The sequence below is a fragment of the Lycium ferocissimum genome, chromosome 1 (genome assembly GCF_029784015.1).
Source record: "Lycium ferocissimum isolate CSIRO_LF1 chromosome 1, AGI_CSIRO_Lferr_CH_V1, whole genome shotgun sequence".
In the NCBI taxonomy this organism is placed as follows: domain Eukaryota; kingdom Viridiplantae; phylum Streptophyta; class Magnoliopsida; order Solanales; family Solanaceae; genus Lycium; species Lycium ferocissimum.
The window spans coordinates 45,858,820-45,927,315 of record NC_081342.1 but is presented as its reverse complement, the minus strand read 5'-3'; the positions used below and the strand labels follow the sequence as shown (position 1 = coordinate 45,927,315).

The 68,496-nt window shown below is 40.6% G+C and overlaps 3 protein-coding genes across 3 annotated transcripts; all 3 read left to right on the top strand.

Moving 5' to 3' along the window:
- The first annotated feature begins 25,505 nt into the window (after window positions 1-25,505).
- LOC132064646 (uncharacterized) lies at window positions 25,506-29,254 on the top strand. The gene is made up of 2 exons (XM_059457710.1): window positions 25,506-25,558; window positions 28,294-29,254. The coding sequence occupies exons 1-2, from the start codon at window positions 25,506-25,508 to the stop codon at window positions 29,252-29,254; spliced, it is 1,014 nt and encodes a 337-aa protein (XP_059313693.1).
- A 1,103-nt stretch (window positions 29,255-30,357) lies between these two features.
- On the top strand, window positions 30,358-30,699 carry LOC132064641 (uncharacterized). The gene has a single exon (XM_059457698.1). It carries the CDS (start codon window positions 30,358-30,360, stop codon window positions 30,697-30,699), a length of 342 nt encoding a protein of 113 aa, XP_059313681.1.
- A 33-nt stretch (window positions 30,700-30,732) lies between these two features.
- On the top strand, window positions 30,733-31,176 carry LOC132064632 (uncharacterized). The gene has a single exon (XM_059457686.1). It carries the CDS (start codon window positions 30,733-30,735, stop codon window positions 31,174-31,176), a length of 444 nt encoding a protein of 147 aa, XP_059313669.1.
- The last annotated feature ends 37,320 nt before the right edge of the window (window positions 31,177-68,496 follow it).

The following is a 68,496-nucleotide window of genomic DNA, read 5'->3' as shown; positions in this document are numbered from 1 at the left end:
TTTTTATTTTTGGGGGAAAGATGGTTTGATTACTCCATGGGTCGGGGTTCTCGACCTTACGTCACCCCTATGGTTATGATTTCTTTGGATTCTAATGCCTTTACGATAAGTTTATGAAGTTATGATAATACGACCCCCCGTCCTAGATGGCCAGAACCCCGACGGGGGCCCGAGTTTACCCGCCCCTACGGGGTGGGCCCCCGAAAAGGCGGGCTGCATTTTATTACACCGTGCCTAGAAGGCCGGACATCACACCACTAGTGGGCGGCGTGAGATATTTACCCGGATGCGGGTTAACGATAATGGTATATATATGATATGCATACATGTGTTTTCCTTTAAAGGCCGAGCGGTTATATCTTCACTCATGTTCCATTGTTTCTTTATTATGCTATTATTATTCATGCCTTACATACTCGGACAATGTTCGTACCGACGTCCTTTCTTTTTTCGACGCTCGTGTTCATGCCCGCAGATTGCGGAGACAGACGGCGGCGCATCCGTAGTGAGCATATCGGCGGACTTACGGAGCACTCCATTATTCTGGAGGTGCTACTTATAATCATGTTCTTTTGTATATACATATTTTTTTTTGGGCATGACGGGATCCTGTCCCGTCCTTATGTCTAGTACTAGCAGAGGCTCGTAGATACGTACGTGTGGGTTGTTGGTGTCACGATGATCACATTGTACTTTTGTATATCATTTTTGTAGCTATAAGGGCTTATGTATATAAATACGGGTTACTTGGAGATTATATAAGTTCAAGTTGAGTATGATGATTAGCTTAATGAGAGGTGCTCGTGCTTGACTCGGGTACCGTCATGGCCCCTAGTCGAATGGGTCGTGACAAAAGTGGTATCGAAGCGATTCCGTCCTAGGGCGTGTGTACGAGCCGTGTCCGGCGGAGTCTCGTTTATGGGTGAAGCGACGCCACATTTATAAACGAGAGGTTGTGGGCATTTACGAAAAATGATCATGCTTCTTCTTATGAGAACGTGCGATAGAGCTATGTTATAGGATTTTCTCCTCCCTAATTGTGCGTTATGATTTTAGTGATGCCGCCAAAGAGAAAAGCTACAGCCGCCGAGAGGGGCAAGGCTACGACAGAAAGATGGATAGAAAGCTAGCTGCCAACGAATATAGAAGAAGGTGAATCTCAAAATGAGGCTCCATCAAATACCTCTCACACTCCGCCTATTCTAGAAGAACGAAGGGCTTTGGCTCCGCCTCCATGCCTCCGGTTCCTCCGTGCCCGAACGCCGGTCAATAAATCACCGAAGCTATTCAGCTATTGACACAGTTAGTTGCCGCTCAGGCACAGCGGCAGAGCACGGATTTAAGTGACAGGGCAACTAGTACTCGAGCCATGGATTTTATGAGTTTAAACCCTCCAAAATTTTTCGGGTCAAAACCGGATGAAGACCCGCAAGGTTTTATTGGTGAGACGTTGAGAACATTGAAAATTATCCATGCCTCCGAAGCTGAATCGGTGGAGTTGGCATCTTATAGACTCCGGGGTGTGGCGATTCTTTGGTACAATAATTAGATATCTTCAAGGAAGGAAAATGTCACACCGCAATCCTGATAGGTTATGATGGGCACCCGACCCTTACTTAGAGTCGAGCAAACCCGCTGGTTCTCGTTATACTCATAATCTCACTGGACTCCTAAATCATGAAATGAAATGCATAATGAAAGCTTTTCAAAAACATTCTTTTCGTCTTTCTCAAATCAAGTAAAATCTGTAATCATATGAAGTATGTACAGTAATGCATAATGATACATCGACTTATATAGCCGCTTACAAGACTGACATACTGCATACATGACTCTGTCTGCAAAAGTCTCTAACGTAAGATACGATATCAAAACCTAAGTTGGGACAAGGCCCCAACATACCCATAATGCATATGACTCAACTCATAAGGAGATACTCTGACGCGACATCACTCCAAACAGAATGGAGTTTACCAATCCAGCTGATAGTTTGGGACATCCTACAGTCAAACTCCTATATAACTTTCTTGCAAAGTAATATGAGGTTGTGTGGCATGAAACACAGCGCCCCCAGGCAAAGGGACGTTAGTACGAATAATGTACCGAGTATGTAAGGCAGCAGTAATCATAAAGAGTGAGATATAAGTCATAATAAAAGTACGAGAAACACCTGTAATATGGATAGCCCCGAAGGCAGAGAATAACAATGTAAGTAGCATCAAAGGCAATGACTAGAAATGTAAATATATACCATACCCGACCCTTTAGTAAGGGACTCAGTGAAATGTAATTATATATCGTACCCGGCCCTTTAGTAAGGGACTCGGTGAAATGTAAATATATACCGTACCCGGCCTTTAGTAAGGGACTCAGTGAAATGTAAATATATACCTTACCTGGCCCTTTAGTAAGGGACTCGGTGAAATGTAAATATATACCTTACCCGGCCCTTTAGTAAGGGACTCGGTGAAATGTAAATATATACCGTACCCGGCCCTTTATTACGGGACTCGGTGTGAATAGCCAACTGATCAGTAGCTGCATATCCACGTGCCGTACCCGGCCAACTATAGCGTGGCTCGGTGAAGTAAAATAGTGTATACATATATATAGAAGCAAATGAATGCAAGTGAGACTCATAAGATTATTTTTGAAACTCTTTGAATAACCTGGAAGCACCCTCGAATGTCACTATGGATTATATCAAAATAGGACTTCAGGAATCATAGACACGTATCAGGACATAATGATATAGCTTCTGGAAATCAAGAACATTAGCCATTCTAGTATTTCTAAGAATAGGAGCTTCTTTGGAGTTTATACATTCGTCGTCCGTTTGTTTCATATAGACCATGCCAAAAGAAGAAAAGGGAATATCCTTAACATACCTGGTCTTAGCTCAACGGCCCAAGAACTCAACTCGTATCTGCTCCACGATCTATATCTAACAACAATGATACTATCGTTAATTATGCAAACGATTCTCTTAATCGTATAACGAAAATTTAACTTATCCTAAAACAAAATGGGCAGCACCTCCCCCGTTCTTCTCATTTTCCCAAACTCCATATATCAACAACAACAACCAGAACAATCCAGCAAGTATATACATCAATAACAAGATACCATGTAGCAACAACCAGTCACAAACATTTCACGACGAGCGACAAGCCCGGATACTATTAACGAACACACTTCTCCAATTTTTCTTTCCTTCAAAATACATATCAATGACAACAACAACAATATACTTAAGTTACTCTAGCAATTTCCAGCCACAACACAACCAAAAAAATATACCTCAAATCAGCCCACACAACAACAACAATAACTTATCCGATTTCCCGCAATTAATTTCATAGTTCCCATCTCACAATTTAGCTATGACCGGGATGAATTTAAATATACCTAGGAGAGGAGGATTCTTACCTTATATGCCAAGAACTACTCTTCTTCCACCTTACTTCACTTCGAAGAAATTTCTGATTTAATATCACCCGGGGAAAACTGACGTAGGTGTAACCTTTATGTCGTTCTTCGCACTTTTGCTTCAGCGTAAGAGATTTTTGTTTTTCTTCCTCAAACTTTACTGCTAATTTCCTTGTACGGAATTTCTCCAATTAATATGATTACAAATACATGTATGGCCTTCCCACAATTAAAAGGTTGATGTAAAGTCTTCATCTATATATATGCCTTAGAAAGAATATATATGTATAGCCTCCATAAAAGGCTGCTATATAGGTTGTGGTATACTAAAATTATAGGGGATATATATATATATATATATATATATATATATATATATATATATATATATATATATATATATATATATATATATATATATATATTGCAAAACGTGAGTTGCTGCTCATGTTTCACTAATTGGATTCTCAAAGAAGTGACCAACAACTATATATTTGTACCTTGCCATTTTACACGTGGCATTCATTTGGCCCACCTCCTTTTGATACTTATCACATTAGCCACCACATCATTTATGTGTAATATATATAAATGGCTTGCTTCCAAGTGTCCATGACATGTGTCCACGTAACATTTATCCAACAAATCTTAATTTCTTATCTTTTCCTACAATTCCCAATTTAACCAATTAAACACAGAATTAATTTCTTGATCTCAATTCACTTAAACAGTGATCACTTTTAACACACTTTATATACTCATTGTCATGTTCATGTGACATAGCACTAGTCCATACCCCTTTTGGTACACACAAAATATCATTTCCAATCACTGTCATTCCACTTTCGAGTCTTAAATAATTTCGGGACTTCGTCCTTTGTACACCGAGCTCTTGATTTGCATGTTGAATATGACCAAATCCTCCTGCTCGAGTAAATTTTCTCATGTTGGACGTTTCAATTTCCTAGTCCAAAAATACGGGATATTATAGCTTGGACCGTATTTCATTCAAATAAATTTTAAACCTTGACGAAACTTATTTTCTTCGATTTGTTTAATTTCTAATCCTTATGATACCTCTGTACCATCACTCTAACCATCTATAATCTTGGGGGATAACCTCATTTTCCGTTACTAACATCATTTAACTTGCATGCTTTCCAACACATGAAAACACGAGATGTAACATCCTTCCCCCCTTTAGAACATTCGTCCTCGAATGTTTAGCCTATAGAGTCTTATAAAAATTTCGGCAGAGTCTCGTCTATAACTGTACTAATACCAACCTATTATACAGCAACCCAACAATACAAAGCTTCACAAGCTACACGAAACAATAATAACTATGGCCTCATACGACCAAATAGAATAACTATAAGTATATCACCTACCTGAAGTCTGAACTACCTCGGAAGATGAGAATAGGTGTGGATATCTGGATTTCATGTCATTTTCAACTTCCCAAGTCATTTCCTCAATGTTATTATTCCTCCAAAGCACTTTAACAGAAGCTACATCCTTAGTTCGCAACCGGCGGACTTGTCTATCTAATATAGCCATTGGGGTTTCCTCATATGATAATTTCTCAATCACCTGAACATCATTTACTGATACAACTCTCGAGGGATCTCCTTTACATTTACAAAGCATGGACACATGAGATACTCAGCATTAGAATTTCATATCTTAATGCTTCTTGTTTTGGAGTCATCTTTCCAGTAATCTTTGTAGAATAGGAGTTGTCTTTCCCTTGGATAGGTTTACCATCGCATATTGGTTCCTCCTGTTCTCTCGTCTAATTCTTATAGGTCTACTTCCACTCTTTATTTAGGTCACATAGTCCGCAACGTACCTCTTTCTTGGAGTCATCATTTTAATCCTCTAACATGCACTATCTATAATATTCCCTTTGAATAGTTGAAAACGAGTTTACTTCTTAGTAACGACTCTCGGTTGCAATACTCCCTTGATTCCTCAGGAATATCCTTTCAAGAGATATAAGTGAGTCACCTTCCTGATATGAACCTCCTTGATACTCGGACTCGTCGATCCTTTTTCTTGCTCAATAATGGTATTAAGTCTCACATGGTTTGCAAATCTCTCCCATTTCCTTTCTTCCATATGACCATGATAATGGTATTGATTCACATCTATAAAGTCTAGGTAAAATCAATCCGAGATATCCTGTCGTAGGTGTCCCTCGTCGACTCATTAAAGGCTTCATAATTTTTAGAATTTCATAATCCTCTGGTAAACTGTTGAAAATTCACTATAACCACAATGATACAAAAATGAAAGTTCCAAGGCGTAATATTCTTCTGGTAAAACCCCCTTTATTTGATGATCCTATCGAATTCGTATGTAATCTAACACACCCCAAGGCTATCGTAGGAAACATATAACATATACTTATATCATATTTCAGTATAACATCACCATCCTTTACAATATTCCTTGAGTTATTTTCTCTCAATGTCATGTTGTTCAAGGTCTTCACGAATGATTTTCAGTACAGTCTTAGATACCCGCTCGGTTCTTGTTCATTTATTTACTAGCTATTAGATTTATTTCTGCATAGCTCTCACTTTTGTTTTAGAGTCTATATCTGTCACATCTTAGGATTCATCGTTTCAATCTCTACACTTGTATTTTCCTTACTCACTTCGCCCCTTTAAGGGTCTTACTTATACCATTCTAAAATCCGTTTGCTCACTTCCAATCTTGAATTCATGTATCCCTTTCCTCAATTCCTTTTTTTTTTTACTGCATCATATTCATGCCATTTCCTATAATTTATAGCTACAGTAATTCATGTGTGAAGTCTTAACATACTCATCTTGTAGTTTTGTGATCAAATAATACAACCAACATAACAATCCAAACAAGGATGTCTTTTACTTAGCTCAACTATTAGTTATGAGTCAATTGTCTACATCTTCTCGAATTAATAATGTTATATCCCGCATTTTATGCAATTGGATAATTCAAGACAATCGCGGGAGGACAATAAGCAAGGCGTTATTTTGTTTTGCTTGGCATATGAGTTGCTTATGAAGAATTTAGAAGCGGAATTATTAAGAGAGTCCAAGGGTAAAATGGTAATTTTACAAGTGTTCAAGGAAAAAAAATTCTCGGAAAGTTCCAAGTTGGCCGTGTGGCATGTGTAGCATATGTCCACATTTCTATTAATTAGTGGGGGCTAATTACAAGTTATGGGGACATGTGGACTAAATCTTACAAAGGAAGACATTAGGTCTTCTTTATTTATTTTAAGAAAATCCAAGAAAATGGATGAATTTTCTAGAGAGGGAAGAAAGGAGGCATGTGACTAAAGTTGAGGGACCATTTATAAATATGAAAAATTGGTGGAAGACTTATATATTTATACATAGGAAGTCATCTTTATTATTAAAAAGTCTCTAGAAATTTCAAGAGGGAAGAGAACAAGAAAAAGAAGGGAAAAAGAAAAATGGCCATTCGGCCTTGAGGAAGAGAAAGAAACCGAAGGAGAAAAAAAAAAGAAAAAAAAGGAGAGAGTTCCCAACTTGTTCTTCATAGCCAAACAATTCTTTGAAGGGTGATTAGCAAGGTGAAGTGGTTTTGGAGCAAGAAAAACTCATATTCTTGCAAGCTACAAAAATATAGCTAAGTGAAGAGTTGAAGCAAGAAGGTAAGAATTCATCTTTTCTTATATGTTATGGATGTTGTGCATGATGTAGTGTGTAAAATGAGTAAAATTTATGGAGAACAAGAGTATAAGGGAGAGGCCGTGCATATGTGTATGTGTGTGTGTAGAAATTATGTACTAATTATTTCATTTAATGTTTGGTTGTTGTTGTAAATGTTATGTTAGTAATGGAAGTTGAATGATTTTGGAGAAGTTGTAGTTGTGTATGTATGATGTTGGCCGTGTAGTTGTGGTATGGAATAAAGGAAAATGAGTCAAGTTTATTTGAAAGAATGGATTGTTGATGTGTGGATTCTATATTGCGAATGAAAAGCTTAATGATCTTAGAGAAATTATAGTAGTTGGAGGCTTGTGGTTGAAGTTTATGTAAAATGAATGTTATGTTCTTACATGTATGGAAGACAATGATATTGGCATGGTGTTGTTGGTATATGAATTATAATGTTGTTAATGTTATTATTGAAGTTGGAAGGTTTTGAAGAAAGTAGCATATTGATTGAGTTGTGGTAATGTAACTTGGATTGAATATGGAGATTGTTAGTATGGTTGTTGTTATTGTGTTGTTAGTTTGGCCGGGTTGAATTCCCGAATTGTTGTTGGTTGGAATTGGCCAAGTCGGACTTGGTGGGATGGAGTATTTACGGGGAAGTGCTTGTCGAAATTTCGGTAGCCAAGTGTCATTTTAAGATTTCAATTCTAAAGGCACTAATCATATTTGGTAAACATGACCAATTTGTAGATTTTGGCGGATTTGCAGCTTGAAGTTGGAATAGCAAAAGGAGCGGAAAGAGGTATGTAAGGTTTCCCCTTCCTTTCTTGGCATGTCTTAGATGTAGTAGGCTGGAATACGTACCTCGGGGACAATCCCTTTCCTAGAAATCCGAGATTGAAAATAGTTACTATTCATTCAGTAAGATTGAATCAAAAGTGCATGAATTGTGAAAGAAATGTCTAAATATCCTAGAACTTGCAAGGATAAGACCCGATTACCCTAAGACCTTCATAAGTAACGTCATGACACGTATTATATGTAAGTTGTGTACGCCACCTCATTTGACTCGAGGTGGGCCCACCGTGCTCGGATTTTCTTTAGTACTTTTTGTTTATTAAACGATAAGTGTTGTAACTACTTTAATGAGAATACTTCTATGACGATAATGATAACGACGATGTAAAGGAAAGAACATGGCTATGGTAAGTATGACAAGAAAGATTCCATGATTAAGAGCTTTAAGTCAAGAGTCTAACGAGTGCATGAAAATGTTAAACTAGTTCTTGATCTTTAATTCTATTCCTTAGTTATGAAACTATATTCTAAAGATTTCAAAGCACAAACTAACACATATATGAAGTCCATGATTTCACCGTTTTCTTTTAATGTTATATTCCGCGGATAGTCTCGCCTTATAAATGTTCCTTTAAAGTGAGGCACGTAGAGTCGATGGTGGGGCAAACCCAATGGTGGGGCAAACCCAATGGCGGGGCAAACCTCGGCAAGAACGGCGAGTCCCAAAGTGGGAGATAAGCGTAAGGCTTGTCTTAGGCTAATCCCGCATTGGTCTAGGCTAATCCGCATTGGTTCGAGGGCTAATCCCGCATCGGCTAAAGTTACCCGGACTCGGGAGGCCGGACGCGGGCTAATGCGTCGTTATGTGCTTCGGATGATTATGTACGTATATGAAAGGAAAAGATAAGCATGCGTGGTATCCGGCCAAGGGGCCCTTACATGTACAGGTTACTCTCTTATCTCTTTATATGATCTATGACCTCATAGTGTTGCATTTCTTACTTTACGTTCTTGATGATATTTTCATGCCTTACATACTCGGTACACTATTTGTACTGACGCCCCTTCTTGTGGGCGGCCGCGTTCATCGCGCGGGTCGTGACAGGCGGATTTGATCCTTAGGAGCTCTACCAGCCGCACTTGACAGCGCTCCAGTTGTTCCGGAGCCTCACTTCCGTGGTACTCTTTGGTGTGTATATTTTCGGGCACGACAGTACTCGGCCCTTCCTATGTATGAGCGTACTATGTCTAGAGGCTCGTAGACAGATTTGTATAGTCAGTTATGTACAGTTAAACATGTGGTATTTTGGCATTTTAATGCCGTTGTATGGATCGGTAGTGAAGCTAATTAGTCCATGTTCATAATGACGCTGCTAATGTTAATGTTCAGTTCAAAAAATAATACGGCACTGTTCATATGGCTTGCTAAGAGGTACAGGTAAAATGTTTGGTAAGGGGTGCTCGGTACAAGTATCGGGTACTCGTCACGGCCCCTAGACGGGTCGTGACAAATAACTTCTGTCCCATAGGGATACTCAAAATAGTAGTATTTCTAGCTATCCGTAGCATCCATGTAATGTCACTTATCCCATTCTTCGATACTCAGAGTTCACTTAGAGCACCATCTTTCCCTTTTCTTCCTATCTCAAGTTATTCCTCTCTTTCCCATAATTCACTTATAGTAACCGTAAACGCATTTTCCCTTAAATCCACCATCTTTGTTTTCAAGGATCTAAGTCTCATGCGCAACTAAGGAAGTCATTCCAAAAAGGTTTGGGTACTCAGGTAAGGCTTAGCATAGCGTTTCATCCACAAACTGACGGGCAAGCCGAACGCACTATTCAGACTTTGGAAGATATCTTACGGGCATGTGTGCTAGATTTCGGAGGTAGTCGCGATGACCACTTATAGAAGTGAGTTCGCATACAACAGCAGCTATCATTCCAGTATTCATATGGCCTCGTAAGAAGCTTTGCATGGAAGAAAGTGTAGATCCCCAATTGGGTGGTTCAAAGTAGGAGAGGTACAGCTCATAGGCCCTGAGTTGATTCAAAAAGCAGTGGAAAAGGTCAAGGTTATCCGAAATCGATTAGTGACATCCCAAAGTTGCCAGAAATCTTATGCGGACAACCGTCGGCGAGACTTATAATTTCAAGTTGATGATTGGGTATTCTTAAGGGTTTCACCGATGAAAGGTGTGATGAGATTTGGCAAGAAGGGAAAATTGAGTCCTCGATACATTGGACCTTATAAGATTGTCCGCAGGATAGGCCAAGTAGCATATGAATTGGACTTACCCTCAAAACTTGAGTCAGTCCATCCCGTCTTTCATATGCTCCGCATATGTGTTGGATATCCTACTAGAATTATGCCGGTAGTGGATGTTCAGGTCACAGAAAAGTAGGCTTATGAAGAGGTACCCATTGCCATATTAGATAGGCAAGTACGGAGACTTAGAAATAAAGAAGTAGCTTCAGTCAAAGTCTTGTAGTGAAATAATAACCGAGAAGAAATGACTTGGGAAATGGAAGAAAACATGAAGTCCAAATACCCACACTTGTTTCCACACCCGGAAGAGATTCAAGATGAGACATCAACATTATGAGGTATGTACGCTTTCTTTTCGTGCTTTTGGTCGTGTGTGGCCATAAATTTTTGCTATTGAGTTGTAGCCCTGTGAGGCAATGTTATTATGGGTTGTTGTGACAAGATGGTAGTGCTATATTACTGGGGAAACTCTGGCAAAATTTTCGTAGAATTTCCGGGAACTCAACATTGGAGGAAGAATGTTTTTAAAGGGGGGAAGGATGCTACACATCAGAAAAACTTCATGTCGTTGCACAGTGAATAGACTAAAGCGGGGAAACAAGTATAGGATGTTTCTATAAGTAAGAAGTAGTACTTAACGGTTCCCATTAAGATTCCAAAGACGTTTGAGGCAAGGGAAAAAAGTTGGTTGAGAAAGGTGAAGCATACGTTATGTTTCGGAAGAGTTTTATAACGTTCCGAGCTAAGGTTGATCTAATAATGTCTTGAGAAAAAGCTATGATACTCTTTGAGTTGTTAATGAAGTTTTAAACAAGTGTTAAGGAGGTACCATAAGGATTAGAGATCAAACGAGTCGACGAGGACAAGCTTCGGAAAACTGTGGATTGTACGGTTCACTATACGGACCGTATAAAAGATACCCCCCGTATATATGACCGTATAACCTGCTCAGAATTGGGGTCTCCACTGGAACCAATGTACGGTCACACATACGGCCCATATAAATTATACGGACCGTATGTGTGTCCGTATAACTTGATCGGGACAGATTTTTAAGTTGATATAAGGGACCCCAAGTTCATTTATTTCATTTTATTTTTTCTCTCCACACCTCAAGAAACCTCTAGAACTCTCTCCACACTCCATCTACAAGAATCCAAGAGAAATTAAGGATCAACATCATCAAACCAAGGAAATCAAGTGCAAGAAGCTCACTAGGGTTCATACAAGTCAAGAAATCTTCGTGGATTGAAGCTAGGGTTTTTCTCAAGTGAAGTATTTTCATCCAAAGGTCATTCTCATACTATCAAAGGTAATTTTTATGGTCAATTCACGTTATTTAGAGTATTGAGAGGTTGAAAGACTTAGATTATGGAAGAAAATAGAAGATGGGTTACAAAAATGAGAATAGTGATATTTTGAGTAGTAGCTTCATATGAATCATGATTCTTGATATGTTGTGATTATAATTAGGTTATAAATGATATTAAGAACATGGGAGAAACATTATATGAGGATGAATGTAATGTTGTATTATGACCATGGTTATGGATGATTTGAAATGGAATTGGGAGATTTGAATAATGTGAGGTGAATGCAGATTGTTGTTTATGATATGAAGAATGTTATTATTGACGTTTGGGTGTTGATATGTCATATGGAGAAATTTTTATAAACAAAGGAGATGCTGCCCAATTTTCTCTAGCTTTAGTTTAAGCATGCTCATGTTATCGATTATCTAATATTAGTACGAACTCTCTTGAAGGTAGAGACGTGAATATTGGAGGGGAACATTCAAGTGATAAAGTAGCTACATGAAAAGGTATGTAAGGCTAGTCCCTTCATTCCTAAGGCATGATTCGTATGATATCATTTTCCTTATTCTCCATGACCTTCTTACGTTCCGGAAAAATATGAGTCAATGTTTGTGAAGAGCTTTTTAAGAAATAGAGTTTATATTATGTTATGAATCCAATAATGGTGCGATAGTCTGAGCCCAAAGATCCTAAACCTTACGATATGATATCTTGACGAGGCTAATGACCCTTATATGATTCTTTAATGTTATTCATCGTTGCTAGACCCGCCTTATAATGTTAGTTCCTTCAAGGTGAGGTATGATGGTTATGATTACTCTATAATGGAATCGGGGGTTCTTGACCTTACATCACCCTGATATGGTTATAGATTATCTTTGGATTCTAATGTCTGCTTTATGATAAGTTTATGATGAGTATATGATAACACGATCCCACCGTACCTAGATGGCCGGGTATGACATCGTAACGGCGGGCGGCTTGAGATTACACCGCGCCTAGATGGCCGGACATTACATCGCGAAGGCGGGCTGCGTATTATTACACCGTGCCTAAAGGGCCGCACATCACACCACTAGTGGGCAGCATGAGATAGTTACCCAGACGCAGGTTAGCGATGATGGTATATATATGATATGCATACATGTGTTTTCCTTTAAAGGTAAAGCAGGTTATATCTTCAGCTCATGTTCCATTCTTTCTTTATTGTGCTATTATTCATGCCTTACATACTCAGTACAATTTTCGTGCGCGTCCTTCTTTCTTTTTGGATCTTTGTGTTCATGCCGGGTAGAACGGGGAGACGGCGCGGTCGTGCGGAGCTTATCAGAGGACTTACAGGAGCACTCCATTATTTTGGAGGTGCTACTTATGATCATTTTCTTTTGTGTATATATATATATATTGGTCACGATGGGGTCCTGTCTCGTCCTTATGTCTAGTACTCTAATAGAGGCTCGTAGACACGTACGTGTGGGTTGTTGGTGTCCCACAATGATCACATTGTACTTTTGTATATCATTTTTGTAGCTGTGAGGGCTTATGTATATAGATATGGGTTACTTGGAGATTATATAAGTTCAAGTTGAGTATGATGATTAGCTTAATGAGAGGTGCTCGGTAGCCAGCTCTGGGTACCCGTCATGGCCCCTAGTCGGGTCATGACAGGATTCTTGCATGGTGCCCTTGTTTTTTTGCCAATTGGAGGAAGAAGTTCCTCTTTCTTTGTTATTGTTCCATAAGCTCACATAGCCCCTTAACTTATTGATATTGTCTTCCCAGGAGACCATACATCTCGATAGCCCGAGGGTTTCTTGATGCTCCCATAGTTGTGGATTCTCATTTGGGAGCCAATGTCACCATTTAGCCGGGATCGAAACCTAGTCATAGTATTCAACTCATTCTCTTCAAAGTCAATTCTCATCTTTATAAATCGGAACTCATCATAGTATTCTTCCACACTCTTTTTGTTTTGCTTCAAGGTATACACCTTTCTAAGTTGTTCTTGCTTGTAGCGTTCGATGACATACTTACGTCGCATGGCGTAATTCATCCCAAGTAGGTGTGGGAGGAAGCCGAACAATTCTCCTTCCTTTCACTTGAGTTTCCCACCATGTGGAGGCGTACCCTTTGAATTGACCAATGGCGTAAGCCGTCTTTTTTCACCTCGGACATGTCATTCGTCAAGAAGATTCTATCATAATGCATCATCCAATCAAGAAACGTATCGAGGTCACTTCCCTTTTTGAAAATTGATAGAGTAATCTTGATGGAATTGAGACTAGTGTCTCGCCCTCCTCCATAATCATGGTTCCCATTAAATTCTCCATCATAATCATAACCATGATGGTCACGACCTTGGTACCCTTCACGAGCTTGTTACCCTCCTTGCCTACCCATGTAAGGTTTAGGACTATGCCTTCCACCTCTACCTCGATAACCACCTTGTGTTTGCCCTCGTTGCCCCCAACCTTGGTCACTATAATGTTCGTGCTCAAGCATAGCTTCTTCTATCTCATCCTTATTTGGTTGTTAGATGTTTGGACAGTTTTGGGGTGGCATTGGTGCATTTGGGTGTGGATCATTTGGAGGTGGGTCGTTTAGATGTGGGTCATTTGGAGTTTGATCTTGTGGAGGTAGGTTGTTTCGTTAGCCTATGGGAATGTTGTTTGGTGGGGTAAGGACGGTATTTCGAGGAGTTGTGTTTTGAGGAGTGTTTTGGGGAGTGGGGTTATATAATTGATGAAAGGTGCAAGGTGACAATGTAAGTAAAGTGCTTCGAGTAGCCCCACTTGTATCTCCTTGGTATTGCACTCGGGGCGAATAGGATACCTCCCTACTACCTCCTTCAATCACTTCCACCCTACTTCCCAAGTTTTTCATTCGACCATCCATACTCCGTACCTTGTCCTTCAAGGCTTGGAACGCTCTCATCACATCAACGAGTGTGAGTTCCTCAGTGGGAACTTGTGTTCCATCCTCCATAGCAATGGTACCTATTCAAGACACTCAACAAAATGAGCAAACACGTTAGGTTAGTAAAATCAACTCACAATCGCTTAAGTATGCCTACCTTGAATTGCCTTACAAATTGCTTCGACTAAAGATTGTGTTCTTGTAATGTCGATTAGTCACAAGGGTTCAAATGCTACTCTTACTGAAAAGACGGATGACTCAATTCAATCTAAAGGACTTGAACCAAGATGTATCAACAAGATTAAAATGAGAAAAGAACGAAAAGAATTAGTACAAAAAGAAGTGCAACTCAAGAACTAGTTATCAACAAGCAAGGAAGATTACTTGATGCTATCTAGTTTAGAGACTTAAAGCTAAGAGAAAACGGGAAGAGAGAGAGAGATTCGGCACAAACCTCAACATATGTGGCTTGGTAGTAGTACGTAGGTGGCGTGGAAGGTGGTGCGTGGGTGGCAGGTTTGTACGTGGCTGGATTAAATCATGAGTAACCAATTTCAGTTTAAAACATGTTCAAAGACTCAGTAGGTTAATCAAAACGAACTATCATTTATAAGTCAAAACAGTAGTCAAATCAGATTTTCTTAGAACGTCACAAGGAACATATCAAACCGAACTTCGAAACCATAGTTATGTATCAAAATCATATGCGTGAGATCATTATCATAGACTAAAAAGGTAAATAAGGCTGATCGTACTTGAAATCGGGATCATACTCATATCATATTCTTTCAAAGTCGTCGAAAGTACATAAGGAAAGTCGCGGGACCCACGAACGGGTGTCGACCGAGCCGAGCCCGCCTATGGAAAACATAATCGTTATACATCATGGAATCATTTTTGAGCATATCGAGGCGATCCGGTTCTGTCTGTGAAGGTTACGGACTTTCGTAGTTTTCGGAATCATTTAGGAACGAAACTCTTTTAAAAACCAAACTTTTATGCAACTTTTGAAACTTATTCATACAAAAGACATAGGGGCCAATATTTCATCATATCATGCATACGAAGACCAAGAAACAAATAATAATCACAGACATGGTCGGATCGCGAGAGTAGAATTTCCTCGAGGCTCGTATCATTGCCTATTTACGACTAAGGCATGCCAAATGAAGGAAGGGTTGCGCTTTACATACCTTGATCGCTCTCAACGCTAATCCAAACTCAAGCTAATTCCACCCTACGTCTCGGGCTGCCCAAGGTCTACAAATAAATCATTATATGCCAAACATTAGCTATAGACATTTGGGCATTTTAATTCCAAATTAGCCCTTAATTCTACAGAAATTTGGGCAGCATTTCCCTGTAAATAGGCCAACCCCGAGAATTTAACTCGGCCAAATCAACAACAACAACAACAACAACCAACCTAGCAACATCAATAAGCAATCCGAAAGGCAATATAATATTAGTAACTCTCTTTTACATCATTCCACAACTTTTCAATATATTCAATTCAACGGCTTACATTCAAGCCAACATCAACGCTCATACATTCCAATACTAACCCGAACCCATACCAACAACATTCAAGAACATCTTAAACAATTCATACAATATTTCCAGCAATCCAACAATTGCTCCAAATTACCCGAAAACAGTCCCCAAACCCGAGAACAATATCCATAACACATTTTTAACTTCCGAATCATGATTTGCACCAACAATTCACACTCTAACAATGTCATTCCCATAAATACACAAATTACATCAAAAGCACAATAGTCTCCAATTCAGCCCACAACACTTACGATATCAATTTGAGTCATTAAACTCTTATCGCCAACATAGAATTCATAACGACGATAACTAAAACATTAGGTAGAATTAATCCATTCATTGCCATATAATATGACCCATTTTTCGGCCAACACTACATATATACATATTGATGATTCTCATCCATTTCTTCACTCTACAACATTCAAAACATGCTAAATAAACTTCAATTCATTACTTCGACACAACACAACACACACACACACCTACACGGCTATACACTACACACACAACCTCAACTCCAACATGCCATATTTCATGAATTTCCTCCATTTTAACGTACTAAAACATACATACACCCTTCATAACACATAAAACATGATTAAATCTTACCTTTCTTCTTCAACTTCACAAATAGGCTAGGGTTTGCGATCTACAAAACGGATGGTTTGATGATCCAAACAACACTTCCACGCTACTTAGGGACCTCCAATTAGTGGATTTGCACCAAGAAAATATTTTTGGGATGGCTAATTTTTGACTTGGTTTTTCTCCTTCTTGGCCGAGAGCCTCTTAATGGTGTTCTTCAACTTCCTTTTTTTTTTTTTTTGCTAAGTGTAGAATGAGTGTAGATGACTTAGAAGTCATCTTTTAAGCTTCCACTTAAATTGCACAAGTGTCCGTGACCCACACACATGTGTTGGACCAATTAAAATTGTCCACAAAGTGTGTGGGACCAATTCAAGCCACATGGCCAACATGGCCAATTTTCATGAATTTCAAACTTCCAAATATTCCACTTTTGGTTCCAAATTTTCCTAAACATTCCATGCCAACAAATTCATGAACAACTCGTGTCTCAAAACGAAATTGAAGGTCAAAAGTCTCGACATTGTATCCCAGAATGGTTTTGTCTCTGACCTATCATAGTTAAACCGGATTGTCCCAATGAACAAAATACAGGATATAACATCCTTCCCCCCTTTAGAACATTCGTCCTCGAATGTTCAACTAGTCTTATAAAGCCGTATAAGGATCTCGGGGGAAGTTCCTTTTATTACCATAGCATGCAGCCGTATCTACCAGTCATATTCCTTCTTTCCTTCTTTATTTCGTTGTCAGTTTCTCAAATCATCTCTTTATCTTTAACTCGAACTCTTTTATTGTTCCTTTGCTTAGATCTCGTCTTTCAACTTTTCGGTCACACATTATGTTGCAATCCTTACATCTTGCACTTGCATTTCTCGCACCCGCTTCCCCCCTTTAGGGTTGTGCTTATATCATTACCCGATTATATTTGCCTTATGTCCGCATTTTCCCATTCTAAGTAGGCGGTACTTTGATCCCGACGTTCTGACTCCCTGACCTTCCATCTACTCATTTTCTTCCCTTTTCCCACATGTCATTGCATTCGAACTGTCCAAACTTGACTTGTAATAACCACAACATCAGCTTGCCTTATAATATTTGTGCCATCTATACACCTTTGCTCACTTGAGCTTCGTTACTCTGTCCAATTAATTCCTTCCCTATACCGCCACGTTAGTTGCCGGAATACACATATCTGCTAATAAAACCAGGTATGAGACATTACACACCTACGCAGACACGTAGTCGCTATCGTCTCAATTACAAAATATTTCCAACACTGTTCGAACTCACCCCAATTCCAAAATCGTGATACATCTTCTTTCTCTTTACCGATCTAATCTGCCTCGTTCTACGTGACCACTTAAGGTTCCGACCCACTCCGCACACTCTAACTTCCTTTGGATTATTCTAGCTTCTCATTTGCCTCTTTCGTCTGAATTTGTGAGATTTTCAGAAAACTTCCCAGGGGGGTCACCCATCCCAATATTTCTCTCACTCCAGCACGCTTAACCTCAGAATTCTGATGAAATACGGTGCTTTAATATTAGTCTGATAGCGTTCACGTCACCCATGACTTTCAAGACACAACCCGGAGTAAATTGAAGTCTTAACGGCCTTTCAAAACGTTCTCACGACACAATTACCGTTTTACCCTTCTCGATCCCCCGCGTTCACCTTTCGCTTACGAATACGATTACCTTCTCGTCCCCGACTTCCGTATTCACTATAATGGTAAACATACCTTAATCTCCTTAATTTATGAATACCGATTATCGGTCCTTAAATTTCTCGCTAACGACTATTAAATATCAACCATACAACAATATACATACATAACAAAAGACACATCTCGCAAGGATTCATATACCGTAGCCGCGTCGGTGACGCTCCTTGCTCTCCGTCTATTGGCCATCGCATATGCGGTTCGAAGGACCGCTAAACCGGGAGGCTCCGCCACCGCCCTACCACGGACTGCGGTGCCGGGCATACCCTCGGCTCCGAGGGCGCATAGTCGCAAAAGGACGAACCGAACCAACCCGAGAGGGCCGAGCCGCACCACCCTGGTTACCCAAAATCGACACTCCCTCATGATATGGCCTGACTCGCCGCAAGCAAAACAAGCACCCGTAGCTGTAACGGCACCCCCGGCGGGCTCCGCCGCACTGAGGACACTGAGGCATAGATAGCCTCGCCTGGCTTAAACCTATGCTCGACTGCGAACCCGAAGCCCGGAGCCTGGACCGCTTCCCGAATACCCAAAGACTCTCCGCCCCGCCCGACAACCGCGCGGGGGCGTGCTGTCTGCACGGGCTGGGAGGATATCCGCTATATCGTCGCCGAGGCCGTCGCTTCGAAACTCCGTATCACCTACCGTATCTAGCCCCTTGGTCGGCCCCCATCATAATCTCTATCGGCCGACGCCCCGTGCCGCTCCTCCATACCCCGGGTACGCACCGAATCCGTGCAACGTTCATCCCCGATCGGGCCGCCATCACCGTACAATCGTCAACCAAGTAGTCATCCAAACCAAAGACATACCTGGCAGCATCCGTCATTCATATCGCGCACATAAGCGGGCGCATATCCGGCCGAATCAAACCCGCACTATACCCCGGCGCTCTCCGCCCTCCCCCGCTCTCGTCGCCAGAACGGCCTACCCCCGCCCGCCTCACCTCCAGAGGTAGAAAGTGGGCCAGAAGGCTCTTCGTAAACTCGCCCATACCGCCGGAGGGCACCCTCACCTTCGGACAACATCCAGACTCATACCGCTAGCCGCTATATCATGCAACCGATAGATGCCATCTCCACCGACTCGTCTCGGAAGCACTAATCAATCGCAGTTGTACGCCGTATCCGTCGATGAACCCCCGAGGGTCCTCTCGCGGGCTTTTGACCCGAAAAACTCGCGGGCCGCTGTGCGTAAAATCACGGCCCTCTCGACCGTCATATCTATCCGCACGATCACCCCCCGAACCGTGCCCTCGCGAACCCTGGCCGCCATCAATTCGGTCAATAACCGACCGCATCTCGCATCGCCCGATCCTCTCGCCCCGGGCCGAGGAGCCGAGGCTCGGTGCTCGAACCCTCGGGAGTCAAGGCGGGAGCCGCCTAACCCCGGCAACCGCCGTCGCTCCAAGCCTCGCCATCGGCAGTAGCCGAACCGGGCCGTTCTGGGGCACGATCTCGTGTGTGCTCAAAGACGGCCCCGGTAACTCTCCGGCCGGGCCGGTCTCCCCCACTACCGTAGACTTGCCCTTCGGCGCCCGTGGCCTTCCTGAGGCATCGCCGAAATCATTACAATCCGTTGGGAGGGGTCATCCCGATAGTACGCCTCTATCGCACGATCTAAGATCGATGGAAAGATAACATCCTAAACGCCCCGTAGCCTCCTCGTTTATAGATGTGGTGCACAACACACCAATAAACAAGACTCTACGAGACACGGTCTGTAGACATTCCGAGGACGAACTGCTCTGATACCACTTCTGTCACGACCCAACCCCGTAGGCCGTGACTAGTGCCCGAGCTGGGCACCCAAACACATTCATTGATCCGATTCACAAACAGATAGCTTACGCGTATACAAATATCATATGCTGTCTCAGATTATCTCAAGCTATCTCAAACACATCTCAAACACAAACATATATATCAGAAGCCGGCAAGGCTATCAAATGGCGTGTCGGCCCTAAAACATATACAAATGCAAGCCGACAAGGCTGCCACGGCGAATAGGATCGCCCAGAACATATAACATACAAACACACTTGTACAGGATAGGCCTAACCCACATATACGTCTACGACCTCTGACAGCACCAACGAGAATCATATGACGGACGGTGGCCCCGCCGTCCCCCCGAACAAACTCGTACATATACAACGGACAAGTATATACCAAAATGTGGGCTCCGAATAAAGGGAGCACTCCAACCGGCAGAATGGGTGTCCTAGGATCGGCGGATCACCGAACCGTACGTCCGTACCGCGGCATGAAACGTGCCCCCGAAAGAGTGGGTCGGACGGAATATGTCCGAGCATGTAAAGCATGAAATACGAGTGAGTCGTACTTTAAATAAGGAGTAGGAGACATGAATACAAGAACCGTAAACCACAAAACTTACCTTCAAAACATAATTCGTACATGTTCATATCATATCCCAATCGTACAATCATTGCGCATACGCGCATACATATAGCGTGTCTCTCTAGCGAGAGACTCGGTAAGTAAGATCATATCATCATCCTATATATACATACATATAGCGTGTCCCGCCCTCTAGTGAGGGACTCGGTGTATAGCGTGTCCGGCCCCTCTAGTGAGGGACTCGGTGTATAGCGTGTCCCGACTCCCCCAGCGAGGGACTCGTGTATAGAATCATGTCATCATCATATCATCATATACATAGCGTGTCCGCCCTCTAGTGAGGGAATCGGTGTATAGAATCGTCATATCATCCCGTTATCACGTATCATATCGTACTTCGTATCACATCATATTTCGGAATACACGTCATACTTCGTAATACAAGATAGTGCGCGCGATAACATAACCCCGGGACTTCGCGACAAATGTAACAAATGTAACGGACGAGCAGTAATCATGAGTAACCAATTTCGGTTTAAAACATGTTCAAAGACTCGAGAGGTTAATCAAAACGAACTATCATTTATAAGTCAAAACGAGTCAAATCGATTTTCTTCCGAACGTCACTTGGGAACATATCAACCCGAACTTCAGTAACCATAGTTATGTATCAAAATCATATGCGTGAGATCATTATCATAGACTAAAAAGGTAAATAAACTGATCGTACTTGAAATCGGGATCATACTCATATCATATTCTTTCAAAAGTCGTCAGAAGTACATAAGGAAAGTCGCGGGACCCACGAACGGGTGTCGACCAGAGCTGGGCCCGCCTATGGAAAACATAATCATTATACATCATGGAATCATTTTTGAGTCATTAAACTCTTATCGCCAACATAGAATTCATAACGACGACAACTAAAACATTAGGTAGAATTAATCCATTCATTGCCATATAATATGAACCATTTTTTGGCCAACACTACATATATACATATTGATGATTCTCATCCATTTCTTCACTCTACAACATTCAAAACATGCTAAATAAACTTCAATTCATTACTTCAACACAACACAACACACACACACACCTACACGGCTATACACTACACACACAACCTCAACTCCAACATGCCATATTTCATGAATTTCCTCCATTTTAACATACTACAACATACATACACCCTTCATAACACATAAAACATGATTAAATCTTACCTTTCTTCTTCAACTTCACAAATAGGCTAGGGTTTGCGATCTACAAAACGGATGGTTTGATGATCCAAACAACACTTCCACGCTACTTAGGGACCTCCAATTAGTGGATTTGCACCAAGGAAATATTTTTGGGATGGCTAATTTTTGACTTGGTTTTTCTCCTTCTTGGCCGAGAGCCTCTTAATGGTGTTCTTCAACTTCCTTTTTTTTTTGCTAAGTGTAGAATGAGTGTAGATGACTTAGAAGTCATCTTTTAAGCTTCCACTTAAATTGCACAAGTGTCCATGGCCCACACACATGTGTTGGACCAATTAAAATTGTCCACAAAGTGTGTGGGACCAATTCAAGCCACATGGACAACATGGCCAATTTTCATGAATTTCAAACTTCCAAATATTCCACTTTTGGTCCCAAATTCTCCTAAACATTCCATGCCAACAAATTCATGAACAACTCGTGTCTCAAAACGAAATCGAAGGTCAAAAGTCTCGACATTGTATCCCAGGATGGTTTTGTCTCTAACCTATCATAGTTAAACCGGATTGTCCCAATGAACAAAATACAGGATATAACACTTGAACCCGCAAGGTTCAACATTCGCCTCCAACAGTTTATAAAATAATGGTAAAAAAATCATACGTATATGAATTAAATAAGAGGAAGTTTTTATAATTTAAATAATTCAACCAAAACATGATAATGTGCCCGGAAGAGTTAAGCAACAACTCTTTTTCTACTCACATTTGATTGTATACTAAGGAGGTTCTAAGAATAAAGAATAAATGTCTAATTAATCGGGACTAAAATTTTAAAACTAATATAAATAATTGGAATTAAATAAATAGGGTGTCCCACGAATGAATGTGTGGGCTCACCAAATCAGCGGCAACCGTAAGTCCTTCCTAAACGCCCGGAGTATCAAGAACCTGCTCTTCTTCGTTGCCTAACATACCATAAAAAACAACAATGGTATGCCTGAGTACTTCGTACTCAGTGAGTGCCTCAGGGACAACAAGTAATAAGAAAATAGAGTACATAATACATAAAGAAATCAGTCTTGAAGATCATGTGAAACCAATGTAAGAACAGTTATTCTGTTTGTGTGTCTCAATAAGCATTATCAAAACCGATTATAAGGCCTCTTGTCAAGGTACAACTTCAAATATTCCTTTCAATTGATCATAATTAACGACAACAGGTGCATGAGAAAATAAAGATATCACACATACCAATACAGGCCCAAGAATCTAGCACATCGAAGGGGTAACCGTAGACGTTCCCTTGTCACAGCGCACCGCACCGGAATATGGAATTCTCGGTGGCTATCCTTCCTCCCGAATAGCAAGGCATTAACCGCACTCCGGTGCAATAACCCGGAAGGGCCACTCTTCCTACCTAATGGCTAGGCAATTACCACACAAGGATCCATAGTGGCTACCCTTCCTCCCGAGTAGCTAGGCCAAACACAACTACAATGTTCATAGCATAGAAGCCGATTCACAATTTGTCTCAAGGTATGTCATACCATCAATTAACATTAAGGTTCATTATGCCATATCGTAAAGATAAATCATTTCAATGAATGTCTTGAAAACGTTTACACTTCTTTAACCAAGATTTCAATGTCATAATTCATCATGAAAACATTAATACCAACCCTTAGCCATCATTATTGATTATCTCTTATAGAGGAAAAACGATTATGATTTCATATACGTATATACAGGATAATACAATCAAGGTATAATGTGGACTTGTTTCCTTACACACACTAACCGTAATCAAAGCAAGGAATTAGGGGTTTGCGCGAGAAATTCACCTCTTTATTCAATAAATAACCTTTGAGAAGAAAACATATTTCCATGATGAGGTTTTTAAAAGAGAGACACACAAATTACGTTTATATTAAAAAAGTATTTTATTTTTACAGAGACATACCTTAATACGTTAAACAAAGTTTAACAATTCACTTTCCTAATGAAGAACACCCAAACCCTAGCTTGAATCACTTTGGGAAGAATTATGCTGCAAACCCTAGGTTTTGGTCACAAGAATCATGGGTTTGGTATTAGAATGGATTAGAAATGTTAAGGGTATCTTTACCTTTGATTTGAAGTCTTGGAGGAATGATTTTCGTCCTTAGGGTTTGGGAGAATGAAAAAAAATGAGAACAAAATAAGACCATACCCATTTTAAACCAAATTTTCTGTCAGAAACGGTAAAAGTACGGCCACAAGTACGGCCACAAAGTATGTCCTGTACTTGTAGCCCGTACTTTGGCTACCAAAAGCAGTGAGGAACGGAAGAAGTACAGCCTAAAAGGATGTCCGTACTTTCTGGGTGTATTTTGGGCGAAATTCTAGCTTTTGCGCCCTTCAGTAAAATAGGCATAACATTTGGTACATAACTTTTCTTGGGATGGGGGACCTACAATTGGAAAGCTATTTCAAAGATCTATAACTTTAATTAAGGAAGTTTTCCAAAATTCGAAACACAATTTCATGAAAATGGCCCAGAAGACAGACCTACCAAAACATAGGCGAATTTAAGAGCCCTTAAGAACTTCAATTGTTGGTTTAACTTCAAAACGACCATCTTCCACCCGAATTCATCAAGAATGGATTCATATAGATATAATATCATCTTAACACTTGATTTTACACATTCACTCCTAGTTCAAGTTTACGGGGTATTACATTATCCCCCCCTTAAGATCATTCGTCCTCGAATGAAAATCGTATTCTAGGAAGTAATTACTAAACCACAAGTTAATTCAACAAACACAGAAGATTCACCTAAGAATAGTTAAAATGCTAGCTCATACCTGTCATAGGGAACAAGTGAGGATATCTCTTCTTCATGTCCTCCTCTGCTTCCCAAGTAGCTTCCTCAGTATCATGGTTTCGCCACAAAACCTTGACCGATGCCGCATCCTTCGTCCTCAACCTTCTAACTTGAAGATCTAGAATCTGAACTGGTTCCTTCTCATAAGATAGCCCTTCATTGATTTCAATCCCTTCATGATTCAACACACGGGAAGGATCAGGTTTGTACAACCTTCACATCTCAAACCATGCGTGAGCAACATCCTTCAACTGATAAGAAGAAAGCCTCACAACTTCGGAATCCTGGGCATCTATTGCCCTCAATGCCTTAAAGGTCTCATCTAAAAAGTTTTGGGGGTCATCCACATCTCGTGACCTAAAGAACTCTGGTGACATCAAGTCGAGAAATTGCTTAAGTCTGCCTCCACCATGAGGTCCCACACCCCTCCCCCCCTGCTGCTGAGCCGCAACCAATATAGTCAACATTTGAATAGCAGTTTGCATAGTACCAATCTCAGGCGCACTAACAACAGGAACAATAGGAGAAGGCGGTGGTGGGGGTGGTGCTTGATTTCCTGCATTATTTCCACGAACAGCATTCGCGCCCCTAAGATTTCGATTAGCTCTCACGAGTTGTGCTCGGTTACTATTTTTGGATCGCGTCAGAGCCATTGCTGCAAGGCAAGAATTAACGAGCGATTTAGAATGATCCTAAAAGGTCTTGAAGCTTTACAACACAATCTAGAATCAAGAAGAATAGGAAACACATACAAATGTCCCGGGGAGTTTCTGGCGTACGTGTGTGATCGGTCGCACATGGAAAACTCCTCTAGACACAGCTCCACAGTCACCGACAATAATCCTAGGACGTATTTAAACCTAGGCTCTGATACCAAGCTTGTCACCCCCCAAAGCCTACTCTAGACGTGACCGGCCTCCGACGTCATGAACAACATCGGAAGAACCTAAACGACACAATAATAATACTTGAACCCGCCAGGTTCAACATTCGCCTCCAACAGTTTATAAAATAAAGGTAAACAAATCATACGTATATGAATTAAATAAGCGGAAGTCTTTATAATTTAAATAATTCTACCAAAACATGATAACGTGCCCGAAAGAGTTAAACAACAACTCTTCTTCTACTCACATTTGATTGTATACTAAGGAGCTTCTAAGAATGAGGAATAAATTTCTAATTCATCGGGACGCAGCCCGAAAACTAATATAAATAATTAGAATTAAATAAATAGGGTGTCCCATGAATGAATGTGTGGGCTTACCAAATCAGCAGAAACTGCAAGTCCTTCCTAAGTACTTCGTACTCAGTGAGTGCCTCGGGGAGAATAAGTAATAAAAAAAATAGAGTACATAATATACAAAGAAATCAGTCTTGAAGATCATGTGAAACCAATGCAAGAACAGTTATTCAGTTTGTGTGTCTCAATAAGCATTATCAAAACCGATTATACGGCCTCTTGTCAAGGTACAACTTCAAATATGCCTTTCAATTGATCATAATTAATAACAATAGGTCCATGAGAAAATAAGAATATCACACATGCCAATACAAGCTCAAGAATCAGGCACATCGAAGGGGTGACTGTAGAGGTTCCCTTGTCACAGCGCACCGCATCGGAATTTGGAATTCTCGGTGAATATCCTTCCTCCCGAATAGCTAGGCATTAACCGCACTCTGGGTAGCGAACCCGATAGTGGCCACTCTTCCTCCCGAATGGCTAGGCAATTACCACACTAGGATCCATAGTGACTACCCTTCCTCCCGAGTAGCTAGGCCAAACACAACAACAAAGTTCATAGCATAGAAGCCGATTCACAATTTTTCTCAAGGTATGTCACACCATCAATTAACATTAAGGTTCATTATGCCATATCGTAAAGATAAATCATTTGAATGAATGTCTTGAAAATGTTTACACTTCTTTAACCAATATTTCTATGTCATAATTCATCATGAAAACATTAATACCAATCCTTGGCCATCATTATTGATTATCTCTTTTAGAGGAAAAACGATTATGATTTCATATACGTATATAGAGGATAATACAATCAAGGTATAATGTGGGATTGTCCCCTCACGCACACCAACCATAATCAAAGCAACGAATTAGGGTTTTGCATGAGAAATTCACCTCTTTATTCAATAAATAACCTTTGAGAAGAAAACATATATCCATGATAAGGTTTTTAAAAGAGAGACATACGAATTACCTTTATATTCAAAAAGGATTTTATTTTTAAAGAGACACAGCTTAATACGTTAAACAAAGTTTAACAATTCACTTTCCTAATGAAGAACACCCAAACCCTAGCTTGAATCACTTTGGGAAGAATTATGCTGCAAACTCTAGGTTTTGGTCACAAGAATCATGGGTTTGATGTTATAATGATTCGTAACGTTAAGGGTGTCCTTACCTTTGATTTTAAGACTTGGAGGAATGATTTTTGTCCTTACGGTTTGGGAGAATAAAGAAAAAATGGGAACAAAATAAGACCATACCCATTTTAAACCAAATTTTCTGCCAGAAACGGTGAAATTACGGTCACAAAGTACGTCCCGTACTTGTAGACCGTACTTTGGCAGCCAAAAATAGTGAGGAACGGATGAAGTACAGCCTAGAAGGATGTCCCATACTTTCTGGGCGTACTTTGAGCGAAATTTCCAGCTTTTGCGCCCTTCAAGAAATAGACATAGCTTTTTGTACATAACTTTTCTTTGGCTAGGCGACCTACCATTGGAAAGATATTTCAATGATCTGCAACTTTCATCAAGGAAATTTTTCCAAATTCGCAATAAAGTTTCACAAAAATGGGCCAGAAGACAGACCTACCAAAACGTAGGCGAATTTAAGAGCCCTTAAGAACTTCAATTGTTGATGTGACTTCAAAACAACCCTCTTCCACCCGAATTCATCAAGAATGGATTCATATAGATATAATATCATCTTAACACTATATTTTTACACATTCACACCTAGTTCAAGTTTACGGGGTGTTACAATTTTCTAGTGGAATCTAGTACTTTAACCAATACATTCTACATCAATTTATAGATTTATTTGTGTATTTATCTTTTTGCTCCATTTTCCTAAGTGGGTCTTCTTCAATTTTCCCTTCGGCAGTCTCCAGGTTCTACCTTTCTAGCCCGTTACTTTTCCGTAGTTAATTGTTATTCTTGCGGTTTTTTTAAAATTAATTTGGGTATTGTGTAGTCTCAAGTAGTATGTTATCTTTGTAATTTGTCCGTTAGGTTTCTGCCTCTCTGCTTGCTTTCTTGCCTATAGATTCATACACTTTCTTATTTCTCTCAATTAGGTATATTACATTGTTGGAATTGATTTTTACATTCTTCTTACCTGTATTTGCAGTGGCATTTTGCACATTTTGTTGTTGGCCTGTTTTTTTGGAGTATTTTAATCTTGTTTTTGTTTGTTAGTTCCTTTCTTGTTTACTTTATTTGCACTTGAAAATTTTCATAACGTGCGTTAGTGGCTTCGAGGAATGATGATAGTTTAAGGTCGTGTCCTCGGTTGGGGGTGAGGGGTAGGTATGCTAAGGGTAACAATGATACTTCTAGGTTGAGAGTTGGGTCGTGGAACATAGGGACTTTGACAGGAAACTCGATTGAGTTAGTGAAGATTCTTAAGAAGCGGAAGATCAATATCGCTTGTATCCAGGAAACTAAATGGTTAGGAACCAACACTAAGGATGTAGACGGGTTAAAGTTGTGGTTCTCAAGAAAATCGAGGAGTAGAAATGGTGAAGGAATTTTAGTGGATAGAGACTTAAGGGACCAAGTGGTGGAGATTAGGAGGGTGGACGATAGGGTGATGACCATTAATCTAGTTTTGGGAGGGATAACTCTTAACGTAATTAATGCCTATGCGCCGCAGGCGGGTTTGGATAAGGAGGACAAGAGGCGTTTTTGGGAGGACTTGGACAAGGTTGTAAGAGGTATCCCGCTGACCGAGAAACTTTTGATAGGAGGAGATTTTAATGGTCACATAGGGTCCTTCTCAAACAGGTATGATGATATACATGGCAGTTTCGACTTTGGGGATAGGGGTGAAGGAGGAGTCTCGCTTTTAGATTTTGTGAATGCTTTTGAGTTGGTCACCGCTAGCTCAAGCTTTCAGAAGAGGGAGCAGCACTTGGTGACTTTTCGTAGTGTGATGGCTAAGACTCAGATAGATTACTTGCTTCTTCAGAAGGGTGACAGAGGTTTGTGTAAGGACTTCAAGGTTATCCCGAGCGAGAATATTTCAACCCAACATAAGCTTGTGGATATGGATTTGGAGATCAGGAAGAAGAAGAAGAAGAAAAGGGTTCAGTATGACCAACCTAGGATTAGATGGGGAGGCATGACTGGGGGCAAAGCTCAGGAGATTAGGATGAAGTTAGTGGGTATGGGGGCTTGGGGGAGTAGTGGAGATACAAATAGTATGTGGGCTAGAACAGCTGGCTGCATCAGGGAAGCAGCTAGAGAGGTGTTAGGGGTCTCGAAGGGTTGCACTAGTAGGCATCAAGGGGATTGGTGATGGAATGAGGAGGTCCAAGGAAAAGTCAAAGCTAAGAAGATTTCTTATACGACGTTAGTGGCAAGCGTAGATATGGAGGACAAGAGGAGGAATAGAGAGAGGTATAAGACGGCGAAGAAGGAGGTGAAGCTAGCAGTCACGATGGCTAAAACAGCAGCTTTTGAGCGCTTATATGAAGAGCTCGAGTGCAAAAACGGGTATAGAAAGTTATATAGGCTTGCCAAAGCGAGAAAGAAGAGGGCCCGTGATCTGGACCAAATGAAGTGCATCAAAGATGAAAATGGCGAAGTATTGGTAGAAGAGGCACACATTAGACGGAGATGGCAAGAGTATTTCCATAAGCTCTTGAATGAAGAAGGGGAAAGAGATATCATGCTAGGGGAGTTAGAGCAGTTCGAGATGCGCAGAGATTTTGGGTGTTGTAGATTCATAAAGGTTGCGGAGGTTCAAAGGGTTGTTTGAAAGATGAGGAGGGGACGAGTGACCGGGCTAGACTAGATTCTGGTGGACTTTTTAAAGACCGCCGGAGAGGCAGGTATGGTCTGGTTAACTAGATTGTTTAATGTTATATTTTGGACGGCTAAGATGCCAGAGGAGTGGAGGTGGAGTACTATGGTGGCCATTGTACAAGAACAAGGGTGATATTCAGAGTTGCAATAACTACAAGGGTATCTAGCTACTAAGACACACTATGAAAGTATGGGAGAGGGTGGTCGAATTACGGATGAGGAAGAGGGCGTCTATATTTGAGACCTAATTCGGGTTCATGTCGAGGCGTTCAAGTACAGAAGCCATTTATCTTATAAGGAGATTGTTAGAGCAATATAGGGACAAGAAAAGAGACTTGCACTTGGTGTTTATCGATCTCGAAAAGGCATATGATAAAGTTCCTAGGGAGGTTCTTTGGAGATGCTTAGGGTCTAGATGTTTGCCTGTGGGCTATATTAGGGCTATCCAGGATATGTACGATTAGGGCTATCCAGGATATGTACGATGGAGCCAAAACCAGGGTTAGAATAGTAGGAGGTGACTCGGAGCACTTTCCAGTCGAGATGGGGTTGCACCAGGGATAGGTCCTTAGCCCGTTTCTATTTGCCCTAGTGATGGACAAATTGACACGACATATTCAAGGGGAGGTGTCGTGGTGTATGTTATTTACGGATGACATAGTATTGATTGATGAGACGCGAAGTGGAGTTAATGATAGGCTGGGAGTTTGGAGAGAGGCTTTGGAGTCAAAAGATTTCAAGTTAAGCAAGAAGAAGATAGAGTACCTGGAGTTTAAGTTCAGCAATGTGACTTCTGAGGCAAAGGTAGAAGTGACGATTGAGGCACTAGTCATTCCTAAGAGAGGCAACTTCAAGTATCTTGGGTCTATAATCCAAGGAGATAGGGAGATTGATGCTGACGTCGCACACCGTATTGGGGTGGGATGGGCAAAATGAAGGCTCGCCTCTGGGGTACTGTGCGATAAGAAAATGTTTCCAAGGCTTAAAGGTAAGTTCTACAGAGTGGTAGTTAGACCAACACTTTTGCATAGGGCAGAGTGTTGGCCAGTCAGGAATGCCCATGTTCAGAAGATGAATATGAAGGAGATGAGGATGCTTAGATGGATGTGTGGGCATACTAGGAGGGATAGGATTAAGAATAAAGTTATACGGGATAAGGTGGGGGTTGCCTCGGTGGCGAACAAGATGAGGGAAACGAGGCTGAGATGGTTCGGCTATGTGAAGAGGAGGTGCGAGGATGCACCAATGAGCAAGTGTGAGAGGTTGGAAATAGCAGGAGTTAGGAGGGGTAGAGGTAGGTCGAAGAAGAATTGGAGGGAGGTGATTAGACAAGACATGATAGAGCTCCAAGTGACTGAGGACATGACCTTGGATAGAAGGGCGTGGAGGTCGAGGATTAGGGTAGATAGTTAGTAGGTAACAAAATCATTATCGTATGATTTAGGGTGGTCGCGTAGTTTATTTTTTGCTAATGTGTATTGATATATGTTACTGCATTTATTTTGTTCATTATGCTATTTTGTTGTCCCTTTTTTTCTTTCCTACATTTCTGCATCGATTATATTTCTTTTGAGCCGAGGGTCGATCAGAAATAGCCTCTCTATCCCATAAAAGTAGAGGTATGGTCTGCGTACATCTTACCCTCTCCAGACCCCACTTGTGGGATTATATTGGCTTAGTTGTTGTTGTAGCTCATAAACCCCATTCCATAGGTTGGGGATTTGGAGTCTTGAATAAAAGTAGGGTTTGAATGATGTTCTTCTTGATTCTAATTTCATGATTCGGACATGTTTAGACTTTCATTATCTCGAGGGTCAAAGGAAAAGAAAGACTAAGGTGTGATTGTTGGAGACTGTCACGACCGAAGACGATAAGCTGTGACGAGAACCCGACCACTACTGACCAAGCACCCCTAAACTCGTACTTGCACTATCTTTTGAATAACCTGGTGGCCCACTTTTACTTACCTCTGAGCTATGCCAACTTCTATAAAATTAATACCACAAACTTCACATCGAAAGTCATAAACCATACATATGGATATATAAGCGTATGTGCTAAGGATAACAACGCAGGCCGACTTGGCCGCTACATGTGTTGTACACAAAATAATAGATGACAGAACTACACGACGTTCCAACTATATACAACTGTCTACAGACCTCTATGGAATATAAATTGTAGAAAAGACAGGACAAGGCCCTGTCATACCCACATATCTACATATCAAGATAGCATACCAAAAAAGCTGCAGCTCCGAACCAAATGGAGCGCACTGATCGTGGGCGGGGAGCTCCCTCTGCGGTCCGGATCGTCCGGTCGACTACGAACTCGTAGACATTAGTACGAATAGTGTACTGAGTAACTAATGCATGAATAACAACATAACAAGAAATATGAAACATAACAGGAGATAAAGAAATAACCTATACATCTGATTGCCTCGTAAGGCGGATATCATACATGCTTAGCTTTCTTTTAAAAAAATATTTCGCATACATATATAACATAATATCATCACTAGCCCGCGTTCGGGCCTCCCACGCTCGGGGTAATCATCTCATGCCGCCCACTAGTGGTGTCTGCCCGGCCAACTAGACACGGTGTAATCACAAGCCGCCCACTACGCCTACCTTAGTGGTGTCTACCCGGCCAACTAGGCCCGGTGTAATCATACATAAAAATAAGCATGCATGAGAGCCCAATTAAAAGCTACAACTCTAGCAGAGTGACGTAAGATCGGTAACCTCCGATTATATTACGGAATAATCATCATCGCTATATCTCACCTTGAAGAAACAATTATCATAAGGTGAGATCAACAATAATGAATGAAATCAAGGAAACAATGAAATAAGCTCAATAATCTCATAACAGCGTCAAATCCATAAGCTTTGCAATCTCCAAGAATGGAATCATTATCATCATCATAATCATTATAGAAACATTCTCATCTTTAACATCATAAGAAGCTTTTAAGAATCATGAACTTCTAACTTTTGGAAGTAAGAAGGTTATGGAATCATATCATAGGAATCATGCCTTTTGAAAGAAAGGGACCAGCCTTAACATACCTGATTGATCCCCTAATACTTAATGCTTATTCTCTCGAGCTCGTAACTCTACATTCAAGAGAAATCATACTACTCTTAGACTTATTGTCATATGCCTATCTTAAGTCTTTAAATTAAACCCGCTTAAAATCTGCCAGTATTCACTTCCACTCGACTCAACTCAATCCAATACAACACCACCACATCAATCATAATGCTTATTCACGTTTCCACACTAAGTTAAATAAAAAGCCATCTGATAGATTCTTCCAAAGCAGCCATGTGCACAACATCTTGTTCTATAAATTCTATTTCAAGTTTACTTCCAATTCTTCCATCAAATCCTCATATAAACGCATGGACATGTACCACAACATCAAGTTCACCATATTCATATTATATACTCTGATTTCCATCCACAATAACATGTTCATAATACTTCAAAACAGTCCAACAACACAAGAACAACATACCTATGATTTTCAGAAAATCGGGCAGCACTTCCCCTATATCTTTTACCTCTTTCCAATTCAAACCAACACCAAAACAATAAGAACAACATCAACAATATAATATCCAAGTTATTCTATCAATTTCCAGCCATAAAATACCAAAAGAACAACTTCAAATCAGTTCAGCAACTAACAACATCACAACTACAATTTTCGAGCTTTATTTCACAAGCTCTCAACCGTATAAGTTAGTCACGACTTCTATAGGCTCAAATACATGGAGGAGAGAAATATTCTTACCTTTGCTGAGCTTGCTTCACCTCTAAGAATGCTCTAAACCCGGCAACAACAACAAGAACTCAAGCTTCAACTTGCATCCAACACCTTAAGAGTGCTTCTTCTTGCTCTCTTGGAATTCTTGAGATAGAACTTGGGTGAAACCCTATTTTTTTGTCTTGGGGTCTTTATGATCTTACTTGGGAGGGTCTTAGAAGCTTATGGACAATGTTTTAAGTGAAAATGACTTAATATGGTCTTTCAAAACGTGTTTAATATGCAAGAAGGTCGCCCACTGCCATAGTGGGTCCCAGCCAGGCTGATTACGCAGTCTCGCGAAAACCCGAATATATCTCCACTACGATGTCGTATGGACGAAAAGTTTGTTACGTTGGAAACTAGACTCGACGAACTTCATTTTTGGTTGTTGAAACACCTTAAACTCCTAATAGACCCACACATATACCCCTCCAAAGTTGACCCAAAATTTCGTCCAAAATGCTACCAACTTTTTTTCCAAATTTTCGACAAACTTATTTTCTTCGATTTGCTTGGTCGCAGAATCTTCCAAAACTCTCTATGCATGATATTTATCATTAATCGTACTTGATAATGTTCATGTCCTTTGATTCCAAGGTTGTTCTTCCCGGTTACGATTTATGATATCGTAATTCATCCTTTACTTCATTGTTACGCACTTCCAATGGCTTGTACCTTCCAAAACATCATGGGATGTCTCCGATACTCCATTAATATAGTAAAGTATGTGGCATGCTCATGCTCTGAAAGTGCGAGGTGTAACATCCTTCCCCCCTTAGAAACATTCATCCTCGAATGTTGTTGCTTGCGAGCATACGATGCTATCATTAGTTTCTTGAAATGGTTGTCCTCCTTTAGTTTCTGATCTCTATGCTCTTGTACTATGGGCTCATTAGTCTTCTTTCATATTCTCCTAATTTTTTTTGTCGAACTCATTCATTAGTTCCATATCCTCATGTTCTTATGTATGTACCTAGGGGTCAACTGATAGCTAGCTACCGTCCTGGGACCTGTTTCCATTAAGATGGTCTTAAATCATGATTGCTATGGCTCCCTGCCGATCTGTGAGCACTCTTAATTGTTGTACTCTTGCCTTGCTCCTCATTTCTCTACTAGTAGACAAACTCTCTTGTTCAGATATGGCTCTTTTCCTTGCTTGCTTCTCTGATGCTATTTTAGATCATCCCTTTTTGTACTAGTCGACCCTATATACATATCATATCACCTCCTTTTAATTCCTTGGTCGAACCTCCCTTAACTCCTTACAATATCATCATATTCATATTTGAACTTTTTCTGTAATTTTCTCTCCTCAGTTTTTGCATATTTACAAAATAAACTCATGAACATGGAACTAAGATAAAATCCTACTTAATCATAATTTCCTCCCAATGCGAGTCTGCGTCCGTCCTTAAGTCCTTGGCTCTCTTATACCGGTGACTAATTGAGACTTAAACTAGCCTCTATTCTTCTTCGGCTCCTTATCGTCGTCCTTGCACCATTCTGCTAGCCATTTCATCATGGCTATTGTCTATATGGTTCTATGTCATATACTCTCGCAATTGATATAACCAGTAGCTCAGAATTTCATGACTTACGAGGTACTTCCTAATCTCAGGCAGTACTGTTGTCTTGCTATCCGTAGGCACACTTTCTTTATTTCCTTTGAAGATTATTGAACTTCCTATAAATATTCCTCTTTTAAAGCTTTCATCTCTTCTAGTGCTACAAGTTCTTTTTGGTAATCCCGATTGTCCTTTATACTTGTCCTTGGTCACATGTGTCCTTCCTCACTCCTTCTACTACCCCTTGGAGTACTTCACTACATATCTAAATGTACCTAAAAAAAATTTGGCGCGAGTGATTCGAGTCATAGTCCGGAATGCAATGTATCGCATTGGCGAAACTTATTCTCCTTCTCATATTTGTCTCATAATATACCTACATTTAATCCATTCTCACTTTTCTTTAGCACATTCTTAACATATCGGTTCATCTCGAAATTTGACTCCTTCAATCCAATATATTTCCCTCTTTTGAGCTTGGAAATATTGTAGCTCATCTTAGAACTGAATTTGTTCTTCCCACCTTTAGAGGATGTTCTTATATACCAGTAACCTTCGAGTGTTAATCGTCTTTGATAATCATCTGGACGAGCTTAACGATCCTTCACTCCTCTGTTCCTCATATTGTCGGAGTTCCTTTCATCGCATGGTTTAACTTATTTTCCTTTCTGCTAGTTGAGGTCTTGTATCAAACCAAAATGCTCATATATATCAGATCTAATTCAGATGCCTCATTTATTGTCTTTTCACTTCTACCTTTCACGGCTAGTAGTTCCCTAGGCTAGTGAATTAATAGGGACATCAGAATTCATTAGGCCTTTTACGAAGTGTCCGACTATACCATGCTTCTTTTATCCTAGTCTTTCTCCGCGACTATCTTCTTAATATCCTTGAAATTCTTCTTGCTCTGGGTTCTCAATTCCGATTTATGTCTGTACTACACCATTAAAAGTTGATAATCTACACCATCCATTCCCATGACTCGTCCTTTCATTAGCTTAGCTCATTTTGTCCCGTAACTCTTCTTAACTACTTTTTTGCATCACAGCTAGGCATCATAGCCCTTTTGATCTTCTACCAGCTCCCATCCTTACCATGAAATCCTCACGAAATACACCGTTTTCTTTCTTTTTTCATTGAGTTCTCACCTTCCTTTCTGACTCTACGGCTGGTTCGTATTCATGCATATCACCCATACATCATTCTATTTCTTTTATAATCGAATCCCTATACTCTTTATTAAGATTCTTATCCTGTGTTTCTGATGTTTTTCCTCTTGGCCAGATTTGTTAATTTATTATCCTCCCTCATGTCCTTAGTGATTGCCGACTTTCTTTAACCAATCTATTAGTGTACCTTTCTTACTTTCGCTTTCAGGGCCTTTCTTGATTTCCTTTGCTCATAAGTGCTCTTCTTCACTTGCCATTTTATAGTATTGACCCTGATGTTCATAGAATATCCTATAAGAAGTACAAATCCGTTCTATTTCTAAAGTCATCTTTTGGGAGGGCTTTTCCGTTTCGGAGAGTAGTCGTGCCGTGTCGATATGGATCGCGCATTCATCTCTTGGATACCCCTCAAGAGTCAGAAACCCCTTAACATTTTCGCAAAACCTGCTTATTCTTTCCCACTTCACATCCCTATTCGTTGTTACTGCCCTTAAATCTCTCTTATCAACATCTGTTTTCGAACCCTGTGCATTCGTCTTTTGTTCCATACTACCATACTCTATTCTTTCCGTATACTTACTTTTGAGATTCACCCGAATGGTCCTTTGCCTCTACCTCAACTCTCTCACGGAAGCTTTACTTGACCCTCGTTAGCAATATACTTCCATTGCTCACGCTTCTTCTCTTCTCAAGACATCATAATCCTCTTACTCTTGTCTACTCACTTCCTTCTCTCCCATGATATTCTTGTATCATGATTATCCAACTTTAACCTTTAGAGGAAACAATGTCAACCTGCCCTGTAGCACTTGCTACTTGAACTTCAATACCCCGTCCAATCAACACCTTTATTATATCGTAACATCGGTTATCGTGGCACACATCCGGTTAACGTGATCACACATGAGTTATCATGTACATCATTTACTAACACCTTACTTACGAAGTACCCCCAATGTTATTTAAACTTGTCCTAAATCTGTGGTTGTAACATATCTTCTCTTTCTTCGCCAAGCTAGCCCGTATTACATCTCGCAATCATTTAAAATTTCCAACCTCAAGTCTCACATGCTTCTAATTTCCCTCGGGCTATTTTAGTTCCTCATACTTCTCAGATGTCTAAGTCTGTAGGACTTCTTAACACATTTCCTATGTCCTTGATTATGAATTTCTGGCAATATAGGCTTAATAATCGATCTCCAATCGAACACCTTCTCTCGTTTCCTTTTTATTCATAAGCCGACATCACTCTTTTTTTTTTTGGCAAATAACCTTTATCACCTTTGTCTAATAATTCGAGGTGCCCCTAGTTATAAGAATCGCATTTGTCTTGCTGCGTGGCCTTTTTTATCACATAACCTAGAAAAAAAACAATTTGAAGTTCTAATGGATCCCAAGTAAAATTTTGCAATGCATCTCCCTCCAGGTTGGAAAAGTCCCTTACTCTCCTAGCTAGGCAAATACTATCTTAACCTTTGGAACTCCCAATAATAACCATCAATCAATGCATGCGACTGCTTTCCATTCCTAATTCCAAGATTCCTAGTGGTGGTAAAAACATCTTAGTCGCAGTTACCTATAAATATTTTGGTTACTGGTTCCTTTAGAATTCCCATCCATCAACTATTACATGCTATCCTGCAATAATTGTACACACATAAGAAATTTTAGTAAAAGACCCATATACCTGTAGCCGGCTTCTCCTGATCTTGGTCTGGAGGGCTATAAAGTGAAGTATCCTTCTCATCATCCTCCCACCATCTACTGGTCTGGCCCTTTTCATCTCCCCCATCTGTATCCAAGGGATACGAATATTCTAGCATCTCCTGATTTACCGAAGGCCAAGATAGAGGGCTAGAATACTCGGTAACACTCACACTCGTGGCTGCCCTAACATAATGCTCCATCTTAGGAGAAGCTGGAGAGGTCAACTTTGGTGCAGCCTCGGGAGCCTCCTGCTCCACCGGTATCTCATACGAACCCTCAGATGGGTCCGTCTCGTAACTATCTTCCGACGCATCTTCCTCCATTGAAGTCACGAGCTCTGGGGGAATCGTCTCGATGTCCTCAGAAGGATCTGTCTCAATAGAATAGCTAGGACTCCTCCTACTCGATCCTGGGGTCTGTAGTCTCGAATCCACCCTAGGGGCCTTCCTTGCACCCCCACTATCTGAAATCGATCTTTTTATCTCTGTCAATCTGCACTTACCTACAGGGAAAGAGTGTTAGAAACGATCTTTCCTAAACTCTGGCTCTATCGCACGATCTAAGAAAAAAAAAGGTCAATGATTCCTAAAAGCCCCGCAACCTCCTGTTTATAAGTGTGGCGCTCTTCAAACCCATAAACAAGACTCTACTAGACACGGTCTGTAGACAACCCTAGGACGAACTGCTCTGATACCACTTTTGTCACGACCCAAGCCTAGCCGTGACGAGTGCCCGACCACTACTGACCAAGAACCACTGCTCTGGTAGCCCAGTTTTACTTACCTCTGAGCTATGCCAACTTCCGTAAAATTAATACAACAAACTTTACATCGAAACTCATAAACCATACATATGGATATATAAGCGGATGTGCTAAGGATAGCAATGCAAGCCGACTTGGCCGCCACATGTGTTGTACACAAAGTAATAGATGACAGAACTACATGACGTTCCAACTATATATAACTGTCTACAGACCTCTATGGAATATAAACTGTAGAAAAGACGGGACAAGGCCCTGTCACACCCACATATCTACATATCAAGATAGCATACCAAAAAGGGTTGCGGCCTCCAAACCAAATGGAGAACGCGTAACGGCATAGGGAGGTCCTACTGGTCTAGATCGTCTAGATGACTACCTGAACGTACGGGCATGAACGCAGCGTCCAGAAGAAAGGATGTCAGTACGAACAGTGTACTAAATATGTAAGGCATGAATAAAAACATAATAAGAAATATGGAACATAACATGAGATAAAGAGATAACCTGTACATCTGATTGCCTCGTAAGGCGGATATCATGCATGCTTAGCTTTCTTTAAAAAAAAAATTTCTCATACATATATAATATAATATCATCACTAGCTCGCGTCCGGGCCTCCCGCGTCCAGGCCTCCCGCGTCCGGGCCTCCCGCGTCCGGGGTAATCATCTCATGCCGCCCACTAGTAGTGTCTGCCCGACCAACTAGACACGGTGTAATCACAAGCCGCCCACTATGCCCACCGTAGTGGTGCCTACCCGGCTAACTAGGCCCGGTGTAATCATACATAAAAATAAGCATGCATGAGAGCCCAATTAAAAGCTACAACTCTATCGGAGTGACGTAAGATCGGTAACCTCCGATTATATTATGGAATAATCATCATCGCTATATCTCACCTTGAAGAAACAATTATCATAAGGTGAGATCAACAATAATGAATGAAATCAAGGAAATGATGAAATAAGCTCAATAATCTCATAACAACGTCAAATCCATAAGCTTTGGAATCTCGAAGAATGGAATCATTATCATCATCATAATCATTATAGAAACTTTCTCATCTTTAACATCATAAGAAGCTTTTAAGAATCATGAACTTCTAACTTTTGGAAGTAAGAAGGTTATGGAAACATATATGGAATCATAACATAGGAATCATGCCTTTTGAAAGAAAGGGACTAACCTTAACATACCTGATTGATCCCCTAATACTTAACGCTTATTCTCTCGAGCTCGTAACTCTACATTCAAGAGAAATCATACTACTGTTAGATTCATTGTCATATTCCTATCTTAAGTCTTTAAATTAAACCCTCTTAAAATATGCCGGAATTCACTTCCACTCGACTCAACTCAATCCAATACAACAACACCACGTCAATCATAATGCTTATTCACATTGCCATACTAAGTTAAATAAAAATCCATCTGATAGATTCTTCCAAAGCAGCCATGTGCACAACATCTTGTTCTATAAATTCTATTTCAAGCTTACTTCCAATTCTTCCATCAAATCCTCATAAAAACACATGGACATGTACCACAACATCAAGTTCACCATATTCATATTATATACTCTGATTTCCAGCCACAATAACATGTACATAATACTTCAAAATAGTCCAACAACACAAGAACAACATACCTATGATTTTCTTAAAATCAAAGCACTTCCCTATATCTTTTACCTCTTTCCAATTCAAACCAACACCAAAACAATAAGAACAACATCAAAAATATAATATACAATTTATTCCGTCAATTTCCAGCCATAAAATACCACAAGAACAACTTTAAATCAGTTCAACAACTAACAACATCACAACTACGATTTTTGAGCTTTACTGCCTTTCAACAAGCTTTCAACCCCGACCTCACTAGGGTGTGACGGGCGCCTCTCTCTCGAAAGTCGAGCGAACCCTTAAACATTCGCATAATAAACACCTGCCATTTCGAAAATTTTTAAGAAAACATGAAACTTTTCAAACAACAATCATTATCCGGAAATACAAACTCTTTTAACATTTACAATCTACTCGCACTTCCCGACGCACTATCCACGGGACACGTACGCAAAGTCTCTAACATATGCTAAAGACCATGACACGAACACTTTGACTCGGCAACACTCCGAACCGAGGTGGAGCTCGCCAATCTCGCGGGGACAACTTCTAGCAAGTCTTCTCTTCATCTGGGTGTACCTGCGTGGCATGAAACGCAGCCCCCCGAAGAAGGAGGGTCAGTACGGAATATGTACTGAGTATGTAAAGCAATTACAAATAACAATCACTACTCAATTTAGAAGAAAAGAAATCACAACCAAGCTCATTACTGCCCCTCGGCCGGAGGAAAATATAAACGTATACATGGGGTCCTAGAACAACCCTTAAGTAAATAATACAATGAACACACATTCCTTAAGCAAAGGATGCAACCTAACCCGTGTCGCCTCCGACATACCAATGAAATAGTCCCCGGACGGCCGCTTCCCGCGCAATAATGATGATGATAATAATGTTAATAATAATAATAATGATAATAATAATATTAGTAATAATAATAATAGTAATCCCCTTCGGGTGTTGCGCTTGCATAATAATAATGATAGCCCCCGGGCATTGCGCTTCCGGCATAATAATAATGATAGCCCGCATTGCCGCCCGGGCGTCCGGCATAATAATGATGATAGCCCTTTCGGGCATTGCGCTTCCAAGATAATAATGATGATAGCCCCGCCCGGGTGTGTGCCGCTTCCCGGCATAATAATGATGATAGCCCCGCCGGGCATTGCCCGCTGCCGGCATAATAATGATGATAGCCCCCGGGCTTCGCCGCTTAGCCCGCCGGGCATAATAATGCATAATAATGATAGCCCCTTCGGCATTGTCGCTTCCCGGACATAATAATGATGATAGCCCGCTTCGGCATTGTCGCTCCTAAGATAATAATGACATGGCCCCTTCGGCATGCGCGTCCGACATACGTCTATCCCCGGCCCTGCCCCCGCGGCCCCGCATCCTAGCATGCCACTCGTGACATACGGCTATCCTGGCCCCATCGGGCATGCCACTCGTGACATACTACTAATCTAGCCCCTTCGGGCATAATGATAATAATAATATTAGATATCGCGCCCCCTTCGGAGTGGTTTTGAAAAGTTTAAATAATAAAATCTCACACCCCATCGGAGTGGTTTGTACGCACCCCCCTTCGGAGTGGTTTTAGAAAAAGTCTTAGAAAATAATATATCACACCCCCTTCGGAGTGGTTTTAAGAAAGCTTTAGAAAATAATATATCACACCCCCTTCGGAGTGGTTTTCGAAGAGTTTATAAAATATCACACTCCCCTCGGAGTGGTTTTGAAAAGTTTATAAAATATCGCTTAATGGAGCCATTTATGGTAGTTTCAAGACAATCCGATTACATTCCTGCAAGTTACGAACGTTTGAGCATTTTCCAACAAGATATAAGCATTCTAGTTCAATCGCCTTTGAATGAATAGTGCTCAATTTCGAATCGAATTTCGATAAAGAATAACCCCCGAGGCTCAAATTCAAGCCTAGTATACCTAGGACATGCCAAAAGAAGGAGAGGGATAGCTTCACATACCTTTCTTGTCCTTTACGCTTGCCAAAACTCCAATCCCGTTTCGTCAGAAATCTGCAAATGGTCATGTTTACCAATTGTCAATAGTAGATCCTCTTTGCTTTCAACTCTTCCATTCTTCTCTTGTCTACAAAAATTTGGGCAAAGCATCTCCTCTCGTAAATACACCGTCCCGAGAATTATGGCTCGGCCCAAATATCAACAACAATACCCAACAACAATATCAACAACATCAACAATCGACTAGAAACGCATTCTAGCGCAAATAGTCTCGTTTTCCAAATAATGCAACAACTTCCAATCTAACTTGCATTTTCAAATCAATGTCGATGTTTTCATATTCATTTGTCACTCAAGGTCATTCCAATACAATTCAAAGTCATTTCATATCATTCTTACAAAATATTCATAATTATGCAAAATATAAAATATGCAAACTTTCCACCCAACCATAATTCATCCAACACTTCTACATATTCAACATACATATTCACAACATATTTCCGTCTTCCAATTTCATCAACCATAATCATAATTTACATCTTAACAATTTCATTTCCATAATATCACAAAATCATTCTAAAGTGACATAATCTTCTACATTCCAATTCAATACCAACTTGATTCATCAAACCTTTATTTACATCACAAACACCACAACAACACAACTAGCAAACTAAATGGAATTTAATCCATCTCCTCCTCCTTCCATGCAATACACGGCCAACACACACACATCCATAACACCCAAAGTTTCCATACTTTTCATTCATTTCTACATACTATAACATATATAACCTTCCATAACATACAAAGAATATGAAATTCTTACCTTTCTTCTTCAACTTCTTCACTTGACTAGAATACGAAACGACGAAACCAAGGCTCAATCTTCCAAACCAACTACGTCAAGTTGTAAAGGGACCTTGAATTAGTAGGGAAACCACAAGAGAATAATTTTTGGATCAATATTTTTGGCTCCCTTTTTCTCCTCTCTTTGGCCGAATAGGCCATGCTTCTTTTTCTCCTTCTTTCTTTCTTTCTTTCTCTCCAAATTCTCTAGAATTGTCATGAGAATTATGACTAATAAGTCATATATATATATTGCTACAAGCATGTGAGAAGCACATGCCTTTTCTCTCAATTTCTCTAGATCTTTCTTTCCTTTTTTTTTTTTTTTTTGAAATTAAAAGATGACTTAATTTGTCATCATTTTCATTCTTTTCTTTTTCCCTTTTTTTGTCACATGGCCAATATGGCCTCTTTGGAATTTTCATGAACCTTAGGTAAAATTCCCATTTTGCCCCTCGTCTTTTCTCAAAATTACCATTTTGCCCCTAACCTTCCACATTATTTCCGTTGGCCATTTTGCAAATTTGTCTTTTTACCCTTGGCATTTCTCAATATTTCCATGCCACCAAGGTTCATAAATAATATTCCTAACAACTCGTACATTAAAATAATTCTTGAAGATGATCTTGTCCTTAGCTTTCCACGACTTTCTCGAATTATCCGAATGCAAGAAACACGGGATATAACATCCTCCCCCCCTTTAGAACATTCGTCCTCGAATGTTCAACTGATCTCCTGGGGTGGTATGATACTCTGGGAGGATCCCTTTTTATAGTTGTCCTTTTTCTTCATACTCATTCTTGTTAAGTCCGACATGATATATTCTCCCCCCCTTTTTAAAGGGTCCCTTACACGCCGACAGTCTTCACATTGAGACACACGTGTCTACTAATTCAATCACAATGAGGCATCATACGCATTCATATGTACATGCATAATTATTATCAACTAATCCACAAAATACTTCCAAACGTAGTTCAAGCCTATCCAAATTTCAAAGCCATAGCGTACTTTCTGTCTCTTCTCTAATCTCGCCTGTCGCGTGCCCGGCGGCTTCTTTTATAGTCTCCAACCATCTTGTACATTCTATTTTCCCATTTGTTTCTTGGATCATCGTGTGAAAATTTTGGCATACTTCCCAGGGGGTCACCCATCATGAAATTGCTCCCATCTGAGCACGCTTAACCCCAAAACTTTAGTGGGATTCAGTGCCTAAATGCTGATATAATCGCGCCTACTTCCTCATATGCCCTTTACCACGTAACGGAGCCGGTCAAAGTTTCACGTATTCCGAGGCATTTTCGTAACACGTTCTTTCTTGTGCAATTACCGTTTTGCCCTTTCCGATTCTTAATGTTCACCTTCACTTCCATCCTCCCGACTTACATTTCGGTAATACTTCAATATTCTTACCTCATCCAACATGCCTCGTCCGCACCGTTGTTTACCATTGTACTTTGTAACGGTTGATGTCATAGGTCGCTTTCTTTTGTCGACGTCGTCCTTCATCCTTTAGCTGAAATAGAAGGTTAGTACAGGGGACTTCATGTCCTATGACTGGGCTCTATCGCACGATCTTAGATATGAAAGAAGGTCAACAATCCCTAGATGCCCCGTAGCCTCTTGTTTATAAGTGTGGCGCGCAACACACCATAAACAAGACTCTACCGGACACGACTTTGCAGACAATCCCTAGGACAGACCTGCTCTGATACCACTTTGTCACACCCCGACCTCACTACGGTGTGATGGGCACCCGACTCTCCTCAGAGTCGAGCGAACCCTTAAACATTCGCATAATAAACCTGCCATTTCGAAAATTTTTAAGAAAACATGAAACTTTTCAAACAACAATCATTATCTGGAAATACAAACTCTTTTAACATTTACAATCTACTCGCACTTCCCGACGCACTATCCACAGGACACTGTCTGCAAAGTCTCTAACATATGCTAAAAACCATGACACGAACACTTTGACTCGGCAACACTCCGAGCGAGGTGGAGCTCGCCAATCTCGCGGGGACAACTTCTAGCAAGTCTTCTCTTCATGCGGGTGTACCTGCGTGGCATGAAACGCAGCCCCCCCGAAGAAGGAGGGTCAGTACGGAATATGTACTGAGTATGTAAAGCAATTACAAATAACAATCACTACTCAATTTAGAAGAAAAGAAATCACAACCAAGCTCATTACCTGCAGCCCTCGCTGGAGGAAAATATAAACGTATACATGGGGTCCTAGAACAACCCTTAAGTAAATAATACAATGAACACACATTCCTTAAGCAAAGGATGCAACCTAACCCGTGTGTCGCCTCCGACATACCAATGAAATAGTCCCTTCGGACCGCCGCTTCCGGCGCAATAATGATGATGATAATAATGTTAATAATAATAATAATGATAATAATAATAATAATAATATAGTAATAATAATAATAGTCCCCCGCCTTCCCGCATAGTAATGATGATAGCCCCTTCGGGTGTTGCCGCCCGCATAATAATGATGATTCGGCATTGGCATAATAATGATGATAGCCCCCGGGCATTGCCGCCGCATAATAATGATGATAGCCCCTTTCGGGCATAGCCCCGCTTCGGGCATTGCCGCTTCCGCATAATAATGATGATAGCCCGCCGGGCGCCGCCCGCATAATAATGATGATAGCCCCCGGCATGCCGCTTCCGGCATAATGATGAAGCCCCGCCGGGCGCCGCTTCCGCATAATAATGATGGCCCCTTCGGGCGCGGTCCGACATACGTCTATCCCGGCCCCATCGGACATGTCGGCCCCGGCATCCTAGCCCCCCGGGCATGCCACTCGTGACATACGGCTATCCTGGCCCCATCGGGCATGCCACTCGTGACATACTACTAATCCTAGCCCCGCCGGGCATAATGATAATAATAATATTAGATATCGCACCCCCTTCGGAGTGGTTTTGAAAAGTTTAAATAATAAAATCTCACACACCCATCGGAGTGGTTTTGTACGCACCCCCCTTCGGAGTGGTTTTAGAAAAAGTCTTAGAAAATAATATATCACACCCCCTTCGGAGTGGTTTTAAGAAAGCTTTAGAAAATAATATAGTGGAAAGCTTTAGAAAATAATATATCACACCCCTTCGGAGTGGTTTTCGAAGAGTTTATAAAATATCACACTCCCTCGGAGTGGTTTTGAAAAGTTTATAAAATATCGCTTAATGGAGCCATTTATGGTAGTTTCAAGACAATCGATTACATTCCGCAAGTTACGGACGTTTGAGCATTTTCCAACAAGATATAAGCATTCTAGTTCAATCGCACCGAATGAATAGTGCTCAATTTCGAATCGAATTTCGATAAACGAGAATAACCCCGAGGCTCAAATTCAAGCCTAGTATACCTAGGACATGCCAAAAGAAGGAGAGGGATAGCTTCACATACCTTTCTTGTCCTTTACGCTTGCCAAAACTCCAATCCCGTTTCGTCAGAAATCTGCAAATGGTCATGTTTACCAATTGTCAATAGTAGACCCTCTTTGCTTTCAACTCTTCCATTCTTCTCTTGTCTACAAAAATTTGTAAAGCATCTCCTCCGTAAATACACCGTCCCGAGAATTATGGCTCGGCCCAAATATCAACAACAATACCCAACAACAATATCAACAACATCAACAATCGACTAGAAACGCATTCTAGCGCAAATAGTCTCGTTTTCCAAATAATGCAACAACTTCCAATCTAACTTGCATTTTCAAATCAATGTCGATGTTTTCATATTCATTTGTCACTCAAGGTCATTCCAATACAATTCAAAGTCATTTCATATCATTCTTACAAAATATTCATAATTATGCAAAATATAAAATATGCAAACTTTCCACCCAACCATAATTCATCCAACACTTCTACATATTCAACATACATATTCACAACATATTTCCGTCTTCCAATTTCATCAACCATAATCATAATTTACATCTTAACAATTTCATTTCCATAATATCACAAAATCATTCTAAAGTGACATAATCTTCTACATTCCAATTCAATACCAACTTGATTCATCAAACCTTTATTTACATCACAAACACCACAACAACACAACTAGCAAACTAAATGGAATTTAATCCATCTCCTCCTCCTTCCATGCAATACACGGCCAACAACACACACACATCCATAACACCCAAAGTTTCCATACTTTTCATTCATTTCTACATACTATAACATATATAACCTTCCATAACATACAAAGAATATGAAATTCTTACCTTTCTTCTTCAACTTCTTCACTTGACTAGAATACGGAAACGACGAAACCAAGGCTCAATCTTCCAAACCAACTACGTCAAGTTGTAAAGGGACCTTGAATTAGTAGGGAAACCACAAGAGAATAATTTTTGGATCAATATTTTTGGCTCCCTTTTTCTCCTCTCTTTGGCCGAATAGGCCATGCTTCTTTTTCTCCTTCTTTCTTTCTTTCTTTCTCTCCAAATTCTCTAGAATTGTCATGAGAATTATGACTAATAAGTCATATATATATATTGCTACAAGCATGTGAGAAGCACATGCCTTTTCTCTCAATTTCTCTAGATCTTTCTTTCTTTTTTTTTTGAAATTAAAAGATGACTTAATTTGTCATCATTTTCATTCTTTTCTTTTTCCCTTTTTTTGTCACATGGCCAATATGGCCTCTTTGGAATTTTCATGAACCTTAGGTAAAATTCCCATTTTGCCCCTCGTCTTTTCTCAAAATTACCATTTTGCCCCTAACCTTCCACATTATTATTTTGCAAATTTGTCTTTTTACCCTTGGCCTTTCTCAATATTTCCATGCAAGGTTCATAAATAATATTCTCTACATTTATTCTTGAAGATGATCTTGGCCTTTCTCAATGCAAGAAACACGGGATTTCCATGCCACCAAGAGTTCATAAATAATATTCCGGCAACAACAATAAGAACTACATTGCATCCAAATAATTGCTTCTTTGAAGATGAGATAGAACTTGGGTGAAACCCTATTTTTTTGGCTTGGGGTCTTTATGATCTTACTTGGTAGGGTTTTAGAATCATATGGACAAAGTTTTAAGTGAAAATGACTTAAAATGGCCTTTCAAAACGTGTTTAATATGCAAGAAGGTCGCCCACCACCATAGTGGGTCCCAGCCAGGCTGACTACGCAGTCGCGCGAAAGCCCGAATATCTCTCCACTACAATGTCGTATGGACGAACGGTTTGTTGCGTTGGAAACTAGACTTGACGAACTTCATTTTTGGTTGTTGAAACACCTTAAAACTCCTAATATACCCACACATATACCCCTCGTAAGTTAACCCTAAATTCCATCCAAAATTCTGGCAACTTTTTTTCCAAATTTTCGACAAACTTATTTTCTTTGATTTACTTGGTCTCGAAATATTTTGAAACGCTCCATACGTGATATTTATCATTAATCATACTTGATAATGGTCATCTCCTTTGGTTCCAAGGTTGTCCTTCCTGGTTACGACTTACGAGATCATAATTCATCCTTTACTTCATTGTTACACGCTTCCCATGGCTTGTACCTTTTAAAACTTCATAGGACGTCTCCAATACTCCATTAATACAGTAAAGTATGTGGCATGCTCATACTCTAAAAGTATGAGGTGTAACAGAGACTTTGCAGTTCGAGCTTCTAGGTAGGTTATGGTTTACCCTATGGTGAGACTTCGGCTAGCGAAGCGTATGTTTAGATGATATTATCGGAGAATGCACGTAAGCCTTCGGGTATGAAGTTGGGCTGGATATTGTCTTAGGTTGGGACTTGTTGTGTGATTTTGAGGCTAGCCACCTCGTTGTGTTGTTCAGTTATCTTGTTCTATTTACTTAATGGCTCGTTGCCACGTTGAGACATCGAATATTGGTGATTAGAGATATACAACAACTATGATATTGCGGTACTTTACTTGATTGATATTGAGATGAGAATAGGGATCCCATTGTGGCTTATTGTGTAACTTTATCATTGATATTACTTGTGTGCCCTGGGAGGTACTACTGAGAGTTGTGATTCCATTGTGGCTTATTGTGTAGCCTTATCATTGATATTACTTGTGTGTCCTGGGAGGTATTACTGAGAGTTGAGATTCCATTGTGACTTATTGTGTAGCCTTATCATTGATATTACTTGTGCGCCCTGGGAGGTACTGCTGAGAGTTGTGATTCCATTATGGCTTACTGTGTAGCCTTATCATTGATATTACTTGTGTGCTATGTGTGGTACTGTTTCAGATAGAATTGGCTGTTGATATCACATTTCATCATATTCTTACGTATTTCCATGATACACTGACATATGTATGGTTCTGGTACTAATGATGATATGTGAGAGAGTGTAGCCTTCGAGGTTTCTGTCGGAGAGCGTAAAAGAGAGATGAGTGTTCGTTGCTTGAGGTTTCTTGTCGAGAATGATGGAGCGTCTGAGATCGCGAGAGTGTACTCGTGATCCGAGGTCATATTTTGGAGCGAGTGGTACAAGGACTTCGCGGGTGCCCCATGGGTCATGATCGCCAAGGCGTGGAGTCATTCTGTCCGGAACATGTTGTACAAAGCTGCATATGCATTGCATTCGTCCTACATGCATTATTGCATTTCATTGTATCTTTGTTTCTGTTGATTATTGTGATACTATTGTGATGTACTAATTCAGATTGCTATACTAAGACTTGGCACAGTTGGGTTTAGCTGCTACAACATAGGTGATGACTTGTACCGTGGATATGGCTTATTGTTGACTTGTACTTGTTAGTTTATGTGTTTATCTTGCTTTGTTGTCTTTATATACGTTAGCTAGTCTTAGTCGGCCTATGATACCTACTAGTACTTTTTGTTTGTACTGACTTGCACTTGCTGCATTCTTTTATGAATACAGAGTTCCAGGTGAGATCGACTTCTACTCTGGATGGCTGATTTTCAAGGATTGCTGATTCGAGTCCTTCGGGTGAGCATGAGGACGTTAGTAGCCCGAAGACTCTTTCTATCATTATGTCTTTATTTCCATTCAGAGACATGATCTTTGAGACTACTCATGTATTATTATGATTCAGACTTATAGTATTTAGTTAGATGCTCTTGTATGACCAGACCAGATACTGGGGCGGATTTCATTTACTTCTGCATTTTCTTATTTATATTATATTTTTGAGACTTTCACTATTTTACTTCTTCCGCTATTTTCTATTATTTGTGAATGTTGAGTTAAGGGTTCGCCTACCGAGGTGAAAAAGATAGGTGCCCGCACGACTTAGTGGAATTGGGTCATAACAAGTTGGTATTAGAGCCCTGGGTTACCTGGTCTATAATACAAGAGCGTGTCTAGTAGAGTCTCATGGATCAGTACGATGAGCTCTGTACTTATCTACAAATGTCTATAGGACATTTAGAAAACTTTCAATTCTTTCATTCTCTCGTGCGACGTCAATCAAATTGGTATCTAGTCGATTCAAATTGGTATCTGAACTTTCTTATCTTAATCACCCACGGAGGGTGGAAACTCGTCCTTGAATTCTTATGTGAATTGTCGATATATGACGTGTTGTGGAACGGTATGAGATGTGTTATTCTGATTCGGATGCATGATCCAGTTCAGTCTGTAGTTATGGCCTAAGGATTCGAGTGTGTGGAGTCGCGGTTAGACTCGGTTTTTGTGCGCAGTCACGATTAGACTAGTTTATTGTGGGAGTCCGTGGGGAATAGGATAGATAGTTCAGAGGGTTATATGATCTCCATGTTTCGGCATTGGGTTTCTCGGAAGTGACAAAGTGCATTGATCGCTTAACAATAGTGGGTTGCTCGATGATACGATCGGTTTGGGAAAAACTTTAGCTTCGTCAAGGCCTTATGATGGTGTGCGTGGCATTGGTGTACCAATGGCGGGTCGATGAATTAGTAGCAGTAGCATATTAGACGTCGATATGCGAGGACAAGAGTAGCATGCGAGTGGTTAGGGGTGTTCAGATTTGATAATTGAGGCAAGAGGTGATTCTTCGAGGACTAGTAATGTTAAGGATTGGAGCAAGGGATTCATAAATATGGGTACTTAAAATGGTAGATCAATAATGGGTTAACTGGGTTAAGTTCGGGATAACAGTTCAAAAATTGAGTAAGGCAATTCGAGCAAGGACGCTTCAACGAGATACATGAGGATATTAGTAAGATTATTATGTGATACGCCGGATTTAAAGAGTGTTCAATTTAGAGTTGTAAGAGTTAAGAAAACTCTAATATACAGAGTGTGTGGTATGATCCTATCTCCAGGATTAATTCGGCTAGCTTGCAAGATTTACGATTATGTGGTATTCGTTGGAGCGGCTTGGATGATTGATTATGGTATCGATAATCGTGAGGTGATTAGAAATTGGGAAATTTACGAGTCAATAAAAGGTGTAGTTGATCGAGAGTTGGCAAGAATGAGGTACATCTTGGGGTTACTTGAGTCTATTTAGATTATGGCATCATTGTCTTGCAGATTCAGATGAGGTGTGATTGTTGCATGAGCTTAACGAAGTCACTCTACAGCTATGGACTAAGTGATATGAGGAAAATTCTATGAGGTTCGTGAACAGTAACTAGTGATAAGCATATTTCAGTTTGAGAATTTCAAACGGACCAATGAAACTCGGGCTAAGCTTGCCCTTTTTCCCAAACCTTATCACAGTCTTCATGGGTGAGACCTTCAATAGCACTTGTTCCCCTTCCTTGAACTTAAGATCTCGGACCTTATGGTCCGCATACTCTTTCTGCCTATTCTGCGTTGCCAACAGCTTGGCTTGGAACACCTTCACCTTCTCTAAGGAATCTCTTAGAAGATCAGTGCCCCAAGGCCTCACCTCAAACGCATCAAACCACCCAATAGGAGACCTACACCTCCTCCCATACAACGCCTCAAACGGAGCCATATAATTACTCGAGTGATAGCTATTATTGTAGGCAAATTCGGCTAAGGGCAAGAACTGATCCCAATGCCCGCCGAAATCTATCACACATGCACACAGCATATCCTCAAGAACCTGAATAGTCCGCTCAGACTGTCCGTTAGTCTGAGAATGGAAAGCGGTGCTAAGATCTAACTTCGTACCCAACTCCTCATGCAAACACTTCCAAAACCTGGATGTGAACGTGGTACCCCTGTCGGACACGATGGAGATAGGAACCTCGTGGAGTCTAAGCACCTCCTGAATGTAAACTTTAGCCAACCACTCTGCATCATAAGTTATCTTTACTGGATTAAAGTGAGCGGACTTAGTCAACCTGTCAACAATAACCCAGATAGAGTCAAACTTTCCTAGTGTCTTTGGAAGACCCACTACGAAATCTATGGCTTTTCTTTCCCACTTCCATTCCGAAATGGGCATTCTCTGCAATGTACCCCCAGGTTTCTGATGTTCATACTTCACCTGTTAGCAATTTAGACACTGCACAGCGAACTCTACAATATCCCGCATTGTTACACCTTGAAAAAGTTCCCGTTAGCGTACAGTGAATAGACTAACGAAGGGCATGATGTATACGATGCTTTGATAAGTAAGAAATGGCATTTGATGACCCTAAACGAGATTTCAAAGGCATTTAAGCTAAGGAAAGCAAGTCATATGTTGTGTGTCGGACAAGAATTACGGGTATCGAGTTAATAACATTCTAATTATGCTTTGGGAAAGAGTTATAAAGTCCCTTAGATTGGTATTGAGGTGTTAAACAAGTGTTGAGAAGGTTCCATAAGGATCAGAGATCAAAGAGTCGACGAGAATGATTTCGGAACAACTGGGCATTATACGGCCCAACATACTGGTCGTATTGTTATATCCCATATTTTTAAACATTGGGACATTCTAAAGCTAATCGCGACAAGTTAAGGACAAGACTATTTTGGGATCCGAGGTAGAGACTTTTAACCTTCGATTTTGTTTTAATGCACAAGTTGCTTATAAATTTTATTTGGTATAAAAATATTATTGGAGATTAGGGATTAATTAACCATGATTAGATTATTAAGTGGGATTAAAGTTTAATTATTCATTAATTAAGCCATAGTGGCCGTGTGGGCCCCACCCGTGACATGGCCAATTGTAATTGGCTCACACTTTGGGTGGGACACATGTCCAGCCCATGGACTTCCTATATATAGCAAATTGATGATTCATTCATCAACTATCCAAGTCATTTTCATCTTCACAAAACAAGAGAAGTTAGAGAGAGAGAGAGAACCTCTCGGCCATGGCTGGCCGAGAATAACCTTGCAAAAACCTTGATCAAATTTAATTTTCTTCAAGCAATTCAACTCCTTAGAAGGTGTATATTAACGTGGAATTGATCTTAGGAAAACAAGAACAAGTATAAATTCAAGGCACAAGTTGCAACCAAGTTGAGAAACCAAGTGTTAAAGGTAAGATTTAATCTCCTTTTGCATATGTTGTGGATGGTTTGAACATGTTGTAATGTGTAGATATGTATAAAAGTCGTGTATGGTGATGTTGGAAAGCTGTCCAAGCCGTGTAGGGGCTGTTTTAGGAGAAAATGGTGAATTGACTTACTTGATATTTTGATTGTTGTTGTCATGGATTTTATGGTGAGAATGAAGGTTTAATGGTTCTAGTTGAAGTTGTAATTGTTTGTGGGCTGTTGTAAAAGTTAATATGATGTTAATATAGTTTGTTGTAGTTATGTAAATGATGTTGTTAACGTGTGGTTGTTGGTATAGTTCATAAAATTAGAAGGAAAGAATGTGTTGTTGTTGTTCTTGTTGAGTTTGGGACATTGCGGGTTGTGTAGTATGTTGGTTGGGCTGTTTGGAATAGTGTGCGGGTTGTCCGAAGCATTCTCGAGTCTTGTTTGGATGGTCTCGGGTTAGCACTTGAACGTATGATCATTGGTGTTGGCTTAATTGTATGTGGTTGATTTGAATGTAAAGGAAATGTCGTCAAATTATTTAGAAAGGAGTTACTAACGGTAGAATGCGTTTTGAATTCCCTCGTAGCCTAATCGTAGTTCTTGACATCTTAATATAGGTTAAAGTACTATTGGGTTGCGTATACGGGTTGTGTTGTGTATAAACGCTAAAGGTATGTAAAGCCTATCCCTTCTTTCTTTTGGCATGTCCTAGACGTAAGCATGATACGATATGAGCTTCGGGGTAACTCTATTCATAAGTTCGGAGCATGTTTATGATTCTTATTCACTTCTTGATATTAGAATTCTTAATATAGTCGGGCTATTGTCCTCGAGTCTTTTGTATGATTGGGTTGTAAATGATGCATAAGGTTCCTATTCTTAAAGGATTCTATAATGAATAATGTCCATAACTTTTATAAACTGACTCGGATTACCTTAATACATGTCTATTATCCCTGAGGCCTTATTTTGATATAGTTCATAACGATATTCAAAGAGTACTGCACATGACTATCGTCCTGATACTCGAGCATTGATTAGTCTACTTATCTATTGAGTCTCAAAAGATGATTTATATGCATATGATTACTCACTACTCTGTTTGTGCATTATGTTATTACATCTTTCACCGAGTCCCTCACTAGAGGGCCGGGTACGGTATATATATGTTATGGTGTTATGCTGTGTTATGGTGTTATCTTTGTGTTATGGAGTTATGTTGTGATACGGAGTTATGTTGTGATACGGAGTTATCTTTGTGATACGGAGTTATCTTTGTCAGACCGTGATACGGAGTTATGCGTGTTTCGGAGTATCTTTGTGTTATGGCAAAGACGGGGTGGCGACCATGTTCACCGAGTCCTATAATGGGCCGGATATGATGTATGATATTGACATGTATGATTTGTGTTTCAAAAGTAAGCATTTTGGTATTCTGGTTATTGTACTTGTTTTCTGTACCTCTTATTTCGGTTATCATCCTGATTACTATATTTCATGCTTTATATACTCAGTACATATTCCGTACTGACCCCCTTTCTTCGGGGGGCTGCGTTTCATGCCCGCAGGTACAGATACTCGATTTGGTGATCCTTCAGCTTAGGACTTCTACTCAGCCGTCTTGGAATGCTCCGTTGTTCCGGAGTCTAGACTTTTGGTACAGATCTGCTGATATATGTATATGTTTATTCAGGGGTACGGCGGGGCCCTGTCCCGTCATATGTTACTGTTGTCACTCTTAGAGGTCTGTAGACATATGTGTGGGTTATATATAGATGTTGTTCAGCTGTGTCGATATGACTTATTTTGGGGCGTTCCCATACGTAGTGGCAGCCTTGTCGGCTTGCGTATATGTTTGGGGATGTTCCCGTACGTGTGACAGCCTTATCGGCTCGTGTATTATGATATCTTTTGATTAGTTGTAACTCCTCAGGAGACAGGTTACCATGATATATGTATGTGACGTTTTGAGATGACGTATGTTGTCACAAGGTTTCTATATGATGTTCAGCTTCAGTTTGATTATGTCCAACAGATATGTATACGAGTGTCCAGTTCGGGCACTAGTCACGGCCTACGGGGTTGGGTCGTGACACGTATAAATTATACTGGCCGTATGTCTGGCTGTATAATCAGCCCAGAAGAGCACCTCACACTGGACCAGATCTACAGCCAGACGTACGGTCAGTATAAATTATACGGACCGTATGTTGGTCCGTATATCATGGTCGGGACAGATTTAATTGTTGATATAAAGGACCCCTCTTTCATTTTAATTCATTTCATTCCCACTCCACAACTCAAGAATTCTCTAGAACCTTCTCCACTCCTCATCCACAAGAAACCAAAGGAAATTGATGATCAACTTCATCAAACCAACAAAAATCAAGAGTGTGAAACCCATTATAGTCATCTAAGTCAAGAAATTCCAAGAGAGTGAACTAGGGTTTTGGTGTAAGAAGAGTATTGCCACTCAAGGCCTGTTCGTACACTATCTAAGGTAATTTTTATGGTATTCTCATGTTGTTTAAGGTCTTGAGAAGTTGAAACACTTGGATTGTAGTAGAATATAGAAAATGGGTCATAAATGTGCGAATAGTGTCATTGTTGAGTAGTAGTTGGAATGAATCATGAAAATGGATATGTTGTGATTGTAAGTAGGTTATGAATGACATTTAGAACATGGAATAAGCATTGTATGTGAAAGGACGCGACAGTGAACTATGATCATGATTATGGAGAATTTGAAGTGAAATTATGAAATGTGGATAATGCAAATGAATGACGATTGTTGTTTATGATATTGTGATTGTTGTTATGAATGTTTGGGAGTTGCTATGGAATATGGAGGAAGTCATATAAACAAAGGAAATGCTGCCCAATTTTCTCTAGCTGTAGTAAGCACGTTCTTGTAATTGTTTAGCTAATGTCGATACGAATTCTCTTGAAGGTAGAACGTGTGCATTAAAGGATAACGAGCAAGCGATAGAGTAATTAAACGGAAAACGTATGTGAGGCTAGTCCTTTCTTTCTAAGGCATGAATCTTATGGAATGAATTTCCTCCTTCTTCATGAATGTCCAATCTTCAAGAAAACTAAGAGCCCTTGTTCATGAATAGCCATATGACATAAGAGATACACTATGAGTAAGATAATGATGATGATAAGCTTAAGTCTAAAGATTCTAGAGTCCATGATATGATGTTCCTATAAATCAATTGATGCTATCTATAATCATTTGACGTTGATCATTATATACACTCACCTTATGCTAATTCCTTCAAGGTGAGGCAGAATGTTTATGAATGCTCCATAATGTAATCGGGGGTTCATGACCTTACGTCGCCCCGATAAAGTATAGTTGTCTTTGAGTTTTCATGCATGCATTATGATTAGTATATTATAATGAGCATATTATGATAAGTACATGATGATGACACTACACCACGCCTATATGGTCGGGCAGACACCGCTAAGGTGGGCAGCATATACGCCATGGCCAGATGGCATGGGCAGCCACCACTAGTGGGCGGCATGAGATGGTACCCCGAATGCGGGAGGCCTGGACGCAGGCTAATGCTAATGATTATCACACCGTACCTATATGGTCGGGCAGTTTATACATTCATGCATACATGATATGATGATGATTATGAAGTAAGCAAGCATGCATTATTTCTTTTATGATTCACAGTCAGTTGCAGATTGCTCCTCATTCGATGCCTCCTCATTTCATTGATGTTTCATTATTGTTTATGCCTTACATACTCAGTACAATGTTCGTACTGACATCCGTTTTCTTTGGATGCTGTGTTCATGCCCACAGGTAGATAGGGAGGCGATCCAGACTCATAGGAGCCATTAGCTGATTTGAGAGCACTCCATTTTTTCCGGAGGTGCCATTGATTATTCTTTTGGTATATATGTATATGTATGTTTTGGGCATGACAGGGTCCTGTCCCGTCCCTATGTCTAGCACTCTAGTAGAGGCTCATAGATGCGCAGTTGTGGGTAGTATGGTCTCACAGTTTCCCATTGTATGCATATATATGCTTATTATTTTGATAGCCGAAGGGCTTATGCATATAAAGCGAATATGTTTCAAATGAAATTAGTTTTTCTATGATTATGAGCATAAGAGATATGAATGGAAGCAGATGAGTAATAGAATGAGTGGTGCTCAGTGGTTAGCCCCGGCTACCCGTCATGGCCCTAGTCGGGTCGTGACACGCATCATCCTAGCCCACCAGTAATGTTGCCTCAAATCACGATACATTTTAGTGACACCAGGGTGGATAGAATACCTCGAACTATGAGCTTCTGTCAGGATGGTCTTAATCAAGTCGCCTACACGTGGCATAGACACTCGCCCTTTGATTTGCAGCACGCCCTCCTCATCAATCACGTCCTCCTTGGCCTCACCACGCAACACCTTATCTTGTATTTTACATAACTTAGCATCTTCGAACTTCTTAGCCTTAATCTGCTCTTAAAATGATGACCGAGCCTCAACATAAGACAACACCTTGCCCGTGTCAGAGATATCCAGCCTCATAAAACTGTTAGCCAGAGTCTGCATCTCTCTAGCCAACGGACGCTCAGAAGAAATTAAATGAGCCAGACTCCCTATACTAGCCGACTTCCGGCTCAATGCATCAGCTACCACATTAGCCTTACTAAGGTGATACAAAATGGTGATGTCATAATCCTTCCGCAGTTCCATCCACCTCCGCTGTCTAAATTTGAGATCCTTCTGAGTGAACACATATTGCAAACTGCGATAGTCTATGTACACTTCACAATGGAAACCATACAAGTAGTGCCTCCAGATTTTTAATGCAAACACCACCTCTGCCAACTCTAGATCATGAGTAGGATAGTTCTTGTCATGCACCTTCAACTGCCAAGAAGCATAAGCAATCACTTACTTTTCCTGCATCAAAACAACACCCAACCTAGTACGTGAAGCATCACAATAAACAACAAAATCCTTGCCCTCAACGGGCAATGCTAGGATCGGTGCTGTAGTCAACAATGTCTTGAGCTTTTGAAAGCTCTCCTCACACTCGTCGGACCACTGAAACGGTACCTCCTTCTGAGTCAAACGGGTCATGTGAGAAGCAATAGAAGCAAACCCTTTCACAAACCGACGATAGTAGCTCGCCAGACCCACAAAACTACGGATCTCGATCACTGATGTTAGGTCTAGCCCATTCCTTGACTGCCTGAATTTTCTGAGGATCCACTATAATACCCTCTTTCGAGATCACATGCCCCAAGAAAGATACTAAAGCCAACCAGAATTCACACTTAGAGAATTTATCATACAGTTCCTTCTCCCGCAACACTCCAAGAGCAATTCTCAAATGTTTCTTATGCTCTTCCTTACTCTTAGAGTACACCAGGATATCATCAATAAACACTATGACGAATGAGTCTAGGGTAGGGCTTAAACACACTGTTCATCAAATCCATGAATGCAGCAATTTGGGGCATTTGTAAGCCCAAAAAGACATAGCCAAGAATTTCGTAGTGCCCATACCGGTCCGAAAAGCGTTTTTGGAACATCCTCTCGAATCTTGAACGGGGGATAGGATACCTTTATTTTGAGAATACAAAGCTACCTTGGAACAAATCATCAATATGGGGGATAGGATACTTGTTTCGGACAGTTACCTTATTCAGCTGTCGGTAATTAATACACATACGCATAGACTCATCCTCCTTCTTAACAAATAGCATAGGAGCACCCCACGGAGAGGAACTCGGGCGAATAAACCCCTTACTCAGAAGATCTTGCAATTGTTTTTTCAGTTTCCTGAGTTCCGATGGTGCCATCCTATAAGGTGGAATAGAGATAGGATGAGTCCCTAGATCTAATTCAATCCTGAAGTCAATATCACAATATGGTGGCATAACAGGCAAGTCCGCGGGAACACATCCGCAAACTCGCGTACCACTGGAACCGAATCAAGGGATGAAGTATCTGCGCTGGTATCATGGATATGTGCCAGGTAGGCTAAACACTCCTTCTCTACCAGCTTCCTAACATAGGCAAAGGATATTACTTTCTTAGGAAGGGGACTAAGGTTACCCTTCCACTCGAGTCTAGGTGCCCCGGTCATGGCTAATGTAACAGTTTTAGAGTGGCCGTCAAGTATAGCATAATGCGGGGATAACAAAATCATACCCAAAATAACATCGAAATGTACCATGTCTAAAATCATCAAATCTGCGCAGGCACTATACCCCATAAAAGAAATTGCACATGCGGGGTAAACGCTATCCACTACCACAGAATCTCCAACAGGAGTAGACACAAAAATAGGGGTATCAATAGTATCACATATCATATCCAGGCCCACAGCAAAATAGGTAGATACATAGAAAAAGTAGAACCCGGATCAAACAAAACGGAAGCCATACGGTCATAAACGGAGATAATACCTGTGAAAATTGCATCGGAGGTCTCAGCCTCGGGTTTACTTGGAAAGGCGTACAAATGGCCATGCCCCCCTGTCACCTGCGTACCATCGCGATTACCATTACTAGTCTGAGCCCCTCCTCTTCCTGCCTGAGGACCGCCTCAGTTAGGCTGGGCACCACCCCTACCCGCTGTGTGGCCACCCCGCCCTGCCGGTGCGTGATCCTTACCCCATCGATCTGGTGCATATGGAGCTCGGGGAGCTTGATACTGAGTCCCCTGCCCACTCTGTCTAAATCTGGGGCAATATCTCTTAATATGCCCTAGCTCACCACACTCGAAGCAAGCACGATCCAGCATAGGCCGCTGAACAGAAGATGATGAAGCAGTATAGCCTCCCTGCTGACCGGAAGCCTGATAATTTACCCCTGAAGGGGCCCCAGCGGACACCTGCATCGCGGACTGGACCGGACGCCCCGAATAAACCTGCGAACTCTGACCCCTCGAGAAAGAGTTGATGAACATCCCACCCCTACGAGCCTTCTTCTCTATATGTTTCCGACTCTCTGTTTAATACTCTCAACGGTACGGACGTGCTCCACTACCTCTTGAAATGAAGGCCCAGTGGCTACAAGCTGAAGAGCCGATAATTGAAGCCCAGTGTTCAACCCCTTCACAAATCGCCGTATCCTCTCCCCCTCAGTGGGCAGCAACTGAATAGCATATCGGGATAGGGAGTGGAAATGGGACTCATACACAGCAACCGACGAGTTCCCCTGATCAATAGTAGCAAACTTATCCTTCATTCGGTCCCTCAGAGTACGCGGGACATACTTGTCCAAAACAGAGAGTAAAACTGGACCCAAGTCAACGGAGGAGACCCAGCTAGCCTACATTCCACATAAGCCCTCCACCAAAGCTTGGCATCACCCAAGAACTGGAACGTCACAAACTCTACCCCGTACTTATCCACGACCCTCATCTTATGGAGCCGCTCATGACAGTCGATGATGAACTCATATGCATCCTCCGACTCAGTACCATAAAACACAGGAGGCTTCATTTTTGTGAACCTCCAGAATAGATCATGTTCCTCACCAGTCATCACTGGCCCTGCAACAGGCTTCGGGAAGGCATCAAAACCTAGAGCCTCATCTAAGCGAGGCACCAGCCTTTGCGTGTTGTATCCCTCGAGCCTCGTGCTTGGTCCGGACCGGGATGCGGAGCCGCTATCCCTGCGCCCCTACCTGCTAGACCCACTGGTATAGCTCCGGCCTATGCTAACCCACGCAACAGATTCAGCACTTGTGCCATCGCATTTGGTGCACTATGAGTAGCTGCAGCTCCTGGTGGTACTGCAACTCCCGCTGCCTCGTTAGGGACCACTGGAGGCACGGGGTCAGCCCCTAGGATGCCACCCCCAGCTGGGGCTGCCCCTCTGCCAGCTCCTCTGCCTCAATCTCTTTCTTTAGTAGCGCTACCGTGCATGTTCTCGCTATCTGCAAGAAAATGAAGGATAGTCAGATACCAATTTGAATCAGCAGATATCAATTGGAATCAAGCAGCACGAAAGAAGAAAGAAAAGGGAGTTTTCCTAGTGTCCGGCAGCCTCTCGAAGACAGGTACAGACGTCTCTGTACCGATCTATAAGACTCTTCTAGATATGTCCTGGTACGATGAGATCGACGAACCAAGGGCTCTGATACAAACTTTGTCACGACCCAACCCGCCATGACTGGCACCCAATTAAGTCCTGGTGGATGAACCAGTACACAAGATCTCTATTCATTCAAGTCTGATTTTAGATTATACAAGTCAAACAATTATACTCATTCACGCATCAAATAGACTGGTTAAGTCATGCTATAAAATACTAAAATAAGTGTGGAAATCTAACTATTATAAATTTCCCAAAATCCGAAAGTCATAGTACAGGACTCTAAACCAAAACACGTCTAAGAACTGAAATCTAGCTAATGAATATCCATAATGTCCAGAAAAGAAAAGACATCATAAGTAGAAGATCCTCGGGTGGCCTGGCATGAGAAGAAGGTCACCCCAAAATCTGTCAGTAAATCTCTTCCACGCTAGATGTGAGGACGAGTAGCGGTCTCTATATCGAAATCTGCACTCAAAGAATGCAGCAAGGTAATATCAGTACAAACACTATGTACCGGTAAGCATCATAGGAAGACTAAGATTAGTATCATGCATATCATATGAAATCAATAAAATAAACAAGCCAGTCAATCATACACGAATATCAATGCATCTCAACAAGTCAACCACAGACAAACAATACAAATCACCGGATTGCTAAGAATCACAAACACGTTAACTACCACGGAGATAAAAGTACACTATTCCCCCGCTCACTGTACACACATGCTATCTGATGTCATAGCTCAGTAGTCATGACCTGCAGGGGACCCATGGTGTCCATGTACCACTCGTTCAGGAACACTCCTCGGACCCGACTACAACCTCCGCTCCGGGATGAACCTCGGATGCGGGATATAACAATAAACCTCTCGTTTCAGGAACTAGCCTCAAACCACGAGCCTATAATCTAGGCCACATATGTGCCTTGTTATGCCTTCTCAATATCCATATTCACCTCATCTGTCACACCCTAATTTCCGACAGGGTGTGATGGGCACCCGGCCCTTACTTAAGGCCAAGCGAACCCGCTGACTCTCGTAATACTCATAACCATACTGGGCCCGCAAAACGTGATACAAGTACTTAACAAATTTTTTTTTTTCAAAAAACAAACATGCCTTTCATCTTTGTCCAATCAAATAAAACTAGCATCGTATGAAATCTGTAAACATATGAAGTTCATAGCATAATGCATAATAACACATCGGCTTACAAAACTGACATATCATACACACGACACTGTCTGCAAAGTCTCTACCAACATCTCAGATACCATACAAAAGCACTCCCGTCTCGCTAAGAAAGCCTCCGGAGGAAATGGAGCTCGCTAATCCAGGTCGGAACATCTTCTCGCTAACATCACCTACTCATCCGCGGGTACCGCGTGGTACGAAACAAACCCCCGAAGAAAGCGGGTCGACGGAATATGTACCGAGTATGCAAAAAGTACGCGTAAACGAAGTCATAACCGAAGTAAGGTGTACAGAACGTGAGCATAATAACCCGAATACCCAAGGTACTTACATCTGACATACAAATCATACATAAGGGGTTCAAAAGACAAATAGGATAATCAGAATGCCAAAATGTTTCGCTTTCTTTTGAAAAACATTTGCCTCATACATATGGAAAATCAAACACATCATATGAGCCGACATTAACCGAATGCCGAGGAACGTACGCCCGATCCATAAATAATACGATAATGCCGAGGAACGTACGGCCCGATCCATATATAATATAATAATGCCGAGGAACGTACGCCCGATCCATATATAATATAATAATGCCGAGGAACGTACGGCCCGGTCCATATATAATATAATAATCATAAACATATAATAAACATAAACCCCCCCTACAGTGAGGACTAGGTAAATCAAATCATATCGTCATATTATCACATATCATATCACATATCATATTGTGTCATCATATTATCACATATCACATCATATCACATACGGTCCGTAATGGGACCCGGCGGACAGAACGTGGTCGCCACTCCATCTGGGCGCCACAACACATCATACTTCGGAATATTGTATACCTTCGAACACATCATACTCCGTATCACATCATATATCATATCACATCATACTTCGGAAATCACATCATACTTGAATCACATCATACTTCGTAATCACATCATACTTCTAATAGTGCGCACGATAACATACCGGCCCGGACTCGGCGAAAGAGGTAATAACAGAATGCACGAGCGTAATCGTAGGAAATCATATGAAATGCCAAACATTCACAAAGACTCAATAGAGTAATCAAAACAGATTGTTATTTATAAGCCAAAACAGTAGTCAAATCAGATTTTTTTCCGAATATCACTCGGGAACATATCAAACCGAACTTCAGAAATCATAGTCACGTATCAACATCACATGCATAAAAACCCTCATTTCGGATTCAACAAATAAATAAGTAATCATACTCGGGGGTCGGAAAGATCGTCATACTAAATTCTTTCAAAAATAGGTCGTTAGAGCCAAACATAGAAAAGTCGCGGGACCCACGGACGAGCGTCAACCCAATCCGGTCCCGCCTATGAAAGTTAAAGTGATTACTCGTCATGAAATCATTTGCGAAGATATCGAAGCGATCCGAGCCCTTTCTTGAAAGTTACGGTCGTTCGTAGTTTCAGAATCATTTAGAAACAAAACTCTTTTGAAAGCAAAACTTTTATGCAACTTTTGAAATTTAGTCATACAAAAGACATAAGGACCATAATTCGACTACATTAAGAATACAAATATCAAGAAACAATTAAGAATCGATTACGAGCTTATCAAAGCAATCCGGTTCTGTCTATGAAAGTTACGGACATTTGTAGACATAAGATCCTTTCGGAACAAACCGTATACACAGCATTTCAAATCCAATCATATCAAAGACATATGGATCATAGCTTGACCATATTAAGGATGCCAATATCACAAAGCAAATATGAATCATAAACATGTTCGGATTTTACGAATAGAATTACCCCCAAGGCTCATAACATATCACAACTTACTTGCGTCTAGGACATGCCAAAAGAAAAGAAGGACAAGCTTTACATACCTCATTTGCTTCCTAGGCTAATCCAAACTCAAGTCTCGTCTTCTCAAAATCTACAACAACATCATTGGATACTAACATTAGTCATAGGCATCGAAGAATTCAATCCCAAGCCATCACTTTATTTACAGAAATTTGGGCAGCATTTCCCCTATAAGTTCAACATCCCCGAGAATTCAACTCGGCCAATATCATCAACAACAATACCAACAACCATTCCGACAACATCAATAATGAATTCGAAACGCATTCTAACATTAGTAACTCATTTCTATACGATTCGACGACATTCCATTTTCATTCAAATCAACCGTATACGATCAAACCAACATCAATGTTCATACGTTCAAGTACTAATCCAAACCATTTAAACAAGATTCAAGAATGCTTCCAACAATCTACAAAATAGCCAAATCAGCCCATTCACTACATAATGAAACCCGAAACTTCCAAATGCCATAAGAACAACAACAATACATTTCTTTCTTTCAAATTCATCCACTACTTCAATAATCCACATGTTCACAACATTATTTCCATAATTATAGAAACTACATTAAAATTTCATAAGCTTCTAAAAACAGCCCATGACAATTACAACCTCAACTTGAGTCATTAAACTCTCATTAGCATCATAGAATCCACAACACACAACAACCAAAATACTAAATAAAAGTAGTTCATTCCTTGTCATAACAAAACAGCCCACTCACGGCTTGGGCCATCTTTCCAACATCAACACACACGACTTTTACACACCTACACATCACAACATGTTCGAACCATCCACAACAACATCAAGCAAACACTAAATAACATTAGTTCATCATTCCTACACCACACCACACATACACGGCCACACAACACAACATCATGTTTTTGTGAACTTCATTCATTTCCACATACCATAACATGTACAAGTCATCCATAAAACACATAAAGAAGATTAAACCTCACCTTTTTTCCATTCAACTCCTCCACACGGCTAGGATGAGAACTTCAAGAACAACCACCTTGCTTGCTTCAACAACAACTCCATGTTATAGAGGGCCTTTCAATTAGTAGGAAAGCGTGAAGAAAACAATCCTTCATGATCAACTCCATGCCACCCTCTTGGCCGTTCTCTCCTTTTTTTTTTCTTTCTCTTGGTGTTTCTTGAATTTTCTAGGATGAAAATGATGAATAACTAATTGACTTGGTCATCCTTTGGCCTATATATACACTTATCCCCTTCAAATATAAGATAAACACATGTGCCATTCCATGGCTTGAAATTATTGGCCAACTTTAGGTGGGGCCCACGGTCACTTGGCATTTTTTGGCTACTTCATGAAATAATCTTCCAACTTTTATTCTCTAATTTTCCTTATTCCAATTTTTACCTTAATACTCCATACCACTAAAAGATGAACATGCAACTTGCGCATTAAAACAAAATCAACAAAACCGAAAATTAAAAGTCTTGTCCATAACTTGTCGCAACCAACTTAAGATATTCCAACGTGCAAAGTACGGGATATAACATCATCTTTCATGTCACCCTACTCTCGAGAAGACTATATTAACTCCTCATCACAATACAACCACTGCAGATTAAATCACACTGGAATAATGGCATGAAGCCTACACCACATTCAATCACAAACACGTAAGAGCTTAACCACACAATATCATGTAATGAATACTAGACATGCTTATCATGTAATGAATACTAGACATTCTTTCTCCTAATGAAATCACAAATATATATTCAACTAACCAAAGTCTAACTCAAGTAAACCGTAACCAACCTCAAAGCAGAGCTGGAACAATGCGAGTCACTCTACTACAACCTTTTCTTTCCTCAAAGACTTAGAAGGCTCAAAGTCTAGAAATAGAGGGCTCAATAAGTCATACTACTCAATCACAATTTTCAACGTAAGAATACCCTCCCCTTACCCCATTCCAAGGGTTGGATGATTTTCTAGGTGATAAATAACTTATATAGACTCTTAGCAATCATTAATCATCACTTTATAACAACATTCATCAATATTTCCATTACAAGCAGTTTTGTACGGCAAGATACCATTTTTATAGAACCCCAGGTCTCCAATCACTTAGTTTATGTCTCTAAATGTTCAATTTATTATCAAGAACTACTAACCAACGCATTTAGATGATAACTACGCGATAATAATCATAACCCAACAATTTTAGAAGTTCCATTAATATTCTAGGGTTTTCTAATTCAATTTCACCATTAAAGACCCATGAGGATGATTATAATCATGAAGGGGAAAGGAATGATAGAATGGAAGCAATGGAACTTACCTCAAAAGATTGTCTTGCCCTAGCTTGGAATTTCTCTCTAAGTGTTTGTTGGGAAGTGTGTTGGGGTGTTATGAATGAGAAAATAAAACTAAGGCATTTAAAACCCGCATTCTGCCTCCCGTCGACCGCTGCGGTGGTCGCTACACCGCTGCAGCGGTCCCGCTATAGTGGTCAAGTGACAGCTATAGTGGTCCCCCACTTTATCGACTGACCGCTATAGATAGCGGTAAACCTTCCACCACAGTGCCGACCAAGGAAATGGTTGGTCGCTGGAAGTGGTCAAGAAACCGCTATAGCGGTACCGCCGCAGCGGTAATCCCACCGCTGTAGCGGTCCATTTTAGGCAGTGAGGTCGTTTCCTGTCCAGTTTTTCCCCCTACCACCTCACATTTTATCCAAGGCCTTAAAACACAAAACAAAACGTGTATACATATAAAAAGACGCCTTACGAATCCAACCGCGGCCTCGAAATTCCCAATGGAGTCCTAAATTTCCATAACGACCAGAAGGATCGTTACAGTCTGTCTGAGGATGGAAAGAAGTACTAAAGTTCAACTTAGAGTCTAAAGCTTCTTGCAAGCTAGTCTAAAATCTGGATGTAAACCTCAGGTCTCGGTAAGATAAAATAGAAACAGGAACTCCATGCAGCCTCACAATCTCATTAACGTATAATTCTGCTAAACGTTCGAGTGGGTAGTCCACTCCGATGGCCAAGAAATGAGCACTCTTAGTTAGCCTATTAACTATAACCCACACTGCATCAGGATTTCGTTGAGTGCGTGGAAGCCGTAAACAAAGTCCATAGTTATTCTTTCCCATTTTCCACTCTCGTACTGACAAGGGTGGTAACAAACCAGCTGGGACTTGATGCTTGGCCTTTATTTGTTGACAAACTAAGCATTTAGAAATGAACTCTGCAATGTCTTTCTTCATGCCATTCCACCAATAGTGTTCTTTGATGGTTTGGTACATTTTAGTACCTCCAGGATGCATTGTATATGGTGAAGTGTGTGCTTCATTCAAAATTTCTTTCCTCAAGTTGTTATCTTTAGGAACACATAACCTATTTCGATAAAATAGAACACCATCCTCCCTTGATTTAAAATCAAGTTTTCCTCCAGTTTGAACTTCTTTATCAATTTCACAAGCTTCTCATCTAACTTCTGTGCTTGTTTCACCTGTTCAAGTAGAACTGGCTTGACTTGCAAACTACTAACAATAGAGCCATCAGAATTAAATGCAAGACAAGCATTCATGGCTCTTAAATCAAGAAACAAAGGCAACGGGCTTAGAGATTAACTGACAAAGTATTTGCGACTTAGAGCATCTGTAACCATATTGGCTTTACCTGGATGATAG

Excerpts from the sequence above, each read along its gene's own strand:
- LOC132064646 (XM_059457710.1), top strand. The coding sequence starts at position 25,506 with ATGGAAAACTCCTCTAGACACAGCTCCACAGTCACCGACAATAATCCT. Across the intron at positions 25,559-28,293 it reads ACCGACAATAATCCTAGGAC|GTTGAGAGTTGGGTCGTGGA; the intron begins GTATTTAAACCT and ends TGATACTTCTAG.
- LOC132064641 (XM_059457698.1), top strand. The coding sequence starts at position 30,358 with ATGGACAAATTGACACGACATATTCAAGGGGAGGTGTCGTGGTGTATG.
- LOC132064632 (XM_059457686.1), top strand. The coding sequence starts at position 30,733 with ATGTTTCCAAGGCTTAAAGGTAAGTTCTACAGAGTGGTAGTTAGACCA.